This window comes from Euprymna scolopes, chromosome 17, assembly GCF_053919585.1.
Source record: "Euprymna scolopes isolate OS-2025 chromosome 17, ASM5391958v1, whole genome shotgun sequence".
NCBI classification, from domain to species: Eukaryota; Metazoa; Mollusca; class Cephalopoda; order Sepiida; family Sepiolidae; genus Euprymna; species Euprymna scolopes.
The window spans coordinates 21,081,724-21,153,812 of NC_136498.1; positions in this window are offsets into that span (position 1 = coordinate 21,081,724).

Here is a 72,089-nt window from a genome sequence, read left to right on the forward strand (position 1 = left end):
GTATTTTCTCTCTTTTTTTACCTAACACATCAGTTCATAGTAAGATGTATGCGCTATCTTGTTTATTTCTTTTCACGAACATTTTAAAAGTTGGGGAGATACGCGAGAATTATGTTGAGATTTTTTCCAATTTATTTTATCACTTTCTTAACACAAAGATCATTTTCTTGCACACGCATTTTCAAAGCTAGCGATTTTAGAGACATATCATGGAGAATATGTTTTCTATAGCTTGTAATTATCTGTTGCATACATATCACGGTCGATTTATCTTTATCTTAATATTAAGAAAATGTTCAATGGATCTAATTTTAGCGATTTCCAAAGACGTCAAATTATCCAATAAAGAGGATAATCCGAGATTGTGAAATTGACATATGAGAACATTCACAACTTGTAGGATATCGATGATTATTTGGAAGGATCGGTAATTGGATTTCAATCCTAAATAAGACGAATAAAACTAATGTGACTCGTGAAATTCCACGATTGCTTGCTTGCATCGATCTGTAAAAATTCCTTTTGATGTAAGATATTTGTTTACAGACAAGGCATGAGACCACTTGAGGTAAGGATGTAAGGAGTTAAAAAATAATACTTCAGGATTAACAACGAGCCAAAAATAAGTTAGGTAAATTCCAACTCATAAAGTAGCACTTCTTCCCCCTTTGTCAGAAACGTCGTTCATTGAATGTAAGAACTAAAGAAGGAAATAAAGTAAACAATAATTACGAAGTTAACCAATGCCAAATTTCTATACTCATGTGTTACGTGGAATATCTTTCAACTATAAAACTCTTTTCTTCTTCCGTAAAAATAATTGGTTTTGTCGATACGATGTGGCTTCAATAAGTTTCCAGATTGTTTTTAATAAGGCATTAAAATCGTCGTAGACTCTTGAAAATTCAGTATGTTATTGCTATACATCTTATGAGATGACTAACCAATTTTTATGATTCCAGGTTACAAGGAAAAGCTACAGAAGAAATTGAAATACACCCTATTAAAGCCTGATTGTCACAAATGTGATCTGGACACTTTAGAAGAACGATATTCAATAAAATGTTTTAAACTTGAAAAAATGCTGCAGCAACGTATAACATGCTTCAGACGTTTTTTGGAACCATTTTGCATGATTCAAGCATCAGATTTTGAATGGAATTAAAAAAATTAAAGGCAGGCAGAGAGATGATGAGAGGCTTGGAGGAAGTCAAAACATCAGAGTTGATTTGTCAAAGAAGGAATGCCATGGATAAAGATCGTCGTGTGTGTATAGGGACAATCAATGCACAGTTTGATGTCAGTGTGGGAACTGTGCACAATTTTTCGGGGAGGGGGACTAAAATACGGAATATTAGCGCGAAGTTTGTCCCAAAGGTGCTAAGAAAAGATCAAAAAGAAAGCCATTGCCAAGCCAGCAAGGAGGTGGTCGAGCTGATCAATTCAGATCATGCAGTTATTGATCCTCTGGTAAACTGACTCTCTCAGACCCAATAAATGTTGAGGCTTTAAGGGAGTTCAGGAAGAGATTCCATCGGAAGAGACTAGCACTCATCAAATCAGGTCAGTGGCATTTCCACCAGGAAAATGCACCAGTCCACAACTCCATCATTGTCACAGACTATTTGACCAAGATGAGCATCAAGGCGGTTTCTCATCTTTTCCTTAGTCCACATCTTACTTCCTGTGATTTTTGGTTATTCCCTAAGCTCGAGAAAAATTTTGCAGGCTGTTGTTATGAGCTAATTGGTAAGATTAAGGAGTTTGTACCAAGGGGCATTGACATGCTCACAAAAGAGGGCTTCCATTGGGCTGTTTAGGAGTTGTTGAAACAGCAGAACAAGTTTGTTGCAGCCGGAAGAGATTAAGTCAAATGGGACTAAAATTCCATGCGTTTACTATCAATAAAAGTGTCTATACGAAAAAAGTCTGGAAACTTATTGAAGGCGCTCATTGAAATGAAACGAGTCTTTTGTGTACATATTTAAATTCGTAACAATATATATATATTTTTCTAAAATAACAAGTAAACTTTTTACCATAGAAATAAGTGTCAGTGAATTATTTTCTTTTTAAGTACGTAATAATGAAAGTTGACATGGTATTATTTATTTTAATCACAATTTAAATCGTTTCAATACAACTAGCCTAAAAAATACCATAGTCACGATTTCATGGTGAACAAGGCAAACGTTAGCATTCTAAAGGTGCAGTATAAGCTTCCATGGAGCTTTCTAGAAGTTGTTAGAACAGTAGAACAAGTCTGTTGCAGCCGGAGGAGATTACGTCAATAAGTTTCCAGACTTTTTCGCATAGAAACTTTTATTGAGAGTATAAGCACAAACCGGAGATAGTACAAAAAACGAAAATATCGAAATCATATGTAATATAGTTGTATAAATAGAAAAATTCATCTAAGCAGGAGGACGAGATATCACAACTAACAAGAAGGAAAACAAAACCTATTAAATTGTAGATTATGTCGTCTCAGCGCACCACAGGGTAAAAAATAAAGAGACTAAATACTCAGTACTAACCAAAGAAATGAAAAGGATACAGCATATGAAGAAAGTTAAGATAATACTAATAATCGTAGAAGCTTTAAGAACACATGTAAAAATGACCCTTGTAACTTTACCCCAGGAATTACTGCTTTCTATAGTTGTTGCCTCCCCGGGTTTTGGCTAACTAATCCTCTGGCCTGGTTGAGTAGGATTGAAACCTCTGTCTTCTGAGCAAACTCACATAGATCCGTAGAGACTCAAAGCCTCTATTCATTGCGCCACATGCCCCGAAATGTTTGCAAAAGAATTAATGCACAAATTATGCATCCTCATCACAAATGATTCCAAAAATAAATGAATAAAAAATACAGAATGTTACATGCATAAATAAAAGTTTATGCGTTTGGTTGAAACTTTGTTTTTTTTTTCTGGACTTTCGCGTATCGTTATTTACACAATAGGGACTCCTTCAATCTTTAACAGACTATGGATACCAATGCAGGGGTGCCTGCGCGTGAATGTTTTTGGCGGGAGGTGCGCAATCTCCAACCATACATCTCCTGAGTCGACATTGTTAAATACCAGTGGAAAGTAAAGTGTTTGTACAAGACGACGGGAAACAAATGCCGAGATAAGCTGAGAGCATATACAGCACCTAGAATTCCCAAATGGTCACCCATCTGGTACTAACCAGGTTCAACGTTGCTTAACTTCTGTGATCTGACGAGAATCGGTGTGTCAATGCAATTATGCACAATAATCTGCACATCATATAGCTGTAGAACCGGCCCTTACACCTTTCCTTTATCACTCTTCTATTTTGGTTAATAGTTCTTTTCGCTCGTCACATAGATCACCAAGGTTTTCTAGAAAACGCTGAATATAGATATTGGAATGGTGCATCCTCTGAAATTATTAAACATCCTGTCTATCTATCTATCTATCTATCTATCTCTCTCTCTCTATATATATATATATATATATATATATATATGTATGTATATATATAAATTTACTTTTTCTATGTATGTGCGGAACAATCGCTATCAAACTACCCTGCCAGTGTTTTTTTTTCTACGGATTTGCGACTCGATAAATACGTTATGCGGCTCTGTGGAACAAATTCGGTTTTAGCCGGTAAAAATGACCACTTACGGAAAAAATAAAAATATTGTAACTTGTCCGGCGTAATGTGCATCGCCACGCATGCGTAAATATACTTTTATACTTCTAACTGCGTTTATCCTAAAAGTTTTCATATCAGTCTCTCCTCAGATCAGATGATAGCGATTATCGCTAGAGAGCTAAATGTTTTGCTTTTAATTCAAGCTGATGGCACCCAAATCATATTTCTTTAACTTTTGAAATTCTACCATATATTGGACCCACTCTAATAATGAATAAAGAATTGACTCTATAGGAATAAATATGAAATTTGCATGAATTAAAATATAATATTAGAGCATATTTTACGACCGAGAAACGGTATGAGTCCTGGTAGTTCTTTATAGTTATAATTCTCACACAATAAGTTTGATACTATTTGATTTCTTTGATCCACGAATTGTTTAAATTTGATCAATTCCTTACATCGAGGTCCATGAAATATTCTAGCTTTAAGCATTTCGCTGATTACGCTCGGAAAAGTTTTGCATCACTTCCGTCTTTATCGAGTGGGCTATTGTTTAAATTTGATATGAAGTATGTAATATGATTTTATTTCTTTTAATATTATTGGTTATAAGTGATGTATCGATAATGGTTCTTTTGCAGGCCATTGTTTCCTCTACTAATGCAAGGGCTTTTCCCTGCAGCCCGACAGGCACAAAACAGCTACTTTGTATAACCCGATTGTTGTCCACATAAAAGGTTTATCGTTTTTTTCATATTCCACAAATTACTCGTTATTGCTTTGTAATGGAATTCATAAATCTCGTAGCACATTTTCGTATTCTACAAATTTCCATTAAATATCCACTCGAAATACATTATGTAAAAGTACACACTTTAAACTAATTAAATCTGCCCAAAAATCTTAATCATTTTATTATTATATATATGTCCGCAGTATGAATGGAAAACTTTGGGGAAATGGCATTAAGATCAACATCAGTAAAGCTAGCAATGCGGTTGCAATATGGGGATGGTATATTCACACTCTGGTTCCACCAGATAAATGTTAAAATATTACTAGAGTATGTGAACACTATTCGTCCATCTGCATGATTTACAAGCAAAAGAGAACATAATGAGAAATTATCGATCCTAGATGTGCTGATAAGCCACACTGGTCAGGAGTTTAGGCCATTTGTATACTGAAAGACAATTTTCACATGACAGTACCTAAACTTTAACTCCCATCTATAATATACACCCCACCTGTCTGTTTAAATGTATGTATGTATGTGTGTGTGCTTGCTTAAAACTTTCGACAGAGGGAGGCGACATATTTTCACGACATTGGTATCGTTTTGAAGCTCGACCCTTCGGACGACAGATACCGAGAATTTGGCCAAAAACCTTAATTCCTACACCCTCAACTAGGCACATTTCTACAAGGAAGGGGTCTCCTTTTGTCATCGATATTTTCGAAAGTCATCCTTTTCAAGTAACTAGCATTAATTTAAACCTTCGCCACTTCCGGTTTGGCGATGAACGCAACGGCAAAGGCGTCACTTTTTCCCCGTTCGTTTCCTCCTTCGCGGTACGGATTAGAGCCTGTCTGCCTACTATCACTTTTTTTTGCTCAACACACACCTCCAAACACCCGTCATCAATATAATGTAAAGAAATAAATCGTCGTTGTCTACATTACCGAGCAAAATGTAGTAACAGCTTTGCATATTATATTGAGATGAATAGCTAAAGAGACCCTCCCCACCGCATAATATCAGCTTCAAGAAATCTAAACCAGACACGAAAATCATCATAGTTTATATGCTATACTTGATAGACATGTCGGAAAAACTTCAAAGCATATGTAATCCATATGACACCAAGACAGTATTCAGGAGCGATTCGATTATCTGGAAACAGCTATGCGAGTCAAGCCCTTACAGAAAAATCGTACCTACGAATTGTGTATATGAGATCCCATGTAAATGTGGAAAACTATACAAAGGTGAGATATGTCGTCCATTTAATGTAATGTTATAAAAACATAGAAACGCCTAAATAAGTGGAGATATTAAAAAGTAGTGACCATATATTAGAGGGGGATAATCTACCTTTATTAAATGAAGTAAACATTATACACAGAGAATCGCGGTGGAGAATAAGATGATACCAAATAGCAGCATATAGGATGGGTGTCGACTAGTAAGTAAGTAGGCCTACATCAAGTCGCCTACAATGTTATCACATTTTCTGCTTGATTTAGGAACACCCATTTTTCTGAGGAGATTTTCAATTTGATTGGTTAAGCTGGTGACAAGTAATAAGTATAAAATGATAGCATACTTTGCTCCAAGTTTTGAAAAAAAGGTAATTACATTCAGTTCTGAAAAAAAGTTATTACTTTCAGTTTTAATAAAAAGTGATTGCTTTCAGTTTTGATAAAAAGTCATTACATTTGGTTTTGCTCAAAGGTTTTACTTTCAGTTTTAATAAATTTTACTTTCAGTTCTGAAAAAAAAGTAATTAGTTTAAAAAAGGTTATTAAAAAAGGTTATTAGTTTCAGTTTTGATAAAAAGTTATTATTTTCAATTTTGATAGAAAGAATTACTTTTTGTTTTAATAAAAAAGTTATTACTTTCAGTTTTAATAAAAAGTTATTACTTTCAGTTTTAATAAAAGTTATTACTTTCAGTTTTTATAAAATGTTATTACTTTCAGTTTTTATAAAATGTTATTACTTTCAGTTTTGATAAAAAGTTATTACTTCAGTTTTGATAAAAAGTTGTTACTTTCAGTTTTGATAAACAGTTATTACTTTCAGTTTTGATAAAAAGTCATTACTTTCAGTTTTGATAAACAGTTATTACTTTCAGTTTGGTAAAAAGTTATTGCTTTAAGTTTTGATAAATAGTTATTGCTTTCAGTTTTGATAAAAAGTTATTCCTTTCAGTTTTGACAAACAGTTATTACTTTCAGTTTTGATAAAAAGTTGTTACTCTCAGTTTTGATAAAAAGTTGTTACTTTCAGTTTTGATAAATAGTTATTGCTTTCAGTTTTGATAAAAAGTTGTTACTTTCAGTTTTGATAAACAGTTATTACTTTAAGTTTTAATAAAAAGTTATTGCTTTAAGTTTTGATAAAAAGTTGTTACTTTCAGTTTTGATTAAAAGTTGTTACTTTCAGTTTTGATAAAAAGTTATTACTTTCAGTTTTGATAAAAAGTTATTACTTTTAGTTTTGATAAATAGTTATTGCTTTCAGTTTTGATAAAAAGTTATTACTTTTCAGTTCTAGAAAATTATTACTTTTAGTTTTAATGAAAACATGTCTGACGATTCCTTTGAAAGGTTCAACTGTTATCAAATCATCCAATTCTTCCAGATATAATAACTTAGCCATTGTAAACCGTATATTGGCATAGAATTTATGGTTCTACAATCAAATTTCCTTGATTGTCAATAGTGTCTACGGAGAATCTATGCAAAGTATTAAACACCGGTATTGGTAGTTTGTTGGTTGGTTCGTTTTGTTTTACGGCACATCAACCCTCTTCAGGTTATTAAATGCCGAATCCAAAGATACGGAATAAACATTTTTTAATAGAATATATTTGTTGGTTTCAAGTCGGTTTCTATTTAACCCATAGATCGGACCCTAACAGATACTACCACTCCGGGTCAGAGTGGACCTAGGAGCAATGGAAATTAAAGGGTTGCTCCACACTCCCCAAAGCCCGCAAGCTGGGGCCTTACCACTGAATATAGTTTAAGGTGATATCCAGGACCCTGGTGCTGGTAAGGTGTCACTGTGTGGAATTAGCCTTCTATCAAATTGTTGATTTGGATTCAATATTGACTTTTTATTTTGACGGGATAGACATTTCAAATAACTACACAAAACTGGCACTAATAGTAATAATAATTCTGCTACCTCAAAATTAGTAGCACGTCAAATCATTAGTTCCTTTTCGCAGAATTAGCATACTATGTAAGGTGTTCATAATTAGTTTTGATCTCAAAACATCACTTTAAAATGTGTAAAATAAAACTTGTATACTTAATCATCAATTTCCATTCTTTTTTGTACCAAAGAAAATTCACCATAAATGTTACAGAACATATCAAGGTAATTCAAGCATTTCCGGTTTAATATTTTGAGAAAATGGCGTTAGGACCAACACAACTAAAGCTAGCAATGTAGCTGCGATATGTGGAACGCACTTTCATACTTTGGCTCTATCAGCATAATGTTCAGCAATTATTAGACCATATGAAATCTACCCGTACACTTATACAATATATAACATATAATAACAAATTATAATTATATATGAACAATGTATATTATAGAATATTGTTATGACTCTGAATTAGCCAAAATTAAAATAGAGCAACGATGTAAAACAAGATGTGGGTTAATAAAAGAAAAATAAATAGGAATGAAAACAGTGTTTTGCGTTCCACTCGAGCCGCAAGGTTAACTTCGGATCTAGAGCCCTACCTGTGTTCGTTAAAAGTTTGGGTATATATGGACAGTGGTTGAGTCCATTCAGAGGATTGTTTCTCACAACACCCCCTCCCAAGCTGATTTCTCCAGGTGTGAAATCAGTTTTTTTTTTCATTTTGAGGCAGAGTAGCAAAAGGTCTGTTCACTTTCTCTTTCTGCCGGATAGTCTTGGTTCTGGCAGATTTCTAGAGGTTGGAGGGAGAAAACATCATATAATGTCTCAATTGCCTCGGCGCCTTCCTGTGGTGGTTCTGCTTGATAATCGAGAGTGCGTTTCCTAATTTGGTTCAGGTACCTTTTATGTTCGAATTTTTGGTCCTGAATATTGTATGTGACATTACCGATTCTTTGTGAGATCGTGCCATGTTCCTAAAAGGAGACGTTGTTCTTGAAATGCTTAAAATAGACTTTATCGCTGAGGTTAAATCGTTTTGTTGGCATAGTAGAGGTTCTGTGTTGCATTGCGTGTTTGGTCAGAAGTTATCAAAAGCTGAATTGGTTTTTCGCCCAAACATGACTTCCGCTGGAAATCCGGTATCTGGTATTTTTCGATCTGAGAAAAATTTTTCATTAGCTATTTTGAGCCATCCGGCCCCTACATAAGATGCATGCGCCAATGTCATACTGGCTAGCGTCGCTATCCTCTATTATATCTTCATCCGGGTTAAAAAGCTTTAGGAACAGTTTTGAGGTGATTTTTTTATTTCTTGAAATGATGTCTGGCAAAAAATCAAAAATACTCCTGGCGGATTGACTTCCTCATAAAATAAATTAAAACCACAAGTACACTTGGAAATGTCCACTTTTTATGATGTGAAAAAGAGTTTCAGTTAATTCCTTAACAATGATGCATTACTCCTGACCCTAAAATGAAGCCATTCTACTCTATTTTCATGTGAGAATTTAAGGACAAAATATATCTTATGAAAGTGAAAGTGAAAGTAAAATATATCTTAGGATATTGAAAGTGAAAGTAAAATATATCTTATGAAAGTGAAGTAACCAGATACCGAACGTCAATTTTATATATGCGAATAAAAAACATGCTTGTAAACAAAAATGTGTATTCTTTATTTTTGTTATTCTCCAAAATCAAACTTCATGTAAATAAAAATGTTCCCAATGAAAAATATGCAACCTGCTAAGCAAACTTATGCTAAGTATATTTTATTTATTCTAAGTCGTCATAATTTAAAAAGAAAACATTGTGTAAATAAAGAACAAACATTAAATGTACATATACCAATAAATAAAACTACGTATTTAAAACTACATAAAAATAAAACATTGTGCAAATAAAAAATATTTCTTGTAATTATAACGGAACGTGATATTTATAAAAAATGCGCATGTTTATTACTTTCTAAAGTTTACCAGAAGAAATATGTAAAGAAAAGTATTTTCTTTAATTAAAAATCTGCGTATTAAAACACACCGTTGTGGATGAGGTCATACAATTTAAAGTTATTAGCACCAGCGCCATTCTTAAGGTAAAACATCCTTTAACTCAAAAAATACTACGAAGACAGGGGTAGTCCCATTTATACGAGCGATCTTTTGAGGTCTAGAAAATATTTTTCTACATATTCGTCATCTATCTACTTGCACTTCCGACAGGAATTTAATGGCGCATCTTTGCTTCTAACGCACTTCGATGGCAGAGTTGCGTTCTTAGAGTTTCACGATCAATATCTGTAACAGAGAGATGAAACATTCAGGTCATGAATGCATCAGCTCAGTCATCATAACCATGCAATTTTCTAGCCTCTTGGATCCATTCCGACGTGTTAAAAATAAGGATCATCACTTTTGGAACGTAACTCATAAAACGATGTACATATAAAGTTTCCTTTTAACGATATGCGAATTGTTTTGTTTTAAATAAAAGAAATAAAAAAGTAAAATGTTTCTTTTTTACATTTTTCTCTTGGTTTGTGTTGCCGCAAATCAAGTTTGAATTGGAAAAAAAACGATAAAGACAGAAATAGCACATGTACATTAAGGCGATAATGAAAGCGTAATGTGCAGAATTAGTCGATTTCGAATAAATGTATTTTAAGTAAAAACAATATTACGTACTTACGTGTCATGTCTGAATTGCTATTTTTTTTAATTACGAGATAAATACATTCAAGTAAAAATATAATCCATTGAATCGTATTTTTTCGTAGTTGTTAATATCGAAGACGGCTTTAAAATAAGAAGCGCTAACTGCAATGTATAATAACAAAATATTAAAATCCGCCATTTCCAAACAATTTCGTAATAGGTTTTGTATATTTTCTACTAAATCATTCTTCGTATTTTTGGATGTTTACTTATTTCGGCATGCAATGTAAGTACGTTATAGTGTTTTTACTAAAAATGTATTTTTTAAAATAGAATTATACTGCATAAGTACTTACTATACCGAAATCTTCACGAAAAAAAATACAAGAATTAGTTTTATAATAACAGAGAGACTCGACGTTTCTATGGATTGAATGAGAATCACCGAATATCCCACATTTCAAATACATTTATTATTATATAAATCGATGAAATCTCCAATTCTTTAATCAAAATGATTGGGGCCTAACGTGGTACAACGGGGGGGGGGACTTTACATGCTTTATCGCAGTAACTTAGCCCACAATATATTTTAGCCTACATTGTACTGTAGAGAACTTACTATTGCTTTTATGAAATTATTTTTATATAATGACTTGATTTATAGCTGGCAAAAAGTCAAGTATCATAGTCTAACTGGGCTTTGATTTTTTAAAATTATTTCGATCCCGCTCCTGTTTGTAACGAAACCTACTGTTTATTTTTATACACGGCAGTAATAAAACATCTCAAATACACGTGTATTGTTAGGCTATATAAAGGTGTTAACTATGATCGGACCGTTCATATATCAATCTGATTTTTTCAATCATCGACTTTTTATACTTATCGAAGTTATTTCGATACAAAACCTACATAAAGAAAACTCCCAGACACATAGAGTACATTTGTGTGAAATTTCAAAATAATCGGCGCAGCCATTACGGAGCCCATAGGAAAACGAGCACAAACATACATATACACAAAGTGCCTTTTATATATAGATAAAGATATTATGACAAGTACTTTTGCTAGTTGAATAAATGAGAGCAAAATAGAGACAAGTAATCAGACAATTTCATGCAATTGGAAATGAGGCAGCCATGTTGGGACGATAATGGCGTTGATGGAGAGGCAATAACACAATTGTCGATGCGATATTAACAGTGATGTAGGGTGTTGCATTGACGTTGAAAGCTGTAATGGTGTTGAAGTGCTCGTTGACGTTTACAGAGTAACTTGAATGAGAGAAGTGATTTTTCCTCGGGCCGATATTTATGGCTGATAATGGTGTCTTATTAGTTCCAATTGTCAGACGAGAAAACCAAGGATTCTAAAAATGGCCCGCGAGAAGCAAACACAATGTCGAGATGATCATTTCTATCAGGAAAATGCGCCATTTAATTCACATGAATATGGTTGCAATTATTGCACACACACACACACACGCATATACACTTATGCACACAGACACACGCATGCATATATATATATATATATATATATATATATATATATATAAAGAATTTGATTTATATTTGAGTTACACATATATTTGCAACTTCCAGCATTAAGATTTTATAGTTAGAGGAAGTTAGCGTTATTTTATAACCGCTCTATATATCTCTTATTCTTAATATCGCACTCTCTCACTCCCTATATATATATATATATATATATATATATATATATATATATATATAATGGGTTAATAAATTCCAACAAAAGAAAGATGTATATTTAAATAAGGGAGTAGTCACCAACAATGTATATTTTTTAACATTATTTTATTATTCCGTGTCTTGGTTTTTCATTGAGAATTATGTTTGGATCATTGTAATAATGTTTTCAAGTCATTGAAATCGTTTACGCGCGTTTAAGACGGTCTGTGATGCGTCCTCGTCAGAAATTATTTTCAAATATGTAAAAATTGCGATTTTCGTAGTTAATTTGAAGTTTTTCCAAGGGGTGGAGGCTTGTAAGTGTTTATTATTCATTGGTATGCTGAATTTTTATTGCTTTTTTATTTAGCTTGTCCAGGGAGACGTTGACCTCGCTGTAGTCGCTATCTCTTTCTGCTAATGTGTTTTTCTTTTCCTTTAGGGTGGGGTAGGGTGTTTGTGTATGTGTGTGTGTGTGCGTGTGTGTGTGTGCGCGTGTGTGTTTATGTGTGTGTGCGTGTGTGTGTGTGTGTGTGTGTGTGTGTGTGTGTGTGTGTGTGTGTGATGGTATTAGGTCCTGTTCAGTTTCAGACCGTCTGAAACGCGCGTAAACGATTTCAATGACTTAAAAACATTATTACAATGATCCAAACATAATTCTCAATGAAAAACCAAGACACGGAATAATAAAATAATGTTAAAAAATACGCATTGTTGGTGACTACTCCCTTATTTAAATATATATATATACATATATATATATATATATATATATATATTTATATATAGTTTTGAAAATAATAAGAAGTTTCTGAAGAGCTCTTTCGGCTATCATCTCATCAGGAGAAAATCGAGAGCGTACAAAATAATAATATGTCGAAAATAAAGAGTTCTAATGGGGAACTTATTGAATGTGCCAAAAGTACGGGGACACTTAAATAAATTTGTTAACGTTTAAAAACGATTAAAATATTGGCACAACGAGGGAAAAAAACAAAAAAAAAACGGGAGAAAAGATTCAAAGTTCCCCAAAGAGAAACAATGCGTTGGATGTTTCCTTTTGCCGGCACAAACAAGGTTGACGCACCGCAATAGAGACAAACTCCAACATCTTTAAATGGTTTCTGGAGTCCGCTCTATGTAGCACCTCGAACCATTCTATCTATCGGCACAGCACGGGTTGTCAACCAAATGCTGGCCAATAGCAGAGCCCAAGGCTGCAGAAGGAGGGAGACCACCAAACTCCATCCTCCCTTGTCTGATCTTCGATGGAACATGCTGGTTTTTACGAGCCAAAAGATGCAAGGATGTTCGCCCAACATAACCAGCATCGCACTGGCATTTAAATTGATATGCAATATTGCTATTTTGGATGTAAGGCAAACTATCATTGCGAAAAGACGGATCGTAGTATATACCAAACGCAAGGACACAGAATAAAAGCAGTCGTAAATACTTCTGTGAATCTTTTGGAAAGTCTATTACTCTTTTCCCCAATCCACGGTAATTTTAAATAAACCGGGCATTTCAAGGGTCCAAATATTTTGGGGGTTTTACAATCCGCAACCTTTTTGAAAATACAGTCATCAATAAGGTCAACAGGATAACCTGTAAATACTTTTACGTTATTAGTTGTTTCTGGCTGACAACAAATCGACCAGTGTTCATGCGATTATACCACAAAAGAAGGAAATATTACGCCTTATAACAGTGCTTTTATTGGTTTTGTTCAATCCGTGAAGCATCAATTTCTCAAGTTTTTTTGTCGTTTTAATCTCTCTAAAGTGGTTGGGAATCGTCGTATACGTTATGTCTCATTAAAAAGCAAGTTCCCGAAGAGTTGTGTGTGGATTGACTTTGACGGAGGCTCTTAGTTGCTCGTTGTCTAAATCTGATAGCTGACCATTACGCTCATCATCTTCAAGACCTTTCTCGCCGCCATAAAATTTCTTAAACCGCCATTGTGCTGGGTGTTCAGTAGAGGTTCTTAGGTTTAACGCTTCGTTGATATTAGGAGCTGTTTAAGCAGCTTTTCGGCATAGTTTTAATTAAAATTAGAAAATTGTGTGAATTTTTTTCGCACTTGTTTCAACTTTCTGAAAAGAAAACAGACTTGTTTTAAAATGATTGTTACTTCAACAATTAGATGGAGCACAAAAAAAAATTCCTTTTAAAATTATATATAAAGTAAACGTATAATACCAAAAATTTATTTGAAAATATATCATTCAAAACCAAATTTAAATATTCCGAAAGAACGTTATTCTTAACTTATTATTTATTGAATCATAATCATACGAAAGTTGGCTCTATAATAAAATTACAAAACATGCGTGCATTAAAATAATATTTATGTGTTCTTTTACAATCAGGAAATCCTATGCAAGCTGCTAATATATATATATATATATATATATATATATATATATATATATATATATATAATTTTTTTGAGGATATTAGCCTTGGAGTCTAAAGAGCAGAGTTTATTTTATTGTATTAGTAAATGTATTAATACTATTAAAAGGAAGTGCTAGTTTTATTTTGATGTCTTAAACTGCTTCACCCCCCCTATTTTTGCTAGTGAGGAGACTTTGTTTTTAAAGGACAAAACTTTTTGTTAAAATTATTTTCAATACTTATTTGCAATTTAAATAAAATGAACATCATTTCTGAAACGATCGTACAATCTAGTTGATTTGGTTTGGTGTTCCTTTTGAAACTGATATATAATTCCAAATTTTAAATCAGTTTACTCTCTATATATATAGTGCAAAATTTTGTTGAAAATTCAAAGACTCGCGTTTTCATTTTTATAACCTTCGTTTATTTCCTGGATTTTCTCCATTACAGCTGTTTCATTAATGAATTGGCAATTTGACGACTTATGTTTCCATAAAAATATTCCGCCCCCACCAACTTCTTCGGATGTTTATCCATTAGATTTTTATAACAAAAGGTATATTTTTAACATGGTGGACATCGTATTCGGGTAAAATGATTTCCACAGCCATGCTTTCTCACTTCCTCCATTATTTGGTGTTATGTAAAGATAGTTTTCCGTTTTAACCCATACTTTCGTATTCTTATTTTTTATTTATTATTTATTTATTTTTGTTTTACTTTTCTCTGTTTTTCCTTTTTTTTTCAATCATTATATAATTTTATATAATTTTATTCCTATATTTATGCGTGTTTATTATAATATTGTTTTGTTTTTTTTTTGCTTGGTGTTTGAATACGTACTATATTACGCGATGCAGGGGAGGTCACTCTCGTGGTATCATTTTTTATATCTAGGATTACCTCCCTTGCATTTTTATTTATTTATTTTTCCTTATCTGCTCTAGTGCGCGAAATATTTAATAATATATCACCGAATGTCTGTGCGTGTGCCTAGTAACGAATAGGCTCCTATATGGTTGACTATTTACAAAAAAACTGATTATATATAATGATAGAAAATGTATCAGGACACAGGAATGGGTATGTTTGATCTGGCAGAACGGTGGTTCATTAATATTGTGGGGTCTGCGTTCGCGCCTGGTTCACAAATTATGGAAATAAAAAACTTTAAAATAAAAAAAGTTTTACAAGTGTTTTTGATAAAGATGTACATAAGAATACTTTGATAGATATGTTATAACTTAAATAGGGATGGGATAATAAAATTGGGAGTTCTGCATTCGCGCGTGGCCTCCATTGAATGGAAATAGGCACAAACTTTAATAAAGACATTTCATATCTATCTGGATAAGTATACCTTTATAATTATGTTTCAGTTTGAAGAAATATGGTATAATAAAATTATGGGGTGTTCGTTCGCACCTGACCTCCATAGAATGGAAATATGTCACAAAGTTTAACAAGGTTGTTTAAATATAAATCCACAGAATATTGTGATAAGTGTTTCAGTGTGAACAGGTATGGTACAATAAATTATGGGGTTTATCTATTTCATTTTTACTTTCATAATATTTTGCTTTGGTTTTGATACACCAAGATTCAAGCCGAATTTACAACCCTTCCTTTCATAACCTATCATACTTTAATAGATCAGAGTCCATTTTCCGTAGGCTGTTTTTGAACCCAGTCAACGACGGGTACTTTTGCTAGTATATATATATATATATATATATATATATATATATATATATATGTGTGTGTGTGTGTGTGTGTGATGTATTAGTTCAGTTAATATAAATTGTAATCGAGGAAACTTGTTATGTTTAGACCTTTATAATGGTGAATTAATCATTAGATCAACACAGCATTGAGTAATAGTTAAAAACTCAAAATTGAATCACGTGAATGATAGAAATACGCGCGTAACTAGCTGCCTCGAGGTGATCGGCTTTTAGCCAGTCTAGTTGAACAGCTGGTTCATCAGACAGTTTGACATGGAGGTCAGTCTCTGCAGAGAGAGAGAACAAAAATCACGTCTTTTGTCTAGAAAGTAGTGGACAAATTAACTCCATTGTATTCCCCTCCGAAGTAGATGGAGACTCTGAGTCTTAATGAATGGCGACACAGTTTCGCTGCTGAAGACGTATAATCATGAGAAACGCGGCTGTCTATTCTATGGACGAGCCTGGCCATCGTCGCAAAAACAGCATTCCATTTGTTATAAGCACGGCAGCGACGGATCACAATCGAATACCAATCTTGTGATATTAATCGATTGCAACAGTACAGCAAATTGCATCAATAATTACTGACGGCGTTCCAAAGGTAAAACGTCTATACATTAATACTAAAAAAAATTAAACATTAAAATGTTGCAGATACGAGAGCGACATCATAAAAAATATCAAACCTTTGTGCTCTAGAATGTATTTCACTAAAAACATCCCTACCATTCTAAATGCACGCCAGCTTCTATTGTTGTCTCGAAGATAAAAGTCTGAGGCACGCAGTGTCATTCAAATTACTGTTACCACTCTGAAATCCACGAACTCATCTTCTTACTGTGCTGATATGAACTGCATCGGATTCGCGAATATTCAACAGGCACCGATGAATGTTCATCGGTTTATCACGCAGGTTAATGCTTCTTTAGAGTCTCACACGTCAATATCTGCAACAGAAAGAAGAAATTTTGAGATCATTAATGCATGTTCAGTCATTATAACTACGCAATTTACAATACCCTCTAACCCATTCATAAAATCCATAAAAAATGGGAGGCATTAATTTTGAAACGACACTCCTTAATAGTCATATATGACGTTGTCGTTTATTTTACGGTCGATGTAGAGTTTCTGCGAAATGTATGACTTATTTGGCTGGAGAAATGAAGAAACTTAAAAAAGTAGGTCTAAGTTAGACTCCGGAAAAGACGTTGTCACACTACACCAGGAAAGATGTTAACAATTTAAATTTCACAATACCGGAATAACATCATGGTAGTTTGAAAACATATATATGTAATATGTAATAAATGACAAAAAAGCGTGTTTTTTTGTGTGTGTTTTTCTCGCATGAAACCGTTAAACTGAATGTATTTACCATGATGATTTCCTTGCAAGAATGAATGATGAATACTTTTTCTCATTATTTTACGAAGGAGTCTCTACTTATCAAGGCCAGGAGTCCACTCGAGTATAAGGGTTAATGAGTGCACAGTGGTCAAAGGGAACATTTCAGTCATCTTTAGTAGTGGAAAATTTTGTAAATTGGATTACTTAAAGGGATGACTCATCAAGAATTTGTTCACGTTGGCCTTGAATACAACCATATTGTAGTAAGTTGGAAAACAGAGTTCCACAGGCGTGCAGTTCTAAGAAAGAAGCTTTGCTCTTGGAATTTGCATTTAGGTTTAGGCACACATAAAGAGTGGGGGAAATTATTGATAGTGGTTTCAGATGGACGAGTGTTTTTCATGAAGGTTAGTCCAGGGTAGACTAAATTGGAGATCCGATGAGCACTTGAAATGAAAATAACGATAAGACAGAGACAGGTTTGTGACGTCAGTTCTGTCGGCAAGAAGTTCCAGGGAAGAGAAAAAGGCATCCCCCCACTAGAACATATGCTGTAGAACGGATAAAAAGAGGCCATGGACCCTAGTGTTTTGATGTGATGTTTTGAATATTAATAAACTAGTTATGACAAAAGTTTCATTTCATTCGGACAGAACGCTAAGAAACGAGGCCTAATTAGAGTTAGGCCCCGTTTTTTGGGTTACGCTGTATATATATATATATATATATATATATATATATATATATATATATACATAAATATATAATATATATATGTATATATATACATACATATATATATATATATATATATATATATATATATATATATATATATATATATATACATAAAATATAGGGTTAGAAAGGACGATACCGTGCGGAGTTGTGTTTTTAATAAATAGATATTTATTTATTTAATTTTTTTTAGAAATGGAGAGCGTTGTCCAAACGTGAATGTGTAGTATCAATAAAGTCCACTTTTAAGAAGCACGGTACAAAGGATTGATACTACACATTCACGTTGGGACAACTATCTCCACTGAATTTACCATAATTACGCAACCAGACGACACCATGGCACATAAGAAAAGAAAAAAGAAAATATATATATATATTGTATTGTTTTTAAAAATATCCTGATGAAGTCTTTTAAGCCGAAAATTTAAAATTTTAAATAAATAAATATCTGTTTATTTAAAAACACAACTCCGCACGGTATCGTCCTTTCTAACCCTACATTTTAAATTCCTTTGTTCCGTGCTTCTTAAAATCGACCTTATTGATACTATATATATATATATATATATATATATATATATATATATATAATTTCAGAATGTGATATCATATAATAATTTTCACAGCCAAATAACGTCGCAGTTCTTGTGAGCTGCGACTTTGTTCGGCTGCGGGAATATATTTTTTAATTCCTACTTGTGAGACATCGGCGTGAGTGGTTGGTGGTGTGATGACCACACCCTTCGTTTGGAACTAGTCTGGGTCCCCGCGTTGCTCGGGTATTTGAAGGTATATTTTGAGCAAAAATAAAAAATAAAAAGTTCAGGCAGGCAGGATCGAACCCGTGACGTGAAGGCGAAAAAGAAAGTGAAAGAAAACCTGACATCTTACCCCTACTCGATGACGCGACCGGAAGTTCGGAAGGTTGAAACTAGTAATATCACTCCAACCGATACGTTGACTTGCAAAAATGGCGAGGCAAAAAAAACGCCCATCTTTGTAGAAACTGCCCGGTTTAGAATGAAGGAATTAATTTTTTTAGCCAATGTTTTCGGTATTTGTCGTCCGAAAGATCGAGCTTCATAACGACATCGACTTCCTGAAAATTTGTCGCCTCTGTCGAAAGTTTTAGGAAGACATATAAATATTGATAAATAGATTTAAAGACAGGTGAGATTTATATAATAGATGAGTAGGTTCAGTTCGTAGTCGGATTTCGTCGCAGTTTTCTTGCTATGTGTTAGTTAATAGACTTTCTAGTGTGCCGTGTTGTTACATGTCAAATTATTCGCTACGCATGCAAAAGACCCGGGTTTCGAAGTCCGAGTTTAGATTAGCCTAAATGAGGGCGGAACTTGAGTATTGAACCGTCGGTTTCTTATCAAAGATATAGATAAAAATGTTTTAGCGTGCTATAAGGTTTACATCTTAAATTCAACGCAATTATGTTAAATGTAGAAACTATGCACAAACAGAATTCAGTTTAATAGTGAGCTAAGACCAATCATCTAATAAGAAGCAATAACAAATGATTAAGTAATTAATAAACGCTCGGTTTTTAAGGGAATATGCAAATTAGTAAACCTGTATGCAGTCGCTTACATATCCATGATTGTATATATAAAGAGGTTCGTTTTAATAATGTTAAATAAAAAGGTAGGCTTTTAATATCAATGCCAGAGCGAGAAACAAACTTATATTTATAGGTATATAGATATAGAATATATATGCATACATATATGTAAATTGTAACGTTATATATTTCTATACATGAACTATGAGTGCATTTAGATCACAGTGGTGTTGTTAAAAAAACAGCAGGAATAAATAGTGCAAGATATTAAAAAAATAAAACGTTTCATAATTTGCCAAAAACGACTGGATTTGGGATACAACACCTTGAAATAGAATTGTCATCATACAACTATTTTTTTTAAAAACACTTCATTAATTTGTAGATAAAATTTCGTCTGTAATAACATTTGCTTAAATTTAATGTACATTGTAATGGATGATTCTTTTTTTTTTCCTTTTGCACATGAGAAATAACTGAATCGTGTACGTTTTATCAAGCGCATCTTGGTTGATTAGGATAATGCGTGTGACACGTTGAATGCATTAGATCTTATTCAATTATAATCGATCGGATAATTGATCATATGCTAGCGTTACGATGCGAGTAATCTTCCCCGATATAGAATGCACCGGAGTGAATAGGTTATCAACTATGGCGTCACTTTGGATCTTACAAGGTTGAATATTAAAAAAGGGCAATTTTGATCTTTTCTTTATTTCAGTAGTTTTCTAGTACTAGCAGGATCCGTTTCCTGGCGATGCCTGAGGGAAATATAAACGCTTCATTTTACTATTTTTCAATAACATTTTAGAGTAAAGAAAATGTATTTTATAAATTTAACGTAAAATTATATAAAAAAAGTAGGTAAAAACAGTTTTATTATATTTTCAAAACAAATATTTTTGTCTTAATATTTTACATATGCTATTTATATTATTTTCTTGAAATTTTCTAACATTATATTTTTCTTATTTGGTAGCATCGTTTCCTTTGATTGTTTGCCTGAGTTGTTTTAATCGACTTCCTCGAAGGATTCTGACGAAACGTTAAACATGTGTAACAAACTATACCAAAACTGTATTCTTTTGCTCTCTCTCTCTCTCTCTCTCTCTATTATATATATATATATATATATATATATATACATATATACTTACATGCATATATATATATATATGTGAGAGTGTGTGTGTGCGTGTGTGCGTATGTGTATGTATATATAATTGAGATATTTGCGGTCACTGATTCATAGTCTTGTAGGTAGAGCTGCCGACTGTCAACTCTATGGTTTTGTGTTGGATCAACGGCAGAGGAAAGTACCTTGTCTAGCAACTTTAGGGTTGAGCACTGTCGCAAATGTACTGTGAAGCGATGGGCAAGTGCTTCCTTAATAGACACTTACTGAGAGACATATACGAGCACCGATTCGTAGAATTGTGAGTAGACCTGTCAACACGATGATTGTACATTAGATCTACGGCTGGGGAATTGCTTGTCTAGCCATTTTTGGAGTTCAGCAGTGTCACAAATGTACTGTAAAACGATTGGCAAGTTCTTCTGTAATAGGCACTTGATGAAGGACATTCGTAGCCTTGTGGGTAAAGCTTCCAACGCGATGGTTTTAGATTCGTTCTACGGCTTGGGAAAGTTGCTTGTCTTGCCTCTTTTTGGGTTGAGCACTGTTGTAAATGTACTGTGAAGTTATGGGCAAGTGATTCTTCATTAACCACTTGATGAGGGACATTTGCGGGCACCGATTCGTTACCTTGTGTGCCGACTGTCAACTCGATGGTAGTAGGTTCAATCAACGGCTGGGGAAAGTTGCTTGTCTAGCGACTTTTAGGGTTGACCACTATCGCAAATGTACTGTGAAGCGATGGGCAATTTCTCCTTTAATATGGCACTTCTGGAGGGATAGTTGCAGGCACGGAGTCGTAGCCTTGTTGGTGACGCTACCAACTGTAAACGCGATGATTTAAGGTTCAATCCACGGTTGGGGAAAGTGCTTGTCTAGTCATCTTTTGAGTTGAGCACTGTCACCAATTAACTAAGAAACGATACGTCAATGATTCTTTCATAGCACTTGATGAAAGACGTTTGCAGGCACCGATTCTTAGCCTTGATGAAAGAGCTACAGACTTCCAACAAGATGGTTTAAGGTTCCATCCGCGGCTGGGAAAATTGCTTATCTAGCGAAATTTTGGGTTGAGCACTGTCACAAATTAACTGTGAAGTGACAGAAAAGTGCTTTATTAATAGGTACTTTATGAGGGACATTTGCAGAAAACCGATTCGTAGCCTTGCGAGTAGAGCTGCCGACTGTCAACTTAATGGTTGTAGGTCTGATCCACGGCTGGAAAAAATTGCTTGTCTAGCTACTTTTGAGGTTGGGCGCTGTCGCAAATGTACTATGAAGCGATGGGAACGGACTTCTTTAAAAGGCACTTGATGAGAGCCATTTGCCGGCACTGATTCGTAGCCTTGTGGGTAGAGCTATTGACTGTTAACTGGATGGTTTTAGGTTCGATTCACAGTCTGGGAAGGTTGCTTGTCGAGACGCTTTTGGGGTTGGTCAAGGTCGAAAATGTACTGTGAAGCGATGGGCAAGTGCTTCTTTAGTAGGCACTTGATGAAAGACGTTTGCGACCACCGAATCCTAGCCCTGTGGCTAGAGCTTCTGACTGTCAATTCAATAGTAGTAGGTTCCATCCACGTCTGGGGAAAATTGCATGTCTAGCCAATTTTGGGGTTAAGCACTGTCGCAAATGTACTGTGAAGCGATGGGCAAGTGCTTCTGTAATAGGCATATTTTTGTGCATATGTGGCTAGAGCTGCTGACTGTAAGCTCAATGGTTGTAGGTTAGACCCACGGGTGGGAAGAATTGCTTTTCTAGCCACATTGATTTGTTATTATAGAACAAAACAGTGCTGTATGTGGATTGTTATAAACTTATAAATATATTTATATATTAAGAGAAAGAAATAGAAAAGAAAGGGAAACAGTAACAAAAGAAGATTAACGGCGTCTGAATTAAAATGTAAATTATAATGGAAATAAATTCGAAGGTGAATATATTAACATGAATTTTAATGATGAAAATAAACAGGGTAAAACTTGAGGGAAATAAACTTTGATTAATTCAGCTTGCATCAAATAATAGGATACTTCTACAGCTTTTTGAATCGACTTCCTGTCTATTTTTTCAGGCGGTTTATATTAATAGCCGGAAGATGTCGAAGAGCTTATCAAATCAAAAAGGGACAAAAGCTAACAAGTTAAATTGAAATTTATTAAATTATATATTAGTGATGTGTAGAATTTTGAAAAGACGAAAAAGAGGTAAAGAATACATTAAAAACAAATACTGAAAAAATAACTTCTAACACGGGTAACAAAAGTAGTTTAGCATTTTTGTAGGGTAAGATTAGGTTTAGGATACATTTATTGTTACGGTAAATAAAATCGGTAAATCAGTTAATTCAAATTTGACTTGAAATTATTTTTCTATTCTTTCGTTAAAAATAAAAATTATTTGTCAAAAATAAACATTAAGTGTTTGTTCGTAACTTTTTTAGTACATGGGGGTCACCACTTATCAAGGCCGGAGGCCACTCAGGGATAAGGGTTATTGCGTGTACAGTTATCAATGAGATAGTATTGTAGTAATCATTAGTATTGGAGATTTGATAGAGTGTTTTACTTAAGAGGACGGTTTGTCAGGAACTTGTTTATGTTGGACTTGAAGCCATCCAAGTTGTAGTGAGGTGGGAAACAGGCAAACAGAAGAGAGTTCCACAGTCGTGCACTTCTGAGATAGAAGCTCTGCTAATGGAAAATACGTTTGCATTTAGACACAGATAAAGAGTGGGGAAAATTATTGACAGTAGTTTAAGTCAGACGGGTGTTTCTCGTAAAAGATTGGTGAGGGGGGACTTAAGATTGGAGCTCAGACGAGCATTTGCCATGGAATTAATGATAAAAAAGACAGGCTCGCAACGTCTCTTCTGTGAGAGAGAGGCTGCAGGGAAGAGAAAAGGCCATCCCCCCTGCTAAACCATGAAGTCTATTTTGTACTCTGTCAAGGCAGGATAGACTGTTTTAGCAGCTCCTGCCCGGATGTGGCAGCAGTACTCCATCCTTGGACGTACTTGGCTTTTATACAGATAGAGAATTGCATCAGTAGTGAGATATCTTCTGGAGCGGTAGAAGGATCCCACCATTTTCCCAGCGTCCTTGGTAACAGACCTGATGTACTTATTCCATTTCAGATCAGGAGTAAAGGTCAAACCCAGAAGTTTGTCAAAACATGGAGCCTCCCCAATACGAGAGCCATCTATTTCAACTGATGCCAGATGAGGATCAGGGGGTGTATGGTGTAAAGATAGCAGCTTGGTTTTGGATGCATTAAAAGTGACCAGCCACCTCTTCCCCCACTGAACCACGCGCTCAATATTAGAGGAGCATAGATGTCAACGAATGATTTAAATATATGTTTTGGGAGATCATTGATGTAGATCAAGAAGATAGTTCGGCCCAGGATGGACCCCTGAGGTACTCCAGCATTAATACTGTGAGCCTCTGATCTCTGTCCGTCAACCAGTAGTCTTATGAACCTATCGGAGAGAAATGATTTAATGATTGAGTAAATATTTCCAGTAATACAGTAGCTGGAAATCTTGTGACGTAGTCCCTTATGCCATACCTTATCGAAGGCCTTCGATATGTCAAGAGCAATTGCCCTGGAAAGGAAACCTTTGTCAAGAGATTCATTAATCCTATGAGATATAATCGTTAGAACATCTAGAGCTGAAACCATATTGCATGTCACTAAGAATGTTGTTTCTGTTGAGGTGGTTGACTACTTCTTTATTTAATATGGAGTCCAACAAGTTACTCATGACACACAGTAGACTTATATGTTTGTACTGAGAGGGAGATGACTTTTTACCTGAATTCTTAAATACAGAGTATACTAATGAGGTTTCCCAGGGTGTTGGAAAGCACTTCTCCTTAAAGCAACGCTTAAACAGTTTTGTAAGTACGGGGGCAAGTTCTGGTTGGAGTTTTTGCAGCACTATAACTGGAATGCCGTCTGGGCCAGTTGCTTTACTGGAATCAAGGTTCTTGATTAGCTTGGAGACCTTACGTACAGATGTCTGTATGTTGCATAGCGTGTTGTCTGATATAGGAGGAAATACGGGGATTTGATGGCCTTTGTCGCATAGGGCAGAGTTAGCTGCAAAGTGTTTGGCAAATAGGCTGGCCTTTTCTGATGCTGACGAGATAACCTCAGGTCTATTGATGATAGTTGGGATAGAACGCACGCTTCTGTTCAAGATCCTTTTTGCTATTTGCCAGAACTGGTGGGAACCAAGCCGCTGCTCAGCTACTTTGGATTTAACGGACTGAGCATATAGCTCTCTTATATTTTGTATTACTCTTTTACAGTGGTTGCTGGTAGTCCTGAAAGCAGCTTTAGTCTCAGTACATCTATTACGTTGGTAGATATGGAAAAGGTGATTTCTATGCGCGATGGCAGCAACACATTCAGGGGAGAACCATGGCTGGTTGTTAGGTTTTTGTTGGAATTTTTTGGATGGTATGAATCGGTCTATGCCTACAATTAACCATTCTGTCAGGTCGTATACTATAGAGGACACATCCTTTTTAAACATGGAATTTAGATGTAGGTCAGATATGAATGTACGAAAGCTATCCCAGTCAGCCATAGAGTATCGATATACAATACGGTGGAGAGGTACGTCTGAAGACTTAGTACATTTCATTTTTATCTTAACTGCTACAACAGAGTGGTCGGAGGATCCCAGAGGAGATAGAACGGAACATGAACATAGCTCAGCGGAAGTTGTGAGAAAAAGGTCTAGTAGGCTTGCATACTGACCGGTAGTATCGGGCACACGGGCGGGTTCGTGAACAATCTAAGTGAGGTCATAGGCAGTGGAAAAATCATGATAGAACCTCCCCTCGTCATCGGTTTTATTTGAGTGGGTCAGCCATTCCACATTGAAGTCACCGCAAATGTGAATGTTATCCGAAGGATGAGAAGACAGGATGTGGTCAATTTTCTCAGATATGCTCTTAAAGATAGTAACCACCTATTGTGGGGGCGATAAAGGGCAAATATAAATGCAGTGGTGTAAGCTAGTGCAAACCGGAAGCACATATAAGGTAAATTAGGGTCTTCTCTGGAGATAACCCTACCACATGGAAATCCATCTTTGATGTAGGCACATATTCCATGCCCATGGCGATCTCGGGGGTCAGATTTAGATGTTAAGTTAGAGTATCCTTTAATTATGAATTCGTGTAGGGAAGTGGTTGACCCTATGCCAGTTTCACTTAGAAAGAATATATCCGATTTCGTCTCGTGTAATTGGGTTTTACCCTCTGGACGGTTCGAACGTAGAGCCCTGATGTTGGAGAAGGAGACCTTGTAGTAGGGGTCTACGTTGGAGGATGGGATTCTAGGTTTATTCGTGTTTTTTTTTTAAGATTTGTCATGATGAGGTTTGGGGATTTGTGGAGCAGGTCGGTAGACTTGGTTGGAGCAGGACAGAGAGGGAAAGAAAGAGAGAACAAGATAAGAATTTTTTGTAGCACATAATAAGGCAAAGCCGCTAGAATTACTCACTAGTATGGCATCGAAAGGCCCTACTAGAAACTACTGTATTGTCCAGAATCCATTCACTAAATGGCAATACAGTAGCCCCGGTACTTTGCACCTGCTGATAGGACAGCCTCCTTAGTGGTTAATTCAAGGTTCGGGTCCCTGACTATCAGCTGGGTAACATCAGTCCAGATGAAACGTTTACCTCCAGCACCCTTACTAGTGACATGACCATAAGGATAGACATAGACACAGAAATTTTCCGACATCTCAGGCTACTGTTTACAAAGTACTGCCGACCTGGAAAGCAGCTTTTTCTTCAACCTTTGTCAGAAAAATCACTCATTGGAAATGAGGACTGAAGAACAAAAAAGGAGAAGCGAGAGTCACTGGAGCTGTCGATAACACATCCACATGCATTATCTACTCTCCATTAAAAAAAAAATGGAAAAAACTTTATAAGTCCTTTGCATCATTCCCAGGTTAGGATATTACTTGAAGATAGTCTCCCCTCCCATATTAATGCAAGGATACTTTTGCCTTTATCTACCTCGAGCTAGGATGTTCGACCGTTCCAGCTCCACCCCATAATAAATATGCTATAATGGAACTTTTATAAAATTGGAAAGTCTGGTTATTTTTTAAGTCGTTTTAAAATCTGGTTAAGAAGTAATACCTTTAGGGTTACGTATTAACTTTAGACTAGCCAGAAGTATTCATACTTTAGAAGAAAAAAAGCCGCGTGTTTTTTGAGTTCAGATAATATGCAAATATAATTTGGGAAATGTTCAATTTCATGGGAGACTTTTTTCTCTCGTTTTAAATATAAGAAAAAGTATTGGTTAATAATATTATATTTGACAAAAAAGATTTAGGAAAAAGATTAAAAGAAAACAAGATAAATATTCAGGATTAAATTCGAACCTGGAATAAGGGAAAAGAGAAAAAAAGTAAAATATGTTAGTGTTTTTAGATTAGTAGACTTCAAAAGTTACGAATAGAAAAGTTTCTTAGCTTTTGAGACCACGGAGTTCGAGTTAGCTTGGAGTTCATAGCGTAAAAAGGAGGGGATGCTAGCCAGCCAGTCTGATTTTATGCCGATATTTAAAGGGTATGTTGGGTGGCGGTGGTGGTGGGGGGGAATCTTGATGAGTTCTGCATTTTTTATTTATTTCTTTTAAATTCAACATTGAATTATCTATCTCATTGCCAGAATGTTCGACCATTCCAGCTCCACCCCAAAATAAATATGCTATAATGGAACTTTTATTGGAAAGTCTGGTTATTTTTAACTCGTTTAAAAATCTGGTTAAGAAGTAATACCTTTAGGGTTACGTATTAACTTTAGACTAGCTAGAATAAGTCATACGAAAACACCCCGCGTGTTTTTGAGTTCAGATAATATGCAAATATAATTTGGGAAATGTTTCAGTGTGCTTTTCCCATTAAGCCTGGTTTTGATGTGGACGCTGCTTCGTTTAGAATCGGCGTTTTCCGGGTGTTACGTAATTATGCATCAGCAAAAGTCGGTTTTGTCTGTTTCAAAAGCTGTACCAATTCCAGTTATAGATATGAAAGAAGAACATGTAGAGAAAAATAGATAGAGACATAGAGAGAGAGAGAGAGAGAGAGAGAGCGTGTGTGTGTGTGTGTGTGTCACTGTTATTTTATTTTAATTCGTTTGAAGATATCAAGAGATTCCTTTGTCGACTTGTAGGAGATGTCCTTTTCTCTTCTCTGCAACCTCTCTCTAATAGAAGTGATGTTGCGAGTTTGTCTCTGCTTTGTCGTTATTTTCATGGCAAGTGCTTGACTTAGCTTCAATGATTCCATGAAAAAATCTTCTTTCTTAGAACTGCACGCTTGTGGAACTGTCTTCCGTTTTCTTGCTTTTCAGCTGACTACAATCTGATTGTCTTCAAGTCCAACGTAAACAAGTTCTTGATGAGCCGTTCCACTTAAGTTAACAAATTTACCGAATTTCCATTACTAACAATTACTATATTGTTCAATTGACTACTGTACACTTTTAACCCTTATCATCGAGTGGTCTTTCGGCCTTGATAAGTGATGATACTTATGTAAAAAAAAGATATTCAAGTTCTCTCAACAGATATCCCTCACTGTTTCTCATCAAGTTTTCTCGGTTCTGTTTTGCGTTTGGTTTCAATAACAATCTGGAAAAAATCAAGTTGTTATAGAAAACGCTGTCATGCGAACATGCTTCGCTAAAATAAATCACATATAGAATATGCAATAAAATTAATGAAATACACATGCAACTATATTTATGATGCATCGGTTTTTGCTTTCTTGTGGCGTCATGCCAACGCTGAAAAATGCTCTGTAAAAATTAATCATAGAAAGTGCTTTCCAACATTGACCCCGTCTTACAATCACAATAATAGAATTAATTAATTATTAAAATGTATTCAAATAGTATATACTATCTAAATACCCAACATTCGGACAATATTAGATTGTCCAAAAATGCCATTGGGTTGGCCAATAACTTCATACGTATTTTCATGGATATTAATGTCATCCATTTGCAACTTTCGATTTTGAAATCCTGGGAATGTGTGTGATTCATCTAGTTGCCCAATGGCATCTTGTTCAACTACTGCTTTTTAACTTGGTTGCCAGCAATCATCTAAGAAATAACAAAGCGATGAGTATCTCTCATTAAAAAAATATTTTTGTCAACGAGCAAATCATTTTTGATATGATGCCCGTCCATTGCTTGCGAAAATCACGTCATCGTGCAATTGTTCTGTAAGTTCGAATATGGCTTGTTGTTGTTGCACACCGGTGGGATAATTCTGTAACAGAGATGTTGATTGCTATGTCTTTTCTAATGTCCCGTTTTCTGTTACAATTAGTTTTTCCCATGCTAGAAAATAAACTGAACTGTTTGAGAAAGACTATCAGATTGTCCTGGAACCATTTCCGCTATCCTACTGTGGGTCTTTTTCCTTTAAACAGTTCAGTGTAAAGGGGTTGTTTGGGGAGTCTTGAATCAGGCATGCAGAATATATGACCTGCCCAACACACCTGGCACTGTTGTTACATGGTGTGATCGGGCTAGAACCTGTATCTGGTACTTTGTCTTGCCACTTGAATTTCAACAATATACGGAGGTAGTTTACATGGAATGGTTGAGTTTCTTGGCATATCTGGCATATACAGTCCAAGTTTCACAAGCATACATAAGGATGGCAAGTATGATAGCTCGATATACTTGGAGTTTTGCCTGTAGCCGAGTTTTTCTACATTTTCACACAGAGATTATTAGTCGTCTAAATGTGGCTCTAGTCTTGGCTATCCTGCAAATAATTTAATCGTCTGTGTAGTTCCCTTGATAGAATACTGCCCAAGTAATGAACTTGTCCACAGCTTTTAGGTTGATTCCTCGAATTGATATCTGAGGTTCATCATATTTGTTTCTAGGATCAGGCTGGTATATTACTTCGCTCTTCTTTAGATTATTAGTCGAACCGAGATTGTCATATTGTTTCTGTGAGTATCGTTTGAAATCTTTTTACTTTTTGTGTTTTCGATATTTACTAGCGGGGGGGGGGGTACCCGGCGATGCCCGGGTTTTTTTAGGTAAATCAAAACTCCGGGGGTGTTAAATAATTTAAAAAAAAATGTTTTGGTAGGTGAGTATGAGAATCGAACCCGAACCTTTGAGTTGGAAATTAATGCGTGAAAAAAAGTGCTACGTTAACAATTAAGCCACGGTGACAGACAATGTTAAGCAGATGTTGGGGAGGTGAAAGCAGCTCCCAATTGTCCAGATTTAATCTGATATACAAGGTTGATCAAAGCTGATTGCTTCTGGACGTTTTTCCCGGCGCAATGCCGAGAATACGTCGTTTGAGTTTATTTTCACTTTATTTATACTAAAAAGCCCGATCAACACGCGAGAAGCCAAAATAGCAATAAATAAATAAATCTATACGCTACGCGCTTTTCTAATTCCTAGATATTATTATATAGGACCAATATAAACAGTTTTAAGCGATAGTAACGAACCCGGGAGCGTGTGCGAGAAAAGCCTTTTGAAGACATACACGAAATGTCACACACATTTTGCCTTTTAAATATAGAAGATTACAACGGGAAAACAACGAAAGTTTCTGATATACCAGTTCTAGAATTCTGTTTCGCTGATCTGCTTCCCAGCTGACTATTCTATTGTCATCTTCAAGTTCAACGTAAATAAGTTCAAATTGAACCGTCCTCATAAATAATCTGGTTATACCAAATTACTACCAAAAACGATTACTACACTACTGTCCCAATGACTGCAATGCACACATAAATCCTGATCACCAAGTGGCCTTCGGGCCGTGATATGTGGTGACTCATTGTAAAAAATACATTTATTCGTCCAAAAAATTGTTTATTCTTAACCCGTCGTTCAAGAACTCAAACTGTAACGACTAAAGTTGGAACGCTGAATCTTTTTGTTCTGATTCTAGATGATGAAATTGAAGTCACATTTATTTTACTTATCTAATCACTACCATATATTGGGTACAATATAATAATCTATAGAGAATTGGCTCTATTATGATAAATATAAAATCTTCATAAATTAAAATATCAGATTTAAGAGTATTCTACACTGTATTTTATTGATAAATTGTGGAAAAAAAAATTTATTTGTTCGTTTTTTTTTTTTTTTTTTTTTTTTTTTTTTTTGCTTTCCCAACTAACATAAGCGTTATAAGTTCAAAACGCAAAGAGCGCTAAGTCTATTTCTTTGTTTTGAGTTTTCTTAATCCTGGTAATTTCCATTTTTTATATGACGTTTGTATATGTTTAACATGGTTGGAGGTTACATCGACCGAAACGCTGTGAAAAAAACAACCAAGATGAGAATAATACTCGAAGCAATTTAAATAATACAAAAAAATATTTATCAATCTTCATCTCAAAAATATGCAAACATAAAATTAGTTTAGTTTACAACAATATATGTTTCACTAACTGAAAAAAGAAAAGATAAATTGATCTGGTGTGCTTTAGTTTATAATAAGACTTGATATTTTTTTCTAAATTATACGGTGTAGACTTCTATGAATAGCCGGGCTGATTGTAAGAATACAATACATTATACTACAATGAACAGAGTTTTTGTGAGGGCTTCTCATCTGTAAGACTAAAATAATCAGTAATATTCCTGAATTTTTTAGACGAGGATTTATTATTCGTATTTTTCTCATCATGAGTGTTATTTTCACAAAATTTTTGATATTTTTCACGTGTATCTTGTCGAATCCTGGAATCTTTCTCTCGAACTCTGTAATCGTTTTGTCGAGAATATGCACAAAATCTCGAACGGGATCCTTTATTTGATCTATATGTGTAACGTGTTCACGTTCCGTTAGCCATGACTGTGTAGACGTCCTAAGTTATTCAGAAGTGTATTTTGAGCGCCGCTCATACTACTGGTTTAATATTCAACACCCAGAAATAAAGACACAAGCGAATAGACTAAGTACTTTATCTATTGCATCTAAAGCGTTGTGAAAATAACACTGAAGATGAAAATAGTAGTCCAAAAATACGAATAATAAAAGTAGTAGTGTCATTAGGGACGTTCTAAGACATGTGAACATGCACTTGTGCGTGCATTGTGTTGGTTCAAGGCTGTTGTTTGATTCAACAAGAACTGATCAACTTAAATATCCCACTAAAAAACTAACATATGTTTATTTAATTTTTCTACAAATGTCTCACAATTATCAAGTCTGGAAAGTCACTAAGCAACGTAGTAATTTTTAGTCGGAGACCTTAGGTAAATTTTGATTATTTAAGACACAGCTCAGCAAGATCTTATTTATATTGAAATTATAGACGACTGTGTTGTAGTTAGCTGGAAAGCAAGTAAGTGGAACAATAATAAGTTGATATGCCATAAAATAAAGCAAACTAAACATTAGGAATAAATACCTGTATGTATATGTATATATATATATATATATATATATATATATATATATATATATATATATATATATAGAGAGAGAGAGAGAGAGAGAGAGAGAGAGAGAGAGAATACCAATATACCCGTTTTCCCTATAAGGTAAAGATGAAAAATTGTTCATAAACAATTGGAATTATATTATCTTTTATTATCTTGAAATGCCATTTTGAGCAAAACAATTATCTGAATTATTGAATTTGAATTACTGGATTTAGCATTAAATAACCGTAAATGAGTGCTATACCCTTAAAGAAACAATTGAATAAAACTCTATGAAAAAGCATTTGATTATTTCAAGATCTTGGAGCATAAAATTGTTTCTTAACTAAATATGTATTTGATAATGAACATATATCTATGCAGCTTTTATTATATAATTCTAAGTTGTGTGTTTGTATGTTTGTATATCTGCTAAAAACTTTTCTCATCTGTATTGAACAGACACAAACCGGCTATCATTAGAAATAGCGATCTCTCGGTTACATGATATAAAAAATTAGAAAAAATCGTTAATTATTTAATGTGGAAATGTCGTTTTACTTGAAAGGGTCTATCCAATAATTCGGAGAGGTTGGTATGTCATAAAACAAAAAAATGAATAAATAAACATCATCGATATGTGCTTTTATGGCTTGTGATTCCTTTTGCTACACTAAATCATGTTTATGCAAATTAAAAAACAAAACAAATCAAACATCATGTACAAATAGTTTAACAGATAAAGAACTCGCAGTATAAAAAACGTTTTTCCAAAATTATTGTATTCGACATTAAATAACCCACAGATGTTGATATATCGTAAATCAAAACAACCAAATTATAGTTATGATTAAGTATTAATATATATATATATATATATATATATATATATATATATATATATATATATATATATATAGAATACCAATATACCCGTTTTCCCTTAAAGGTAAAGATGAAAAATTGTTCATAAACAATTGGAATTATATTATCTTTTATTGTCTTGAAATGCCATTGTTTAAGTGATAAGTGATAAAAATAAAACTCAACAGGCCTCCAGGGCACTACTCTAAGCACCTATGAAAATAAAAGAGGTCATACTAAAAGCAATACTATAACCAAGTTTCTACCTCTCACCTCCTTAAAGAGAAATATTTTTTAAGTAAGGCCTGGAAAAATCGTTAGAATCCAGAGGAGCGCTACTAAAAGCAGTGAATGTGGTTATAAATATGATTATAGTTAAATATTGTATATTTATATCTAAATCCGTTTTTAACTCAATTGGGTTAAATTAAGTTTATTTGTAAGGAAACACGTTAAAATAAGTTAAAACAAATCATTGTTGATCGTGTGTATGATTTGAATAACATTAGTGGCTTTTAATATCAAAATGAAGACAGGGCGGTTATGAAATAGATACGCAGACGGTTTTTTTAAGCTAGAAGTCAAAAACCAGATGGACGTTTTAAACGCAAGCTTATAATATAATTATATAGATGAAGCAGAAAACTTTTTTCCCCAAAATTACTGGACTTGATATCTAATAGCCCGAAAAGGGTTGATATGCCAGAAAACAAAAACAATCAAGCAAACTGTATACATATGCTTTTGTTGTGTTTGTCAGGACATTTACACTTAAGACTCAGGACAGTACCTTTTGCCGTGTGTTGTCTGCTGAAGAAATTAAGCAGAAAAGTGTAAGGAAAGTTGTGCGTTTCAGTTTTTCGCGTGTGTTTTCAGCACAGAATGCTACCGGTGTTTAGATTGGTTAAAGCAAACTAATGATTTAAGTTGTTTGGGTTATTCGGTCTACTATTCCTGGTGTTATTCTTAGCGCGTGTTTGACGATGTGACCTTCGATATGTTTCGGGTGTATCTTGTCTAACTCAGAAATCTTTCCGCCGAAATATGGAATCTTTCAGGCATTTCTAAATGAAGTATTGTTTAACGGACGAAATACTTAGTTAAAGTCACTTTTACTTACACCTGTTAGAAGGTGAAATGTCTAATCGTCAGTGCCGACGATGCTAAGAATACAATTGTGAATTGCTTTCAACTTCTACACGTTTATGCCTGGAAGAACGAGCGCTTGTTACCTCGTGGATTAAATAGAGTTTGCGTTCGAAATTCCGTAAAGATTTTCAGGATCGGCAGAAAGATTCCCCAGTTCGACAAGATATATTTGAATAAGCAAAAGGTTAGATAAGCGTTGCGTGAATAATATTCAAAATGAGAACAGTAGTTCGGATGTCCAGTTCAGCTTGAATATTATTGATTAGCTAATGTTCATTAATACATCATCGTGTCTTTGACTTTAGATGCTCGAATCTTTAAGTGAAAGTTTCGAGTGCAAATTACCCAAAATACATTTCCTACAAGTACGCAACTGTAGGAAAACGTGCGACTTTCCTAATTTGCACGTGTGCATAATTCAATGGGTCGGTCGTGGAATGAAATGGAAGAAGAAGAAAGAAGCAAAATGGCTGCCTTATCTCTGTATATGCCTGCAATGTGACCACCCGTTATGCAAATGAGATGCTCCTGGTTGGAGATAAAAGAGGGTTGATTTTTTAGATGGTCGTTCATTTTAAAGTTGGATTTCAAAGCAATAAGTTGAATTAGCAGAAGTACATGGGGAGTTGAGAGAAGATGCGTTACGTGTACAGAAGTTGGATGTTTGGACAAAAGTGTTAACCTTACCCAGGAAATTATTGGTGTGACGGGCGGAAGAAATAAAACTCAAGTTATTGAGTTTTATTTCTTCCGCCCGTCACATCAATAATTTAATAATAATGAGGACAATCTGAAATGAAGAATTTAATAATAATGAGGACAATCTGAAATGAAGAATTCGACAGTATAATTTTATTTTCTTAGAAGATAAAGAAAATACAGTGTGCACAATGAATGGGCATGTGAGTGAAAACTGTTCGTAAAAGAACAATTATTGCGTTTTCATTCGATTTTTTTTTCAATTATAATCAATTTTAATGCCACACTTAGTGACTACCAGATTATTTTCTAATTCACCTCTGACATTTTAAACGAATTATTATTTCCGTGTGGAACGGAACAGAATTAACACGATTTTTTTCGAAAAATATGATTTCTCAATAATTCGAACTTAATTACCGAGGATTCTGCTTGCTGCGATGCAATATTGACTTCCGTGTCCGTCGGTGACATTTTCAAGTTTAATTTCAATTTTGCACTAATTCTAACAGCAAATTATTGGTTAATTTTCTCATCAAAATTCATTTATATCTTTTTTTCCATTTAAAAGATTAAATCAAACATTAATTTAAACAATGTATTTTATATCTGATTCTTTCTCATTGTGGACACAGTTCATGGATAGATATTTATTTCGAAAAAAAATACAATTTTTCTTAGAACATCTGGGACAATGCTGAAGAGTAAGGAGGAGAGCCATGACACACTAATGCTAACTATGCTAACCTAGCTAGTCCATGCATTAATTCCCTCTTCTAATTAAAATACCAAATTATGCCATGCATTTGTCACAGTACCCACCCTTCTTAACGCTCTATTAAAAACCGTAATATGGCTAGTTTACTCAAATCCCAAATTTTGAAGAATATGCAATTGTGGAGAATATGTAATTGTGGATAATATGCAATTGTGGAGAATATGTAGTCGTGGAGAATATGTAATTGTGGAGACTATGCAATTATGCATATTATGTAATTGTGGAGAATATGCAATTGTGAATAATATGCAAATGTTGAGAATATTTAATTGTGGAGAATATTCAATTGCGGAGAATATGTAATTGTGGATAATATGTAATTGTGTAGAATATGCAATTGTGGAGAATATGTAGCTGTGGAGAATATGCAATCGTGGAGAATATGTAGTTGTGTAGAATATGTAATTGTGGAGAATATGCATTTGTGGAGAATATGCAATTTTAAACAATATGCAGTTGTAAGAATATGCAATATTGACAAATAAAACAAAATATTTACTTAATATAAACTGAAAAAATCGTAATAGTAGGAAAACCTTACCATTATTAACTATGACAAGTTACACCTATTTGCCAATCAAGACGTCGATACGGGCCCGATACTTTATTAACCTTGCACCTTTTATTAAAGTCTAGAAAGGTTGATCCGCACGTCTGGCAAATCAAGTGAGCTGTCACCTAATTGCATCCTGGATTGGGAATTAACAAACTAAACATGTCAAGAGAAAACTTTGAATGGGAAGAGGCTAACTAAATACGAATCTAATGATATTCACACACTAGCTAAGTTATGAACTTTAAATGGATAAAGACTAATACGCAAATTTTAATCAACCCTCTATACTAAGGTGTGTTTTTTTACAAACCAATACCATCTTGCCTAAAACACGTCAAAATAACACTCTATTTAAGGACGTCTTCTACGACACAGCAGTTCACGGGCACGCCAGTTTCTATCTTTACCGCGTTTAGACCGGGTTTATAACTAGTACGAAGAAAAATATATAAAATATTCTTAACAAAACACTATTATGCAATCGCATGTGAGAGTGAGTAACTATGAGAAACTTTTTTATATATTGTTTTTATTGAAAAGCATTAGACATTTTTTCTTGAAGTAAGAATAAATTGCTTTGAAACTTACGCCGAAAGTATTTTCGTGTATTTTTTTTAAATATTTTTAATGGATTAAAACTCACGAACACACACGCACATGTGTGTGCTTGTGTGTAATATTTCTATGTTGATTTATGTTAGTTTCTTTAAATTTATAAAATTCCTATCCAATTAAAAAGCTATCAAGTTTGCTAGCGACTCGACATTACTCAAACTACTACTTTAGTTATGTGTGCTATGCCTATTGCATTTTTCTCAAATCAAGTGTACTATTTATGAGGTACTTTAAATAAGTTTCCAAACTGTTTTCGTATTAACACTTTTATTGATAGAATGAAACACATGAAACTATAGTCTCCCTTCGAATAATCTCCTCCGGCTGTAATGCAATAGTCGTGCTGTTACAACAACTTCTGGAAGGCCTCATTGACGTCCTCGTGTGTGAGATTGCCAATGACCGACGTTACAGCCTTTTTTAATATTTTCAGTTGTCTTCTAGCGACAGCATATAAAGTTTTCCTTGGGCTTGGGAAATTACTAAAGGAAACAGGGAGCAAAATTTAGACTATTGAAAGAGTGAGGAACCGTCTTGGTGCCATCTTGGTCAAAAAGTCTGTGGTGCCGTACACTTAGGATAAACTTCGAACAAATCCTCCATATTTTCAGTTCCTCGCGAATAATTGTGTTTACACTACTAACACTGATATTAAACATATTATTGTCTCGATAGACACAGGACGGTCCTTATCCATGAAATTCTTTATTTGAACAATTAACTCTAGTGTTGTGACTTTCTTATCCCTCCCACACCTCTCATCTTTCTTCCTAGATCCCTGCATTCCTTGAATCTCTTATGCTGCCAAAAAACTGATATTCAATTGATGCAAAATAGTCCAAAAGCAGTTTTAAGCATTCTACCCGTTTCCTAAACATTTATGCCTAAGTTTTAAACAGAATCTTATTGCATATTGTTCTTCTAATGTGTCCTCACATCCATATTGCAGCTATAACAAAAATCAAAATACACTTTACAAAAGCCAATCAGGCTTTATTAAAGTGTATTTTGATTTTTGTTATAGCTGTTCATTTTAATCTGCAATCATAAACATTGGTCAAATATCCCAGAAGATGTATATCTATAACATACTGAATTTTCAAGACTCTTCAACAATTTCAAATGTCTGTAGAAAATAAAGGTTGGCCACTTATTGAAGGCACCTCGTACATACGAACAGGAAACTGTAAGGAACGCAATACTATTTAAGTTAGCACAAAAACAAATATTTGTGAGATTTAATGGGGAAAATATTTCCTTAGTATATTTATTAGAGGGTACGATAAAGCATTAACTCATTATTTTAAGCGCAAAAATACAAAACTAATTGGCAATGAATAAATTATGAGTAATTTTTACTTTTGTTTATGCGAATTCTAAACACAAACGTATATGTGTTTGAAAGACACACACACATACACACACATATATATATGTATATACATATGTGTGTATATATATATATATGTAATTATTAATATATATATATATATATACATATATATATATATATATATATATATATATATATATATATATATATATATATATATATATATATATATATATATATGCTAGATGGCCGCCCGGCGTAGACCGTTCATAAAACTCACATAAATACCATATTTTAATTAATGGAGTTTTTTTTATTCATTATAAACAGAAATAGTGTATGTATTTCCGTAACGTTAAATTCGTTATGAAAATAAAGTAAAAAAAAGGGAAATTGAGACATGTGCATCCGATTGTTATCTTTTCTCCAAACAGTTCACTTTTTGTAAGTGAAAACAAAAACAGGAGCTGAAATCGGATCTAAAATCTAAAGACAGTGAGTCAAATACGATGAATTCTAGACCAGCGTAATACGATCTACGGAAAGTGTTTCTGAACCTATTGAATTAAAGAAACTGTTTTCCGACTGCGCGTGCGCATTCGTGAAATAGTTGACAAATAAAAATTCGATCACGTTAATGTAACAATTTCGCAATTTGGACTTAGAAGCCAATATTTCCGGCTCAGTACAAGTTTATAAGTTTTCATAATATATATACCCTAAAGACCAAATTTGAAGTTTTAGATTTTAATTCGTTATGTATATAAGTTTTGAAGTGTCTTTACACACACAGTCTCACTTATATATATATATATATATATATATATATATATATATATATGTGTGTGTGTGTATGTGTGTGTGTGCGCGCGTGTGTGTGATGTTTTTTTATGTTGAGTTATGTTACTTCCAATCAATTTATCTAATAATAATAATTTTTAGATTTGAAAGCGATTCGCCATCTTTAAAACTATTGTCTTTGTTATGTGTGCTCGGTGATTTCTGCTTTTTTTTTTCAATCAATCGAGTGAATCGCTTAAGGTAGAAACAAAAAACCTGTCCCAGGCACTATATCATTTAACTAGTACAAAGCGGAATATTTCTGAGAGATAATGAAACTTATTTTTACTTAGAGTAAGTAACTACGATAAGAATTTAACTCACTGATTTTACTGCTAAAAATACTAATTATGTTTTCAAGCAATAATAATTTGCTATGGACAAATTTTGATGTTCACGGTTATGCGATTTTCCAAAAATAATGTATCCGTGTTTGAAATATATATATATATATATATATATATATATATATATATATATATATAAATAAATATATATATATATATATATATGATTAGTTTGTTTGTTTGTTTGTTTTTTTTGGAAAAAGAAATCCAGCAGAGTGCTCAATTAAAAGGAAAATCCGAAAAATAAGAGCGTATGTATATTTTGTATTTGGGGTACAGAAAGTTGTTACACGAGATAAGTCATTGGTACTGTCGGTTTCAAGCCAGATAATTAAGACCGTTTTAGATATCCATATAAAGCTCTTTTCAGCCAATACTCATCTCTATTGAGTATTGGCTGAAGAGAGCATTATATGGATATCTAAAACGGTGTCTTAATTATCTGGCTTGAAACCGACAGTACCAATGACTTATCTCGTGTAAAAACTTTCTGTACAAAAAACACAATATATATATATATATATATATATATATATATATGTGTGTGTGCAGTTTTTCATGTTATGTCACGTTAATCTCTATAAATTATATAACACTTCGTAGTTAAGACAATCTTTTAGTCAATGATTCTTGAACAATCAGAAATGAACCAGATCCTTAAATAATATTATTCATACATCCATTTTTGTATAACAAATTGCTATGTATTGGGATTATTGAATTATGGATTATTAATATTCAAAGTAATTATACATTTGGTAAATACCTGATTAATTTCAAATTAAGTCATAATAAAAAAAAACTGCAAAGTTCCGAAGAAAAGTAATTAAATGCAAATCAATTCAGAATTATTTGAAGACACTTATATAAAGTATCCTTATAAACTGACCTCAGTGACGCAGCTGCCATTGCAATATTTTATCTCGAAATTCTGTCCTGGATTTTTTTCAGTGCGTCTTGTACATTTAATTAATTTTTATATTCATTCCCAAGGTTTAGAAGTTGGGAGAAGCTGTTGCACATAAGTTGTTTTCTATTTCAATTTCTAATATTATCTATATATTTGGACCGTACCAATATGACGCCTTCTCTCCTTTTCCAGATTTCACTGGCGTCCATCAGGTGCCTCAGATCTTCAGGATCATAGTTCTGGAATAGAAAGTTTTGTCATTTATTTATTATATGCTCTGTAATTACATTGAGCTTCTTAAATAATATATATAAGGGAAGTATAAGTGAATAAGGAATATTTTCACAGAAATATATGTACATATATATATATATATATATATATATAGAGAGAGAGAGAGAGAGAGAAATAGACAGACAGGCGGACAGACAGACAGGCGGACAGACAGACAGATACACAGAGAGAAAGAAATGAGTAACTATGTTTAGTAAAGCTTTGGTTCATTGTTGTAGTAGTTTTATCTTTAAAAATTTCACATTACGATAAAATTATCAGAACTTATAATGTTATAAATGGCGGGTGATTAGACATTGCTTTAGCAGCCCGATTAAGAATTAAGTCATCGATTTCGATTTGTCATTTCAAAATTAGCAAATACTTTTAATTGCACTGATGATTAACATTGTAAATGTTGGTTCAGAGAATAACACTTTCTTTATAAATATGATAGTGAAACATAATTATGGTTTGGATTGTTTTTATTTTTTTCTACATTTTTTTTCTCTAGATATTGATTATCTGTGTGCGTTTAACTCGAAATGTTAGACTGTCGCCATACTTTTTGGAAATTGTCCTCAACTGATTTTATTATGAAAAAAGAATAATGATTTTCTTGCCGAAAGCTGGCCTAATATACAGTACACATTTTAGTGTCGTTACAAATTACTATTTTCGAACGGCTATGTCAGTTGTTATCTCAATTCTTTACGAATTTTAAATGCAAGTATTATGTTATTTCTTTGAACTACTCTTCTTCAGGTTTATTTTTAGATTTTGGTCGATGAAACCTTCGACCTTCTTTAGATACATCTCGGTTGAACCCGGGGATCTTACTGTTGAACTCGATAATTATTCTGTTGACCTGTGAATCAGTACGAGATTTCCAAGGGTCAGCTTTTTTTAATCTACGAGAGTGGCGTTCTATCGTGCTTTATTTCACATTTATAAACCAAGACAACCCATACTTTGATAGAAGTTCTTAGCAATTCGCATATTTTAAGTGAGGATTGGTCGAGAACAGTGTAACTCACAACTATATTTACCAAGTACTTTATCCTCAACACCACGGATCCTTGAAAATAGTTATTATATGGGATTGGGTGTAATACCCTGCAGTTTCTTAATATGGTTGAATAGATATAATTATTAAAATTGCTACAATGTCTTCATTTGCTCAGTCAACAGACGTTTTGGTTAATAAGCTTTTCTTGTAGTTTTTTTAATAAAATAAATCATCTTTAGGAAGTTAGACATAAGATTAAATATGAATTTAATGAAAGTGACACTGTAGGACGAACTTGATTCGAAATCGGCACACCTATCTTTCTAGTAGGTGTCGCTAAGCACTTGGCCACGATCAACCTCATGAGATCGCGTTTCTAATCTTTCTAATTTTAAGTTTTCATTTCCGGCTCCGATTATGCTTCCTTCCATTTCTCGTGACACAAAGGTGCAACTGTATTAATACATGCAGGAAAATAGTATACCATTTTCATAAGCGCCGATATTTTTTTAATACAAAACACTCGAGGCAACGCAAGAAGCCATTTGATGTAAGGAACTAAGAATGATAGCTAATTATTCCAAAAAAAGGGATTCTCATGGACTTTAGTCTTGAAATGACCAAGGCTGTATGTAGAAAATAAAAAAGTGAGTACGAAGAAAGTTCCACAAACTTGAAGTTCTTGGAAAGAATCTACTCAAATACGAAAGTGTATTACAATGAGGTATTAAAACAGCGAATTGATGGAGAATTTTCGTCCAACGAGTAAAACGAGCTAGAATAAAAGAAACGAGTAATGGATTAGTTATTTCTGAATAACATAGTCTATAAGACTATTTAAGAAAACAACTGAGACTAGTTACACCACGTCTGTAAGAGAGGGATAGCAGAAAAAAGGAACGTGGAACAATCAAATTGCTGATACATTTTTTTTTCAATTTATTAGAAACCTTCAAGTGAAACGAAAGTTCACCAATTGAAATATAACAATAGTACTTCGTACCTGGTCTGATAATTGATTTGTAGGAATAGAGCTTAGCTTCAAGTGTTAGAAAGCGCTTAGAGGAATACAGAAAACAGATATTATTAGAAGTAGAAAGAGCAATGGATTTCATATATGGACTCCGAAAAGATTTGACGAGAAGTGGCAACCGTATCACATGAAGTAATATCTATTCCAGTAGAATTTTAGTGTCTAATCTTAACGCCGTGAGGAAAAAATCAATAAAATCCGCGTAACGCTTTCTTATGAATCCTACACCCTCAGGACGTTCTCCGCGTGATCCGGCAAATCTTATGTTATTCTTTAAAATTCACCAATAATCGGGAGCGTGACTTCAATATCGTAGTAATACTATATATATATATATATATATATATATATATATATATATATATATATATATATATATATATGTATTTTATTTAAACTAGTAATTTCACTATTACATTAAAATACACTTAGCTCTTTAGACTATTATTCTAATCTCCTTTAAATTATATATATATATATATATATATATACGGTCTTCGCTAATCGAGCCAGAGATGTCTCGTATTGCGGGGTTCGAATCTTTCGATTAGTGTTAATCGTGACATCCTGCACTGAAGATTCCCGAAAGGATGAAACACTAGTGTCTGTAGGTATTTAATTATTATAGTAAAAAATAATTATGACAGCCCCTTTAAGAAATTCGTTTCTTATCTTTGAGCACTTTCAGTTGAATTAAAGTCGGTCAATTTAGCTCTTATGCATAGATCATCGTATAACGATTAGATTACTGACTGACTGACATAAATGAACATTTAAAATTAAAATGTTTAAATTCAACCTTATTTCACGCGGTTAATGGTAGCCGAATTGATACGGTCTTCGCTAATCGAGCCAGAGATGTCTTGTCTGCTGATGTTGAAGGCCGTCCTGGCAATTTCGATATGCATAAGCAGCCCTTGTCTTGAAATGTATTGTGCCAAGTTTTAGTTTGTTTTGTAGTTCGTGGATTCTTCGCAAATTTTGTAAAGAATGTACGCTGCATTGACTTCGTGACTGGGTCTGAACCACGCAAAATGCTTTTTTCTTTTGAAGTGAACGGCATTTCTTACCTAAAAGAATAGAAATGCCCAACATTACACACAACACCTTGAAACGTTTCTATACAAGCTGTGAAAATGTAAGGTTATTTCAACGAAAATTGTCAAAGTCATTGGCTCACGAAATGGGGTAAAACATTTTTGGAACACGCCATATATATATATATATATATATATATATATATATATATATATATATATGTGTGTGTGTGTGTGTGTGTATATATATATATATATATATATAGACGTTTACCATAGGCGAAGGAATGGATGTGGAGAGTTGTATGTTTTGGTGTAAATTCAGGCTGATTGGTCCCAAGTCACACACACACACACACACATACACACACACATACATGTATATATATATATATACAGAGTTTTTATCTTCTTACTATTTATGATGTTCAGTATAATAACTGATAGAGTATCGTATCTATATAACGTGATCGACTTAATGTTTTCCATTTGGAGGTTGAGATCCCCCTGGAATCTGAGGAAGATCGGGTAAATATGCTAAGAGTGTTTAACTGAATCCTGGTCACGGCACCACTTCTGGCTTGACTCCCGTGCTTAGGTCAAGCAACTTACTTCCTTCGGAAACTATGGCTCGTGATGTATAGTTGTTCGATAGATCTCCATATTGAATTCGAAACGCCTCTGTGTAGAATTCTGCGTAAAAGCAAAAAGCGAAGCTCGCATACGCCAGAAAGCAAGACAGACAAATCAGGATTGTATCTACTAAAAATTAATTTCATGAAAATATCAGTTTATATATATATATATATATATATATATATATATATATATATATATATATATACCCGTTCATTTTTTCACATTTTTAAATTCACAAATCTTTCTTCTTCGTGGATGGCACTCTTGCGGATGAAGAGGAGGGTCGTGGAGCGTTTTGGGAGCGGATTTCTCCTCAACATTTCGGCGCAATCTTTTAATTTTCGAGCCAGTATTGGCTTTTATAGTAAGGTCCGGTTGGGTGGACAATCAACCCGACCAATCAAAGCAAACTACGTATCTGGGGATTTCCAGATCTAAATTGTGTGTGTGCACTTTAGCCATAGTCTAGAGTTTTTTTTTTAATCTGAGACCAAAATGAAATCAATTTCCACGACTTAGGGGAAGTCAACCCTTGTCAAGTTTCTTTTCCTTCAACTCAGAGGACCTGGACGGTGTTCTTCAGGCAGACGAATGTCATTGTCCCTTATTCTAACATTTGCTGTCATTTATTTTTCAAACAACAAAATATATCTCTTACTTTTCAAACAATAAAATATATATCTGACTTTGACAATAAAACAAAATATATATCTATATATTTTAATTCAAGTATTTTTGATATCCGCCGTGTCCGTGATTCAATTAAGCAATCTTAGCATATTTACCCGGTCTTCCTTAGGTCCCAGAGGCGTCTAAACCTCCTGATGGGGAACAATTCGCTCCCTCAAGTCCATCACGTTATAATTCTTAATAAACACGTAATCTGCATGACCAAATATCATGTTACGACCGGGCAACGTCAGACATCCTGCTCGTATTACATAAAAGGAACTTTGTCTCTGTGCGTGTTTCGTGTTATTACGTTCTTGTATGAATTCGGAAATTGCGGGGCTGATATTTGTTTTATTCATACAAAAGTACTTAATATTCATAGATACATACTTAATATTCTGTCTATTATCGAAAAAAAAGAAAATAGAATAAAACCTGATAGTCCGATTCGGACCAAAGTTAACACTTTTCTACCACGTTATATCACAAGTACATTTAAGAAGTTTTATCTCCGCACAAGCAGTAAGGCCCAGCCTATAAAATCAACTGTAAATACTAAGAGCACACAATTGAACCATGATACTTTAATTTTGTACTTTACCTTTAATTTAAGAGATTATGTAAAAATGATTGCATTAAAATAACAGTTTTGAATTTTAAACTTTAGAAGTGAATCCATTATTTACAAATAATTTTATAAATAAACAGTGAAATATAGACTACACTGTATTGTGAAGCAAGTCACTGTAGGGAGGCATGTGACGCTTTCTCTGCGTGTTAAGCTTATTAAAGCATCCAATCAAACCATTTGATTACAAATTAGGCGAGTAAGCCGAGTCTGATGATAATAAAAATGTGTTTGGGTGAAACATCTGTTGATGCTCATACAATCCAGGAAAATGTCAGGTTTTCTTGCTAGTATATATATATATATATATATATATATATATATCATATGTTTGTTTTGAAAAAGTGAAAATGTCTGTGCCACAGTGTGTGTCTGTGTACATTGTATTCTTTCTTTTCAAGCCCAAAACAATAAATGTTAAGGGGTTATAATAGGGGTCAAAGTTTAAAAAATTGACCGTTTTGTTTTTGTTTTTGTTTTTGTTTTTGTCTTGTTTCTGCTCAGCATACGTCTCCAAACGCCCGGCCAACGCCGGGCCGAAATGCTAGTATATCTATAAAAGTGAAAGTGTCTATTGATCTGTCTCTGTCTGTATGTCTGCCTGTGTACATTTCCCTACACAATAACACTGTCAATTTTCAGTCCACAGACTCGAAATTTGGTAAATAGGGTAGTGAAATTTTAGATATAGGTTCCTTGGACAGGGATCTGACATACTAAATCGATTTGAGCCCAAAACAATAAATGTTAAGGAGTCATAAGAGGGGTCAAAGTTATTAAAATTTCGACCGCATCGGTCTCTACCAAATTACTCAGACAATTTCTGGTCTAAAGATTTGAAATTTTGCATAAAGGGTATTCAGAAATAGAGCCAGCATTTTAATCGGTTTGGGTCGAAAATGTTCGCTACAAATATATATATATATATATATTTGTATATATATATATATATATATATATATATATATATATATATATATATAACTTTCGACAAAGGCGACGGATTTTCACAAGATCAGTATTGCTTTGAAGGTCGATCATTCATACAACAAATACTGAAAAATTGGCTAAAAAAATTAATTTCTTCATCCTCAACTAAGCACTTTTCTACAGGGAGAGGTTGCTTTTGTCCCCCCATATTTTCGAAAGTCATCCCCTCTTTTCGATTGTCTAGCCTTCAATTAAACCTACTTAACTTCCGGTTTTGGCGGTGGTCATAACAGTAAAGATGTCACGTATTTTTCACGTTATTTTTCTCCTTCGCGTTACGGGTTCGAGGCTGCCTTCCTACTTACACTTTTTTTTTTGCTCAAAACATAGCTCCAAACACCGTGCAACGCCGGGCACCCATGCTAGTTTATTAAATTTCTTTCTTTTCAAACCATATAACATTTCCATATATGAAGATTAACCTTTTCAAATCACAAAATTTAAATACCTACATTTTGATTCATTTGCCCTATCTTGTATATTGAACAATTTTATTTAGCTGGGATTGTCTTATATAAAATATACATCTAATAATATTTTGTAAGACCGAAGATCACTGGATTTGCATACCATTAGATATATTTTCATTTTATTATTTTGAGGTATATATATATATATATATATATATATATATATATATGCATACATATATATACGTATATATATACACACACATATATATACATATATATATATGCATACATATATATATATGTGGCACTATTTCCTTGTGCCACTGTTTCTAACACACTCTGCAGCATGGACGGGTGGTAAATTGTCCATGAGCGTAGAGATACAAAGAAATCCCTTCCCATAATTCGCTTGCTATCTTTCTGTCTCTTTCCTGCACGACCACCATGATGTGAGGACGCATAGCCTGTTTCTCCGTAAATGAGGGGGGTCACCCCCTCCCTCAACACTAGTTAGGGTAGGTTAGTTAGCTTCAAAAAGCCTATTATCCAGTTTTAATTGTAAAAATTAATTGTAATATGTATTGTAATATATATTTTGTAAAATAAAATAGTTAGTTATACCTTATGTATATTGCAATTGTGTCGCGTGTCATTTTTCTTGTGTCTGCCATGAATGCCTTCATAAATGTCTGAAGTCGAAAGGCGGCCCTGAGGACAAAGAGATGAAGATTCCCACCAGAATGCCACCAGGGTGAAGAGATCATCTTGAGAAAGGAAAGGAGCCACACCCAGATCCAACATCTCAGGTATGATTTTCTTCTTGCTACACAGACCCTAATGACTGGCCCATCTTCATATCTTCATGAGACCGCTTTAAGACATTTATTATAACACGTCTGTCGGTCACACCTCAGTGACCGGCTGATTGTGGTATAAATGATGCACTATGACTAGGACATATTGTTTCCCAGCATGGAAATAATTTCGACTCTTAAACCCACGGCACAACAAACAATAATGACCACTAGACGAATCGAATAAAAAAAAATGGTCCACGGTATTTAAAAACGGAAAAAACTATTATTTCTGGCAAAATTTTTAAAAAATGGCAGACCAGTACACACGCGCACAAAAAAAACGCACTCAAAAAGAAAATTCAGAACCTGAACAAAAAATTGTCTTGCGCCTACAAAAAAAAAACAGTTTACAAAAGATCGATTTAAAAAAAATAGTATTGAAAGTAACCCTTCGAAAAAGAAAGTAAGAAATGTGTCCTACACAAAAAAAACAGAGACAAAAAGAAATTGTCTCTAGAATATGCAATATCTCCTTCTCTCTCACGCTTTCTCTCTTTCTGTCTCTCTCACGATATATATCTATATGTGTGTATATCTATGCATCTTGTTATTACATGAAAGAAAAAGAAAAACATCCTTCAAACACGAAGCTCGAAAAATAAATTTAAAAAAAAAGGAAAGAAAATAAAGGATACCTAACATTTTTTATCTGATCTTTATTTCAGGTTTATAAAAATATAGGACTTTTTAAAAAATTCATTTGACTTTGCAAGTGTTAGATTCAGATTTGAAAAAATAGAACTTTTACATTACATTTTATTCCATCAACAGTTGATGTGTTTATTTTTCAGGTTAGGTAACAATTAACGCTGAAACATAAGGGGACATTTTTTTTTAATTGATAATGTTTCTTTTATTGATGTTTTGTCTGTTTAAAAAGAAAAGAAGAAAAAAAATTGGGGTTATATAATATGAAAGTTTTGTGTGAGGATGTATTTTACAAAATTGTTCAAAATAAGATTGTTTTTCTATTTTCTTATTTTTTTTAAACTCGTAGAAATGTTTAATGTCTACCTGTCACTCATTTGTTTAAAACAATGGCCGCACATGGGAAAGATAAGCGAAGATGACCTCATCATGGTGTTTGCGAGGGTGTTAAGGAATGGGTGGGAGAACAACGCTGGCTGCCTCTCTCTCTCTCTCTCTCTTCTTCTCTCTCTCTCTCTCTCATTCCCTTACCTGTTAGGGTCTGTAAGGACGACAGAGTGACTTTTAAAATTGTCGAAGATTTTTTTTTGTTATTACGTAATGATATCATGAGGGTGGTGGGGTGTGTAATGGCACCGCTCTGTCTCTATCCCCTTCTTTTCCCCCTCATTCTCTTTCTCTACTCTTGCGTTTTGATGATTGTATAGCTAAACCCCCCATGGCTGATTGCAGGAGGGCATATAATAACGAATTTACTTGGAGTTTTTTTTTTTTCTAGCAAGTTTAAAGAACAAAATTATTTATGCTTGTTTAAATTACATTAAATGATGTCTTCAATTGTTTTTTTTTATTAAAAATAAAAAGAGAGAAAATTATTCAAACAGAACTTGAAGTATTTTTTTGAAATCTTCGAGTGTTTGGAAAAGCCAACTGTTACATGATTACGTTAATTTTTTAAGAGTTCTCTGAAATGTTCATAGTTTTTTTTTAAAGAAAAATTACGCTATTACATTTCGAATATTCTCTGAATTTTTAATAATTTCTAAGGAAATATTATTTGACTAACGAAAGAAATTTTTCTGAATTCTAGATGATTTTAAGGAAGAATTATTCGAGCAAATTCTTTAATTGAAGGTTTATTTGAAATTGGACCGTATGATAGGGGTCCCTGAAATATTGACTGAGGAGTATATACGTAAAACTGAATTAATTATTAAGAAAAAAAAGATTTCCTCAGTCTAGAAAGATCTCTCTTTAATTGAAACTTTAATTTTTTCGAGCTGTTAACTATACAGAACTGGTCGTTAACTAATGTGACTCCCAGGTGTAGCGGGAGTTTATTTATTCGAAATAATCCTTGTGAGTGAGTTTAGAAAAAGAGTTGCCTTTAAATAATAAAATAATTACTTTGAAAAAAAAAGTTAATTAACGTGAAAAGTTTCTGAATTCGAAATGGCCTTGATAATGGTCTAAAAGAAGAAATGATTTTTAAGAATCAATTAAATAAAAATAATAATTACGAAATGAAAACGTTTTGGGATGTCTCTGAATCTCATTGTGAAGGGCAAATTGATTCAAAATGGATTTTCTATGATCTTTTCGGAAGATTAATTTTAATAATAAACCTAATGTTTGGAATAATTTTTGAATTGTATTACGAAAAATGGGTCTATTCGAAGTTTATGACATTTTGAGAATATTGTTTTTAAAGTAATAAATGAATTACTTTGCAAAGAAGTTAACTAACATAAATTGATTTTAACGATGAACCAAAATACTTGAAATAATTTTTAAATTTTGGAATGAAATTTTAATGATCTTTTGTAAATCAAGTTTTGAAAAAATACACATACTTTTTAAATGTACCCTGAAATTTGGGAAAAAGTTAATTATGAATGTAATAACTGAAATGCGTTTGCATTGTGTAAACAAATTCTAATTGTGACTGAGGTGCTCTGAAATGATTTTTTTAACAAATGTTTTCTTTTTTAAGAAAAAAAATATGTTAACACCCTATTTCATTGATTTAATGTATACGAGGTTTCTGAATTGTTTATTTTGGGAAATTTTTCCCCTTATTGAGTATTCTAACTCATGAGGGCTGAGTGCCCTTCTTAATTAATTCTTTATATAATTAATAAATATTCCGTGTTGGATAGTTTTTATTGGTCGCTCGGCGGCAGACTCCTTGGTCTAACAGAATTAAATTGGATTAGAACCTCTGAAGACCGAGGTTTTACTAAAATCCATATAGGTCGGCGTGATGAGGTCACGTAACCCCGACTTATTTAAAATACATTATGCTCGTTGCTGAAGAGAGCGTAAGTCCAATAACTGAAGTAATAACTTGGAATACATATAGGTCGGCGTAATAGGGTCACGTAACTCCGACTTGGTTAAAACACATTATACTGGTTGCTGAAGGGAGCGTAAATCCAGTTACGAAAATAATGTTATGCAGACTAAATTAAAAAAAAACGTATAGGTCGGCGTGATAAACTCACGTAGAATCCGGCTTAGTGAAATACGTATAGGTCGGCGTGATAAACTCACGTAGAATCCGGCTTAGTCAAATACGTATAGGTCGGCGTGATAAACTCACGTAAAATCCGGCTTAGTCAAATACGTATAGGTCGGCGTGATAAACTCACGTAGAATCCGGCTTAGTCAAATACGTATAGGTCGGCGTGATAAATTCACGTAAAATCCGGCTTAGTGAAATACGTATAGGTCGGCGTGATAAACTCACGTAGAATCCGGCTTAGTGAAATACGTATAGGTCGGCGTGATAAACTCACGTAGAATCCGGCTCAGTGAAATACGTATAGGTCGGCGTGATAAACTCACGTAAAATCCGGCTTAGTGAAATACGTATAGGTCGGTGTGATAAACTCACGTAAAATCCGGCTTAGTCAAATACGTATAGGTCGGCGTGATAAACTCACGTAAAATCCGGCTTAGTCAAATACGTATAGGTCGGCGTGATAAACTCACGTAGAATCCGGCTTAGTGAAATACGTATAGGTCGGCGTGATAAACTCACGTAGAATCCGGCTTAGTCAAATACGTATAGGTCGGCGTGATAAACTCACGTAAAATCCGGCTTAGTCAAATACGTATAGGTCGGCGTGATAAACTCACGTAGAATCCGGCTTAGTCAAATACGTATAGGTCGGCGTGATAAATTCACGTAAAATCCGGCTTAGTGAAATACGTATAGGTCGGCGTGATAAACTCACGTAGAATCCGGCTTAGTGAAATACGTATAGGTCGGCGTGATAAACTCACGTAGAATCCGGCTCAGTGAAATACGTATAGGTCGGCGTGATAAACTCACGTAAAATCCGGCTTAGTGAAATACGTATAGGTCGGTGTGATAAACTCACGTAAAATCCGGCTTAGTCAAATACGTATAGGTCGGCGTGATAAACTCACGTAAAATCCGGCTTAGTCAAATACGTATAGGTCGGCGTGATAAACTCACGTAGAATCCGGCTTAGTGAAATACGTATAGGTCGGCGTGATAAACTCACGTAGAATCCGGCTTAGTCAAATACGTATAGGTCGGCGTGATAAACTCACGTAAAATCCGGCTTAGTCAAATACGTATAGGTCGGCGTGATAAACTCACGTAGAATCCGGCTTAGTCAAATACGTATAGGTCGGCGTGATAAATTCACGTAAAATCCGGCTTAGTGAAATACGTATAGGTCGGCGTGATAAACTCACGTAGAATCCGGCTTAGTGAAATACGTATAGGTCGGCGTGATAAACTCACGTAGAATCCGGCTCAGTGAAATACGTATAGGTCGGCGTGATAAACTCACGTAAAATCCGGCTTAGTGAAATACGTATAGGTCGGTGTGATAAACTCACGTAAAATCCGGCTTAGTCAAATACGTATAGGTCGGCGTGATAAACTCACGTAAAATCCGGCTTAGTCAAATACGTATAGGTCGGCGTGATAAACTCACGTAGAATCCGGCTTAGTCAAATACGTATAGGTCGGCGTGATAAACTCACGTAAAATCCGGCTTAGTGAAATACGTATAGGTCGGCGTGATAAACTCACGTAGAATCCGGCTTAGTGAAATACGTATAGGTCGGCGTGATGAACTCACGTAGAATCCGGCTTTGTTAAAAAAATATTATACTGGTTGCTTAAGAAAGTGTAAATCCAGTTACTGAAATCATGATGCCATTGCCTCGATGGAGGGCGAGGCTGATTACCCTCTCTGGTATTTGAAGCAGTATACCAGTCTACCAGGAGCCTGGTGGAAGAAGATAACTTGCTTCACTGAGTTCCTGATGGAACGTAGAGCATGGGGACATTGATTGCTGACGGCCGGTTGACGCACCATTCACGGAAAATTAGGGACTTCTGAAATTTATGAATACTCATAAATTTCGGATTGCATAGGGAGGGATGTGGCACTATTTCCTTGTGACACTGTTTCTAACACACTCTGCAGCATGGACGGGTGGTAAATTGTCCATGAGCGTAGAGATACAAAGAAATCCCTTCCCATAATTCGCTTGCTATCTTTCTGTCTCTTTCCTGCACGACCACCATGATGTGAGGACGCATAGCCTGTTTCTCCGTAAATGAGGGGGGTCACCCCCTCCCTCAACACTAGTTAGGGTAGGTTAGTTAGCTTCGAAAAGCCTATTATCCAGTTTTAATTGTAAAAATTAATTGTAATATGTATTGTAATATATATTTTGTAAAATAAAATAGTTAGTTATACCTTATGTATATTGCAATTGTGTCGCGTGTCATTTTTCTTGTGTCTGCCGTGAATGCCTTCATAAATGTCTGAAGTCAGAAGGCGGCCCTGAGGACAAAGAGATGAAGATTCCCACCAGAATGCCACTAGGGTGAAGAGATCATCTTGAGAAAGGAAAGGAGCCACACCCAGATCCAACATCTCAGGTATGATTTTCTTCTTGCTACACAGACCCTAATGACTGGCCCATCTTCATATCTTCATGAGACCGCTTTAAGACATTTATTATAACACGTCTGTCGGTCACACCTCAGTGACCGGCTGATTGTGGTATATATATATATATATACACACACATATATATACATATATATATGCATACATATATACACACACATACATATACATACACACACACACACACATATATATATATATATATATATATATTCCGTGAGACAGACATTAAGCCTATGATATATGAAGAGTCCTTTTTGTTCCGAAAGAGCTAAATCTGTAATTTGTTTTCCCGTCTTAACTAAAGCCGCAATCTTGCTCTTTTCATCCACGTTGTTATTATCCAAACGATGCAAGGGAATTGTAAATCTGTGTCTCCGTCTCACACACACAAAAAACGAAGAATAAGACAAAAGGGACACGATTACTATATTCAGCGCGTGATAAATCCAACCACCAGTCATTGACAAATCTGTTCTGTCTGCCGACTTCGAAGTAACTAACACACCGCAGCTGCTAGTGACAGACGGTATAAATAGACGACACGACTCAGCCCAAAGTTTTGTGCTTTGAATTTTTTTATATGACGAATACTATAAAGTTGGAATAAGAGTTCTGAAATATTCAGTCGGTACTATAGTCAACAAAGATGTATGTTAGTTATTATATTCCTTTACGGAAATTAAAACATACTATAATTATACTAAATCCTTTGTCTAGAATCCATGTTCTTAATTTAAGCAAATTCGATATCATGACTTTTTCCAGATGATTCAGTTTTAGAAGTTTCAAATACACTAATATCTTTTACATGCGTGTCTAATTGTGAATCAATTTCAAGGCAAATCTGTTTCGTACAAATTTCAAATGTTAGTTTGCGTGCATATGATATTCCTTAATTCTTTAAAATAATCCAAAGAAGCTGAAACGTTGAAAAGATATATTGCCACTTCGTACGTAAAGAGCTACTATTAAGGATCTTGTCTAAGAGAGGACCGAGTGAATATCTGCCCACATGTCAGTTAATCATGCAAATTAATATATCCAATATTAAAAATAGTAATGAAATTCCAAAGTCTAGCAATCCGATGGAATCAACTATTAAAGTATAAGGTTTTCAACTTCTATGAATCTTTACAATAAAAGCGTAGGATGTTGCTGCTAGTCGCGTTAGTCGGGAATATTTAAGTCTTAGGGGCACACATGCTGTACTTTTCATAGCACATTCCATTCAAGTACTTGATGCGATACTGTGGCGATGAGACAGGAGTTGGACATTGGCCGATAATATGAATTCTATGCGCCTTCAGCAATACATCCACACTGATCGGCGGATAACGGTGAATAAACTGCCTGTAGAGTTTAAAATGGGTGCCATTGCACTGAAAACGATTTTGTCATCCCTAGAATACAGTGAAACGTGTGCTCTGTGTGCCCACGAGTGCTCACGCATGACCAAAAGGCCACCGACGGGATGTCTGTTAGGACTTGCTGAATCAGTAAGAAGCCGAATGTGACGGATCCCTGTACCGCATCATCATTTGTTTCGGGATGTGGTGTCACCACGACAAGCAGGAATCTAAATGGCAGTCGATGAAATGGCATTATTCACGCTTCTCTAGAACGAAGAATTCTAAGACGTAGATACCTGTAGGTAAAGTAATATTCTCCGTCTTTTAGGACCGAAAGATCGTATTCTCCTGAATTTCCTGGAAACAGAGTTGAAACATTGACAAAGTTGAAGGCCCGGATTGCTCGTGTAACGTCATACAAAAATCAAATTCTACCCAATTTTAACCACTAATGGTCATTACGTTGTTATCTTGATGACCACCTTACACTTATTAACTCTTATCCTCGAGTAGCCTTCTTGTCTTAATAAACAGTGACTTACTGGTTTTAAAAAATCCCAACGATTTGGAGCCGACGTGTACACTTCATTGGCGTTCCTGTCTGTCCATCCACAAACGTTTTAGTCATTTTGTCTACCTTTTGACCGTTTTTCTTGTATAATGCCACCAACACCTATTTTGGATGACCTAACACTGAAAGTCTTAACGTGACCAAACAATCACAAAACTTTACATTTGATAACAAAGGATATTGATGGGACAGAGCCGTGAATTTAAAGTCCAAAAGTTTGTAAGAAGGATTAATTGAACCGTAATTATCAGTCCTGGGGAGGCTGCCAATCCGATTAGGGCAAGCCTTTTTTTATTATTACATTTTCACCCCAAACAAAGCACAGTTCCAGTTTGGTGTAGCAGGTTACAATTTGGACATAATATGCAAGGATACTATGTACGGAGTTGAGTAGCAAGATATATGTTTACATTACACTTTAACTTCTGCATGTCAGTACAATCAGAGAAGCGGGAATCCGGAAAGAATTCCAAAATTTAGAAGCCATAGGGGAAAAATAATTAGGTAGAAAACTTTCTGACATCTGGGAACCTCTACTGCATAGAGATGAGATTTTGCTGCTTGTCGGGTTTGTCGAGGGCATTTACGACAAGAGAGTAAAAGGGCCTGTAGTTTGTTGGAGCATCCACCATTAAAATACTTGTTAAACAGGAAGAGGGATGAAACATTTTGTCGATGGGACAGCGATTGACTTCTACCTGTAGTGCGGGATTGATTAGGTAGATTACTATCTTTTGAATTCTGTCTAAGACTGAGAGGCTAGTAGCAGATTCACTAGCTTAAATATTGCAATAATGCTCCATGCGTAGGCAAATTGTGGTCTTGTCGAGGTATAGGATACTCTCAGGGTAACTTTCTAGCACGAGAGCGAGAGAACCTACCTTTTTCGCAAGCAGCTTAGCAATGTCTTCGATGTACCTGTTCCAATTTATGCTCTCTGGGAACGATAAGCTGAAAGATCTGAGCGAAGTATTGTCAGATAATGTATCAGTAGTGATGTCCATTAGTGGTTGAGAAGGTTTTTTTGGGTTTTTTTTTTGTTTTTGTTTTTATTGAAGCTTAAAATTTGCGATGAAGTTCAAGAGAATTGTCAAACCAATAAAGACATAATAAAAATAATTTGAGGGGACACGATGTAATAAGAAGTGTTTATGCATTCTCTGTTCTTTAACAGGCTATAGCATTTTACATTATAGAGAGGTGGGGCAATATCAGAAAAAAATAATGACCACAATTATCAACACAGTAACTACCAATTTCTTGGACCAATTTATGATCGCAACGAAAGTTAAAGATTCCTAAGTTTCCAAGGAGTGTTTTAGATGGAAGAATAGTTTATATTCGGTATCGAAATAGTGTGTACACATGTTTATTTCGGTTGGTACCGCGTGCGTTTACATGTGTATACTAGGAATAGTCATAAAGGTATGGGTGAATTTAAATGTGTCTGTTTTGATAGATAGTATATGAAAGAACTGTGTATATCTGTTTATTTAGCGATGGGTGTGCACTTCGCTAGCCGTACAGACATTCGTAAATGTCTCTCATTATGGGTGCGATTGCTGAGAGCGCTGTATGCAATTTGACATGAACAAATGTATTGTTTATAGAATCAGCTGCCAGAACAGAGAAAGAAAGTTGTGTGTGTTTGTAATATTGTGAGCTGGAAGAATCCTTTCTAATAATATACTTTGTCCAATTGGCAATCTATATGTAAATCAGCATCCGACAAAACCAAACTATTTGCTTATAACTTTGCAGCTAATTCTACCCTATGCGACCAAGGCCATCAAACCCTCATATTTCCTCCTATAACAGACGCTATGAAGCATTCAAATATCTGTGCGTGATGTCGCCAAGCTATCAAGAACCTTGATTCCAGTAAAGTAACTGGACCTAATGGCATTTCATTTATAGTGTTGAAAAAGCTTCAACCAGAATTTGCCCCTATACTTACAAAACTGTTTAATCGTTGTCTAAAGGAGAATTGCTTCCCAACACCCTGCCAAACCTCGTCAGTATGCCCTGTATTTAAGAATTCAAGTGAACAGTCATCTCGCTCTCAGTACAGATCAATAAGTGTCCTGTGTGTCACGAGTAAGTTGCTGGAATCCATATTAAATAGAGAAGTAGTCAACCACCTCAGCAAAAATAACCTTCTGAGTGACATGCAATATGGTTTCCGTTCTGCTAGATCTACAGCAGATGTGCTAACAGTTATATCTTATAGGATTAGTGAATATTTCGACAAAGGCTTCCTCTCTAGGGCAATTGCGCTTTATATATCAAAGGCCTTCGATAAGGTTTGGCATAAGGGCTTACTTCACAAGATTTCCAGCTACGGTATAACTGGAAATGTTTTCTCAATAATTAAATCATTTCTCTCTGATAGGTTCATAAGTGTAGTGGTTGATGGGCAGCAATCAGAAGCCCACAGTATTAATACTGGAGTCCCCCAGGGATCCATCTTGGGCCCAAATCTCTTCCTGATCTACATCAATGATCTCCCAAAACACATACTTAAATCATTCGTTGACATCTATGCTGATGACACGACCATCTATGGCAACATATCAAAAGCCGTAAATGGCAAAGTTCTTTCTGATTCTCTCTATTTGTGTTAAAGAGCATCTCTCCCCCCTCTCTGGCTTTCTTACTCTTTCTATTTTCTCTCTCTGTGTGTCTATTAGAGAATAGAGAAAGAGAGAGGGAGAGGGAGGGAAAGAGAGAGAGAGAGGTGAATAACGTGGACAGTGGACACGTTTGCAAAAAAGGGTCAGCTGACCAGATGACGTGGTGTCATGTGATGAGGTTAGCTGATTCTTTCTTGGCAGTTTGGTTTCAAGTGTTGAAGAAGACAGACGGCTTTTCAGCTGTCCCCCCCCTGGGCTGGGGAGGACGCTGACGTGTACCAAGCAAGCAAGCAAGGTTCACCTCCATTCTGTGTCGACCTTTGGAAGGTGAATAAAAACATAAAACCTTAATTATCATCTTGGAGTGACTTCTTCATCCAACAGTCCAGCTCCCCTCCAAGAGACAATGAAAACCAGAGGAACGACCGACGACACATGAATGAAAAGGTATGTTAAGAAATGCATGTACACAAACACACACCCACTAAGACATGAACAATAGGATTAGAAACTAGACGATCACGTACACGAATCTCCTTCTTGACACTATTCCCTTTATGATACAGTCGCCTTTATGACACCCCAAAATATAACGTATTCGTTTTGGTGCTCGTGACTAAGTTCACATCATCGATGTGAAGTCGAACCTGTGTTTAAGAAATACGACGTGGAAACAGGTCCTTAAAAGAGAAAGGAGATTTAAAGACAAGAAAAAAAAACTATACAACACAATAAAATGTCTGGAAGAAAAAAAAAGAGAAAGAACATTAGTAGAAAAAAAAAGAAATACAAATCAGCACACACACAATGATGGTCCGTTAAAACACTAGGTAATTAGAAAAATAATTTTTAAAAAAGAAAAAAAAGAAAGAAATGGTTCTCAAGAAAAAAACAGACACATCAAAATTATATATATTGGTAGATTTATGTGCTGAGTAATAAGGAAAAATAATAGTAAAGAGAAAAAAGAAAAGAAAAGAAAAAAAAATTCTGTGAGAAAAACAACAGAATAACTTGGAAAAAAACCAGCTATAACGAAAGACAGACTGATAAAATATTGTTAATTTTGAATTAAACAGCAAGTGTAAAACAGAAGGACAGAAAGGAAGAAAAAGAAAAAGAAAATAGAACATATGACTTGTTAGCTACAGCGTGTGTGTCAGAAATAAGCCTGTCACCTTACTAAAAAAACCCACGTCAATCAAAAAAGGTTTGTTGTGAATAATAATTTTTGTTGCAATTTTGAATGGTGAAACTTCATGTGCTTTTAGTGAAAAAACAATATGAACTGTTGATGAAAAGACAATGGTCATGTCCTATAAAATGATTTTTTTTCTTTTTCGCGGATTGTGCGATTTTTTTTCGTAGGAATTTTTTTTGCTGACGTGGACAAAATTTTGTTGTTTTGATTTTTTTTTATTGCTAAGATGGGACTTTGTGAATGTTTATAGGATATTTTTGTATTTTTTTAATTTATTTTCTTTATGTAATTGATGTGTTCTAAAATGGTATTGTGCAGGATTTTCTTACTCTGTGACATGTATTTTTTTGCGCAGAATGGGGAGGTGGAATCTTGCTTGTGGGGTCTATGGAAAGAAGGACTAATAAAAGAACAAATGTGTTGTTAATTAATTAAATAATAATCATAATAGTAAAGAAAAAGAAATAAGATTTAAACAGTGTAAAAAAAAACAGAAGGTTGGTTAAGATTAAATGGTCGGTCTAATCCAAGTAGAATTTTAAAGAGGGGAGAGGATTAAATTTATATAGGCGGTTAACTATTTTTTTGGAAGAGATTCACAGGACCCTGCAAGGGGGATTTTAATAGGTTTTTCGATTATGAAAAATGCTTTTTTCGCCGCCTGTATGTAGCTTGATTAAGCTGGCCGGTGTTACCGGTTGAAAGATCATATTCTTCGCATACAATAAGGACGGGAGGCTGCATGCCTATGGGCTTAAAAGGCTTGTTGTAGCTGAAACGAGGGTGCGCGATAGAATGCACCCACATAGAGTAAGCTTGCAGATAGGGCCGCTTGTGAGCTTCGGCTGATTGAAAATGCCCAATTCTTGGGAGTAACAGAACTTCCAACACAAGAGCGGACGTGTTATGGTGACGTGGCCACTATGTAGTGAATCTGAGGAAGGAGAAAAAGAAAAAAAAAGAATAGATGCCGCTTATACGTAAGAATTTTAGAAGTAAAATGTTACCCTATTGTGAATTAAAGGTACCAAAATTAAAAAAAAACATGCTGGGTGAATTTAATTGGTATTATTAAATTAAATTATTTTGGAATAGATTAGGGACGTTTAGCGCGTAGTTGCATTTTTTTTTCATGAGAATTACAAGGCGATTATGCTGTAGAAAGCAGTTTTTTCTGTTGTTTTATTTTTTTTTATAAGCCACGGTATTGTCACAAATTAGAAAATTTGGCAGGGGAAATACTATTTTAGAGTAATGAGTACCCTGTTAAAACAATACTAGTGGTTCCAGTGAGTTGGAAGATGCCACGTAGGCCCAAGCAACGGCAATAAGTCTTGTCCAACAAAAGTCTGGCGTGCGAGGTCGCGATAATTCCTCAGGGTACGGAGCGACTGGACAGTCGGTACCAAGCCTAATCACGGGGAGATAGAAGAAAGGGAAAGATGCAGATTACGTAAGGGACAAGATAGAGCCTTATTAATTTTTTTATTTTTTTAGAGGAATGTGTGAGGGATATCTGGGTTGGAATCTTGGGACTTGCTGGGAATGCGGAAAAATCACAAAGGGAAAGATACTTAGTTAGAAATCGATGCGCAAGTAAGCTTTGGCGCATTAGTTAGGGAGTGATGATTCCGTATCTTGTCGGGTTCCAGGAACTCAAACAGGCTCCGAGTGAATCAGTGTGAAGGCGTATCTTGACTTAGACAAACCAAGGGAGTTAGTAGAAGAGCTTTGTGAAGTCCCGAAGTAGTAGATAGAATAGAACAAAGCTCCAGTAATAGGACCACTCAGAGAAAGACGTCAGGGCATTACAGTAAAGGAACAAAAACTGGGACTTAGGCCTATGCTGAAAGTCGAGAACGCGAGTGGGATGGTTGGGTCGGTAGAGCATCAGACTTTAAATCTGAGGGTCTGGGGTTCGAGTCCCCATGCGATAAAGCTACCACCAACATGGAGCATCCGACGTTCTGGTCGTAATTGCGATATGCTGGCCCCATTTCGAAAAAGTGATCGAAAATGGAGTCTCCATTTGTTTGGCCAAGTGGTCCAAATAAAGAGCAGAGTCAGTGGAAAATATCCAACAATGCGACCGCCTAGACAAGATGTATATCTGCAAAGCTGTATCTTTGTCTAACTTGGAAGCAAGTTAATGTCGAGGAGGGACTTTCGAGAAGCAGCAGAAGGGTTGATAGTGTTGTAGAAGAGTACTGGTGCCTGATCTTTGGAAAAGGGGTGAGTCCGGAAAGTGAAAAAATAAAGATGTACTTCGGACATAATTATTTTTTTTAGTTAGTTAGTTATTAAAAATGTATGGCTTGCCATACATTTTGATAAAAAAGGGGTGAAGGAATGTTAAAGAGCATCTCTCCCCCCCTCTCTGGCTTTCTTACTATTTCTATTTTCTCTCTCTCTCTGTCTCTATTAGAGAATAGAGAAAGAGAGAGGGAGAGGGAGGGAAAGAGAGAGAGGTGAATAACGTGGACAGTGGACACGTTTGCAAAAGAAGGGTCAGCTGACCAGATGACGTGGTGTCATGTGATGAGGTTAGCTGATTCTTTCTTGGCAGTTTGGTTTCGGGTGTTGAAGAAGGCAGACGGCTTTTCAGCTGTCCCCCGCCCTGGGCTGGGGAGGACGCTGACGTGTAACAAGCAAGCAAGCAAGGTTCACCTCCATTCTGTGTCGACCTTTGGAAGGTGAATAAAAACATAAAAACTTAATTATCATCTTGGAGTGACTTCTTCATCCAACAGGCCAGCTCCCCTCCAAAAGACAATGAAAACCAGAGGAACGACCAACGACACATGAATGAAAAGGTATGTTAAGAAATGCATGTACACAAACACACACCCACGAAGACATGCACAATAAGATTAGAAACTAGACGATCACGTACACGAATCTCCTTCTTCACACTATTCCCTTTATGATACAGTCTCCTTTATGAGTCCCCGCTATATAACATCTGATCTTGATCGCGTGGTACAATGGGGGAAGCGGTGGCTGGTTACTTTTAATGCATCTAAAACCAAACTTCTATCTTTATATCATCAACGCTCTGACCCCCGTCTGGCATCAATTGAAATGGATGGCTTTCGTCTTGGGGAGGCTCCAAGTTTGGATAAGCTTCTGGAATTGACCTTTACTCCTGATCTTAAATGAAGCACGTACATCAAATCTTTTTCCAAGGTCGCTGGAAAAAGGGTGGGATCCTTCTATCGTCCATTAGATATCTCATTGCTGATGCAATTTTCTATCTATATAAAAGCCAAGTACATTCAAGGATGGAGTGCAGCTACTGTATCTGGGCAGTAGCTGATAAAAACAGCCTATCCTGCTTTGACAGAGTACAAAATAGACTTCGTAGCCTAGTGGGGGATGCCCTTTTCTCTTCCCTGCAACCTCTTTTCCACGGAAGAGACGCTGCGAGCATGTCGTTGTTTTATCGTTATTTCTATGGCAAGTGCTCGTCAGAGCTCTAATCTCTGGTTCCTCCTTGCGAATCTTTCACGAAAAACACCCGTCTAGCTGAAACCACTTTCAGTAATTTTCCACACTCTTTATCTGTGCCTAAATCAAAACGAAGATGTCATGAACAAAGTTATTTCTTAGAAGTGCACGTCTGTGGAACTCTCTTCCGTTTGCCTGTTTCTCACCTGGCTTGGATGTCTTCAAATGCAACATAAACAAGTTCCTAATAAACCCCCCTTAAGTAAGACACTTTATCAGACCTCAATTACTAACGATTACTAAGATAGTTTCCCATTGATTACTGTACACGCAATAACCCTTATCCCCGAGTGGCCTCCAGGCCTTGATAAGTAGTGACTTCCATGTAAAAAATAACAATATTTACTTCACTTTCTGGTGATATTGAGCATCTATTATTTATTTCGAATTAATCAGACAATTTTTCTTAGCATTCGTTCCTCTTATATCTTTTTAATTAGATTTTTTTTTCTAGAAAGATATTTGCATGGACCCAAACATCTTAAATGAAAGTGTTTCTGTCGAATGAAGTGGATTCGAATTGGATTTTCAGTCGGAGTCGTATATCATTTTCATCTTCCTTTAGATACACCTTCTATTAACTCAATGCATATTTTTCTGAGGTTTAAATTAGTTATTTCTATGAAAGCATAAAATATTAATTGAATAGAAGAATCGCGGTAATACATCGGTATCTTTTCGATTGTAGACTAGGTTACGATGTAATGTATTAGAAAGCCAGATAATTTGCAATTTTCTTGCATATAAATAGTCTGGCTAATATATATATTTATAAAAAAAAAGTTCAATAAATAGTGAAACATCTACAAGCTGGTATCCATAGAATGATGTATTAACATCAGAGCATAAGCGGCTCGATACCAATAATTTGACTGTGCTGTGTACGATTAGATTAAAGCAGAAATCAATAAATTCAATTTGCTTCTAAACGTTTTACGCTAAAGCAACATTAGATCAGATATCAAATGTCATTAATAATATAACTAACATGTACATAATATAATCGGAAATGGATGGTGAAGTAAAAAATCGACGTTTATTTCTTGGTTTCCATTTTTTTTGTTACATACGAGAGTCGTTTTAAATGTAAATACTATTTTTTTAACTCACGAAATTAAAGAGCTACGAAGTCAGAAGTCAGGTTGGTTGGTTGGTTGTTTTTGTTTTACGGCATATCAACCCTTTTCGGGTTATTTAATGCCGAATCCAAAGATTTTGAGGAATGTTTTTTTAATAGAATATATTTGTTGTTTTCACGTCGGTTTCTATTTAACCGATAATTGGGACCCTAACATGTACTACCACTCCGGGTCAGAGTGGATCTGGGAGCAATGGTAATTAAAGGGTGGCTCCACACTCCCCAAAGCCCACAAGCTGGGGCCTCACCGCTGGATATAGTTTAAGGTCATATCCAGAACCCCCATTGAGGGACTTTAACCCTCTGCAGGGGGGGGGGCAGTCGGCGTATTCTAATGCCCCACCGACAGGGCCGGTCAGAAGTCAGAAGGTGTATTATTAAAATTTTTCGCGCTTCAGAATTTATTTTTCTACATATTCAGCAGCATTCACAATGCATTTGTTGCAAAAATTTGTTGCCAGAGATGAAAAATGGCGATGAACAATGGCGATAAAAAATGGCGATGAACAATGGCGATGAACAATGGCGATGCATGGACGTCCGAAATGCTCTCTGTCATACAAGTGTCGTTGCAAAATAAAGCTTCTTATTTTCTAACACGAAGACTGTATATTTTTTAATCGGGCTTAATAATGATTTCTTGTATTACTTGGATTGTTTGGACTACGGATGTGACGTGACCGTCCCATGGAGCGGTTGGGCTCCCTACTGAGGGAGTTGGGGGGATTGCCTCTCGAAGCACTGGAGAAGGCCGGGCAGATATTATTTTTTTACTCGTCAATTATCATCAGCGAGCCCGGGGTGAGAACTATTAGGATTGTTATTTCATTTTTTTATGAAAATCGACAAACAATTTCATTTTTTAAAGTTCGTACTCCAAAACAGGTAATGACTCATGGTTGTGGAGAGATAATGTTTATAATTCAAGTGTAGTGCGTCGATCTAGGGATTACGGGGGTGACCCTAGAGGTCATGAGAACTTCGCAGATCTACAGATGCACTCGTAGGGGGGGATTCTGCTGGAGTGTCGCTGTTGGGTATGATTGGCCCAGGGTACAACCACGGCTCACCCCTTCCGTGAATATATTAACGGAGTGCAGTCGAAAAACGACAGTTGAGCTTGAAAGTTTGAGACTGAACAATTTGTAGAGAATCGCCATACCCCTCTCCTCCTGTGCCAATCTCACTGCTATATCGAAGACAGAAGTAAAATCTACTTATAGACTCAGGGAGTCGGACATTAACAAACATTATACTGTAAAGACAATTGTATATAATTATATGTTTGTATATCATTTGTTTTTGAAATTTGATCAGTAGAATAGAGGAGCTGAGTTGTTTTTGTGCATGGAATTGCTGTTCTTCAAGCATACAGCAAACCGGCGAGGTGACGGCATATTAATCCTGAGAAGCACCGACGAACACCCGACTGCGAATTGAAGAACAATCCGTGCGATAAACTGGGTACTGCAGCACGAAGAAGTCATATCTAGTTGTTGTTGACATAGATAGTGACTTGGACGATGATAGCGTCACACTGTTCCATTTCACAACATCTCGATCGATTAGACTGTCTTCAGATGAATACACAATGGATTTCACTAGTAGTCGGTGAAAAATAGCGCCGAGCAATTTCTTTCCCTAACACATCTGGTCCCATTCCGTCTTTTATTTTTATATATCCATGAGATTAGTCCGGGCAATTACTCTCCGTGCCCCCTGGACTGCCTTGACCACAGCTTTCTGACCGGTCGCCTTCCCCACAACGCCTTGGTCGATGCAACCTTCAACTGCCCCCAGGTGCACCAACACTGGATGCCGCGGGTGAATGACGGAAAACAGCGCCAAGTCCACCTACTTTTTCCTAACAAATCCGGGTTCACTTCGCTCCTCCGACAAAAGCCTGTATAATTTCGAGAGGAAACATTATTGAAGGGCTACATATGCATGAGTGCTATGATTAAAGCAAGGGATCTTTTATGCTCCAGAAGTTTTCTACGTTGTCGTCATCATTCTCAATGCAAGAAATTCAATGAAGCACTTCTGACGCACGTCCATGAGGGAGGTTGGTTTGTAGAGATTAACACTGTTAATATCTGCAACAAAGCGATAATACTTCCAGAAACTGAATACGTAGATTAAGTTATCATAACGTTGCAGGTTGCAATTCTCTCTGATTCATTCGAATAAAACATAAGTTGCCTTACATTTTGAATTCCCCTCTTACTTGTAAAATAATTGTCTCCCTTGATTTTCTCTTAGATTCATTTTCTATATCAAATGAGGAAAATATGTTTTATTTTTAATTAAAATATATATCTACATTATTTGTGAAAACTTAGACAAGCTTCTAGCATTGACTGTCAATCAAGAACGCGAACGGAAGTTTTCTTTTTATGGAAGTTTATCAAATTAAAGCATGAAGCCACTCGATGTAAATAACTAGCATGGACGAAAGATGATTATCACAAAGAGAGGATACGTCGATTAGCTCAGTCTTGAAAAGTCATAGAAGGAAAAAAATCGGCTGAAAGAGAGTTACACAAGTTTGCCGTTCTTGGAAAGAAGGTAGTGAAATAAAACACCGTTTAACAACGCGGTATAAAAATAAGAAATTGGCTGAGATCATTAGACAAGAATCGAACTTGGGACATGGAATAGATAGTAAAATTCTAAATCGAAGGGGACATGGAATAGATAGTAAAATTCTAAAGAACACATTACATAATTGTATTAATCAAACAAAAAACCAGCAATAACATGCATATGAGAGAGAGATTGCGGCGAAGAAAAGAGGGTGAGGCCGATAAAATTCCGGATATATTTCTGCACACACACACACATTTTATAATAAACTATATAATAAGAACCGTTAGAATCAACTAATTTTTGTTAACGAGAAACAAGTTTATTCGTGCCATTGGCATAGAAATCTGGAGTACTCGAAGCGATGAAGTCATTGAAGGTCGATTCGGCATCATCTCGGCTTTGAACCATTTTTTACACATGAAGTTTTCAAGATACTTGAAAAAGTGATAATCGGTGAGCGAGAGGACCGGTGAATATGGCGGATGAGGCAGTCTCATAGCCGAATTCTTTCAGCTTCTTCAAGGCCAGTTGAGCAACATGCGGGTGAGTGTTGTCATGGAAGAAAATTGGTCCCTTCATATTGACAACATACTTTGAGGCTTTTGGTGCATTTCGTCGTTTTGACGGCAATACTTGTCCGCCGTCATCTTTTAACCCGGATTCAAGAAGCTGCGATGGATGATACCGGCCGCAGACAACCAAACAATCACTATAACATTGTCTTTAGTGCAATTTCGACTTCGGTAAGTGTTGTGGAGCTTCTCCGGTATCCAAAAACTGAGCTGAAGGTCGCCGGTTTTCGTAGACGATCCATTTGTCATAACGTCACAATCGGCTTAAGAAATGGGTCGTTTTTGTTACGCAGAAGCAGCGTAGAAAACGCCTCAAAACGCTGCATCCATGTATCCAAATTTTTACTTCCCTATTTGCTATAAATGGCGAACGACCATTCAGTGATCGACTTCGAGCTCAACGGCAACTTCTCATGTGGTTTTGCGAAGATCGGCTTCAAATAAGGCTTTCAAATGCTCGTTATCAACGGCAGCCGGGACTTCATTTTCACCAGTGCGAAAGTTTTTGAACCACTGGGCCAAATGCGTCATTGATATCACAAGCTGTCCCGACAGTTTTTCGGCCTAGGTTGAACTTGTACAAGAAAAGCGTGCTGATTTGAATTTTGTCTATGCTGTCTAAAAACCTGCAAAAAAAAAAATAAAGGAAGAGATTGAGAACGGTATAATGCGATTCGATTGAACAAAAAATACGCTACAAAATGATATATAAAATGGATATATATCAATGAATGAATTCAGAAATCATATATAAAAGTAACAAATGATCAAGCCTTTATGTGCTTTAGACTAAACATGCAACACAATATTAGATACTATTATTTTCTCTACCGCTCTCCCTCGACTCAGGACTGCTCCATAATAAACAAAGTATCTGACAGCATAGACACGGCACTGACCCTCGACACTAGCGCACAAATACATGTTTGGTGACTTTAATGTCCACCACAAAAACTGGCTTGGATTCTCTACTCAAACAGATACAGCGGGCAGCACAACCCATAGCTTCGCTATATCTCACTCCCTCTTACAAATTGTTACGTTTCCAACCCGTTTCCCTGACTAGGAAGAACAACACGCATCACTTCTAGATCTGTTTTTGACCACAGTTCCTGATGACTGCATAACGAAGGCCCACAGCCCACTCGAGAACGCTGATCATGCAGTGATAATGGTTGAAATCGCCCTAAACTCTAGACCCAAAACTGAAGAGCCAGTGCTCAAAACAACGAGATATTATAATAAGGCTGACTGGGAAGCCATCAGGGAAATAGAGATGCTCCATGGAAAATTATTTTCCCTCTCCCTGCTGAACAATGGGCAAACGAGACCACTAACTGGTTCAAAACTGCAATCGAAGCGCATGTTCCCATGCGGAAATTTTATAGTAAGCCCCACTCTCCCCAATGGTTTACGTCGACTTGTGCAACTGCCATTGCTCAAAAGCAGCATGCATACCGTAGGTTTAACCGACATAAGTCCAGTTCAAACAGACTGAAGTATATAGAAGCTAGAAATAACGTTAAGAAAGAAATAGCGATAGCTAAGAGAGAATTTACGGAAACCAATAAAAAGCGCATCGAAGCATAAAACTAGGAACTCGAGACTTTTGGAAAATCTACAACAGTGTAGTAAATAATGGGCAATCAACAATTCCCCCACTAACCAACAATCACGAGGTTGTCTCCTCGGCAACCGACAAGGCTAACATGCTTGCCAGTCGGTTTGCCTCAAACTCCACACTGGACCCTTCCAACCACCCCCTACCTGACTTTCCTATGCGGACAGACGCCACACTAGACGATCTCAAAACCACCCCTGCTCAGGTGCATGCTATCATAAAAAACCTTGATACCTCAAAAGCATGTGGACCCGATCTTATCCCAGCTGTGCTATTAAAAAAGTGCTCAGTCGAAGTAGCTTCAGTACTCTCCAAACTCTACAACAAATGCCTTAATGAAGCTTGCTTTCCGGTCTGTTGGAAAACTGCTTCTGTTGTACCAGTATTCAAGAATTCTGGCGAAAGGACAGACCCATCAAATTATCGCCCCATTAGCCTCCTCCCACTTTTTGCCAAAATATTTGAGACCATAATTAACCATGCTCTAGTCCATCATCTTACAGATGCTAAACTACTGACTGACAAACAATATGGATTTAGACAAGCCCGTTCCACAGCAGACATCCTAACTGTGATCTCTGAACGTATATACCATTCACTGGACAAAGCGGGGGAGGGCAGAGCGGTAGCTCTAGATATATCTAAGGCTTTTGACAGAAATACTTAACATAATTAAATCCTTCTTAGATAAGAGAAAAATCCGGGTTGTCCTTGACGGTCGTACATCTAAACAATATGATATAAATGCGGGGTTGCCCCAGGGTTCTATCCTTGGACCTCTATTGTTCCTGATATTCATAAATGACCTCCCCGACAACATTGCCTCTGAGATGGGTATATATGCTGATGACACTACCCTCTATGACAGGCACGACAGGAAGACGAATAAACACATTTCTAAAGAAATGGCAGAAACACTAGAGGATGACCTCACATCTGTAGTGGAATGGGGACAAAAGTGGTTGGTCGCGTTCAATGCTGCCAAGACTAAACTAGTTTCATTCAATAATTACAAGAAACCCTCTCTACCACCCATAGCAATGGCCAACGACTCTTTATCTGAGAGTCCATCTTTCAAACTCCTTGGCCTAACGTTCACAGGAAACATGAGTTGGAACAATTACATTGAAGGCATTGCCAGGGCCGCTGCAAGAAAGGTGGGCTCTCTCTACCGTGCTAGTAAACTACTAACACCCGAAAGTATCCTGTACCTCTATAAGGTAACCATTCGCCCATGTATGGAGTATTGCTGCCACATCTGGGCTGGTGCATCTGCTACTAGTCTCTCGCTCCTTGACAAGGTTCAAAAGAGAGGCCCTGAACTGGCATCTAAGCTTCAGCCTCTGTCCCATCGACGAAATGTTGCATCCCTCTGCCTTTTCTACAAGTATTTTAGTGGTGAATGCTCTGACGAACTGCAATCACTTGTGCCCCCACGACGTGTGCACACTCGACAAACCCGACAGGCTGCTAAATCCCACCCCCACACTGTAGAGATCCCTAGATGTAAAAGATCTTTTTACTCCAATAGTTTCTTCCCCAGAACCGCTAGACTCTGGAATTCCATTCCAGGTCCCTGCTTCCCCAACAGTACTGACGTGCAGAAGTTCAAGTGTAACGTGAACCGACACCTTGCTGCCCAAATCCCTACATAGTACCCCAGTAGTTGTTGCCCCTGATAGTAGCCCCCTACACCAAAGTGGCAATTTGCCTTGTTTGGGGTGAAAATGTAATAAAAAAAATTTAAAAAAAATATGTGAGAAAACGATATTGATTTTGCACGAAGCTCTAAGTTAAACAATGGTTTATTTTACATTCCATTGCTAATTCTCTCTCGTAATCTATTTCTAAACCTAAATTACGAGGTTCGAATTTCGTCTATGCTATTTCATTTTCATTTTAACTAAATCTCTCTATTTTTATACTTACATGAAAAGGGGACAGCCCTTATCATGTAACACATACACATACATATGCATACATACACACGTGCAAACATACACAAGACGGTCATTGGAATACATACATATAAATATGTATTCATTGGAATACATACATATATACACATACACATATATATCTATACTCATAAGCACATGTATACATATATACATACACAATGCATAATACGCGTTCTTACATATATATACACACATGCATACATACACATATACACGCACTCGTATGCAAATACATATACACATAAACATACATATACACATACATATACGTATACATATGCACACATACATACATTTAACTACTTATACATACATATACATATATATGCATTCATACATATACACACATAAATGCACATATACACTCATATATATGCATACATACACATACATATATATGCAAACATACACATACATACATGCATACATACACACATATATGTATATATACACATAAACACATATATGCATGTATACACGTACATACATACAAACACATATATGAGTATATACATACACATGTACATGTATACGCATACATACATATACACATAGATATACATACGTATAAATACACATGTACATATATAAACATACATACACATACACATACATATCTACCTAGATACATATGATGGCAGATCAATTATTACATGCTTCCAGTATTTCAAGCCTACACGTGTCACAACTTTTTCATCGACACATGAACTTTTTTATAGAAAAATTCCTGAGATGATGTTACAGAGTTTTAGTTTTGTACGACAGGTAAGTCTCTCTCTCTCTCTCTCTCTCTCTCTCTCTCTCTCTCTCTCTCTCTCTCTCTCTCTCTCTTACTCTCTCTCTTTTTCTCTCTCTCAGTTCAAAATTTTGACATCCAGCAACAAGCAAGAGCAAGATAGCCAGCAACAAATCAAAATCTACAAAAGTGGAAAATCTACAACAGTGTAGTAAATAATGGGCAATCAACAATTCCCCCCCACTAACCAATAATCACGAGGTTGTTTGCTAATATGCTTGCCAGCCGGTTTGCTCGAACTTCACACTGGACTCTTCCAACCACCCCCTGCCTGACTTTCCTTTGCGGACAGACGCCACGCTAGACGATCTAAAAATCACCCCTGCTCAGGTACATTCTATCATAAAAAATCTTGACACTTCAAAAGCATGTCGACCTGATCTCATCCCATCTGTGCTATTAAAAAAGTGCTCAGCCGAAGTAGCTCCAGTTCTCTCCAAACTCTACAACAAATGCCTTAATGAATCATGCTTTCCGGTCTGTTGGAAAACCGCTTCTGTGGTACCAATATTCAAGAATTCTGGCGAAAGAACTGACCCATCAAATTATCGCCCCATTAGCCTCCTCCCACTTTTTGCCAAAATATTTGACACCATAATTAACCGTGCTCTAGT